Source organism: Oncorhynchus masou, chromosome 21, assembly GCF_036934945.1.
Source record: "Oncorhynchus masou masou isolate Uvic2021 chromosome 21, UVic_Omas_1.1, whole genome shotgun sequence".
NCBI classification, from domain to species: domain Eukaryota; kingdom Metazoa; phylum Chordata; class Actinopteri; order Salmoniformes; family Salmonidae; genus Oncorhynchus; species Oncorhynchus masou.
The window spans coordinates 30,955,837-31,027,925 of NC_088232.1; the positions used below are offsets into that span (position 1 = coordinate 30,955,837).

At 43.7% G+C, this 72,089-nt stretch overlaps 1 protein-coding gene and 1 pseudogene across 2 annotated transcripts; one reads left to right on the forward strand and one right to left on the reverse strand.

The window, feature by feature from the left end:
- Positions 1-1,288: 1,288 nt before the first annotated feature.
- LOC135507480 (transcription factor IIIB 90 kDa subunit-like) lies at positions 1,289-43,509 on the forward strand (annotated as a pseudogene).
- On the reverse strand, positions 9,017-12,267 carry LOC135508126 (BTB/POZ domain-containing protein 6-B-like). 2 transcript variants are annotated; one of them, XM_064928111.1, is made up of 5 exons: positions 11,895-12,266; positions 11,382-11,667; positions 11,092-11,182; positions 10,875-10,993; positions 9,017-10,417 (listed from the first exon to the last, which is right to left on the reverse strand). In XM_064928111.1, exons 1-5 carry the CDS (start codon positions 11,917-11,919, stop codon positions 9,385-9,387), a joined length of 1,554 nt encoding a protein of 517 aa, XP_064784183.1. In that variant the 5' UTR covers positions 11,920-12,266; the 3' UTR covers positions 9,017-9,384. The 2 variants fall into 2 exon arrangements, with proteins under 2 accessions (XP_064784183.1, XP_064784182.1); XM_064928110.1 differs by having other exon boundaries at positions 11,382-12,267.
- Positions 43,510-72,089: the final 28,580 nt, after the last annotated feature.

The window sequence follows — 72,089 nt, forward strand, 5'->3', positions numbered from 1 at the left end:
CCCATATACATTTAACATATTACAACGTATCCTGTACATGAACATCTGATCATTTATCACTCCAGTGTTAATCTGCAAAATTGTAATTATTCGCCTACCTCCTCATGCCTTTTGCACACAATGTATAGACTCTCTTTTTTTCTACTGTGTTATAGACTTGTTAATTGTTTACTCCATGTGTAACTCTGTGTTGTCTGTTCACACTGCAATGCTTTATCTTGGCCAGGTCGCAGTTGTAAATGAGAACTTGTTCTCAGCTAGCCTACCTGGTTAAATAAAGGTGAAATGAAATAAAAAAGGCTATGTTACATCACTACTTTTGGTTTCCCTCTAAGGAATTGCTCTTGAGAAAATGTAATGTAATTAACCCCTCCAAGGTTAATATCAGAATTTCGCCCCTGGTTATGGTATGACAGTAAATAATGTGCGGTTTAGAACCCAAATAACAGTACATTTGGGTGAGATACATTCTTCAAGACACTACAAAACATTTAAATAGATATAGAAGGCTTGGGAATGCTCATAAGAAGCTGATTCGCTGGCTTGGAATTCTGCTCGGGAAACTTGCTAGTCACCTCCTACTAGATCACATCGTGGTCAGCATCGCCTCTGTATTGCTATTGGATTTAGCTGGTGCGTATTCATTATCCAGTATTTTCTCAACAATTCATCACCACACTATGGAAACAATGGTTACCCATTAGCTTACACAGGCAAACTTAGTTAATGGAGTCTAGCAACCTTGCTGCCAGACAAGTTCCAACCCTCACTTCAGATGAAGGGTTGTGTGTTTATACAGCAGCTAGCTGCCACATTAGACATGGTGAACAATCATTGACGGCAATGTCAAGATCATTGATGTTGGACCACTACCAGTGCATCCTAAAGAAATGTCTAAATGTACAATTAGCTAGCTATATTACCACACCAGGCTTTGCCACATAGCAGGGTTGTCGTGGTGGAATTATCCCCCAAGCCCTGATCCAGGGTCAGGTTACAGAGGATTTAAGAAAGTGTTCACTTCTCCGGCATCTTTTTATTGTAATAGTCAATTGTTATTACTTCCAAACTCACTCATAGACGTCATGTCATGCAGTTTGAGTGTAGGACACTGTTGTGGTAGTAGTTTATGCCTGCTTGACCACAACCCTTTGGCTGGAAGAGTACAATACATTTTTATGTATCCAATAAATGCAACATTTCATATGTCGACAGCATTTCTCATTCACAAAAATGTGACTTGTCTCTTCTCTTTTCTCTAGGCTGTGCTGTGTGACCAGATCTCACCATGAGTTCCAGAGTGTGTAATAACTGTGGGGCACGGACATAGATGTGGACCAGGCCTGAGGTGATGCCGTGTGCATGGGCTGTGGCTCTGTCCTGGAGTACAATGTCATTGTGTCTGAGGTCCAGTTCATGGAGACAGGAGGGGGAGGCTCCTCGGCTGTGGGACAGTTCGTAGCTGGAGACGGTGGGTGCAACTGGACTGTCAAGACATGAAATAATGACATGCCATAATAAAATGAATCATAATATTCTGAGAGGTTGTTTATAAGGAGTATAAGAAACTCATATATCCCATTTTTCATGAAGTTTTTCATGACATAATGAAGTTAGTCAATTGCATTGCAAAATGACATTTTAGCAGGGTGCATGACATCCCCCACCCTCTCCCAGACCCTTGCACAGACCTTGTAATCTGCAGACCCAAACGTAACCCAGTGATGTGGCCTGGCCCATAGCCCCTGGATATCCTCTCAGCTGATTGTTCAGAGAGGACAGTCACTTGTTAACTGGCTTTCTGGAGGGGTTGGATTTTTCTAGCACATCTGTTTGAAGTTCTCCTGAATCCCCACTAGAGTGCAGTGTTGTATTAACTTTAGTTTGAGATGAGCTCACTGTCTTTGACCAATTTGTTGTCATGCGGTGTTGTCGCACTGAAAAAAGTTTGCCTCATGCTAGACAGATGAAACTGATACCATCTGGTTTACATGGGCCTCTGCCCCTCTGTAAGTGGCTTCCTTATCAGCACTTTATTTCAAAAGCACTTATAAAGTGGTTTTGCCTTCACCAACAAACTTGGTAGGGACAACCCATTTCCTTTATGTCCAATAGGAGGTAAACAGGGTGTGTCTACAGCAAATCTTGGTTGGCAAAGGCAAACATCCATTGCGTGCTGGAATGCTTCAGGAAAGGGCTGATGATGTAATTTCCTTTGTCTGGTAAGACACATTCAATCAGTCTGTGCTCCCTGGTTTGATGATTTCCTGTCATTTTTGTTTAGTCAGGTCTATTTGGAAGTTAAATTATTTTGACTGAGTAAAAGTATTGTACTCAGTTATCTCCCAGTCACCTGTAGTCATCTGATGTGTCTCTTGCTGATGATCAATGCTGTTAAGTGCTGATGATGAGAGCGAGACGTGGATACATCTGTGTGTGAGTGTGAAAGGTCTGTCATGCTGTGTGGATTGTCTGTGAGAACAAGAGTGGTGCTGTGATGGAACGCTCTCCTCCATAAACATCCAGTGTCTCTGCTCTTTCTCACCCACCAACACTCTGATTAATGACTGGAATCATCCCTCCCCACCGGCACGGCTCCCCGTCACCCGTCCCACGCCCCAACTCATCACGTCTCCTCACAATGACTAACAGGTTGCTTTTCCTATTGCTGGAGAACATCCCATATGTCCTGCGGTTGACCCATATGGCCTCAATATATCTCCAGTGTGGGAGCTTTCCAACTTCTCCCTGGCAGGGTGGTTAGATTTTATCCAGCTGTCACAGTAAATGTACCAGATGGTAATGCTGGTTGGGGTTCGGAAGAAGTTTAAACAAGGCCTGTATAGAAATCAGGGACTTTAGTTTTTCAGACAACTTGATGAGATGAGGGGAATGTGGAGGGAGTGGTATGAGTAATGCTGGTGGTGTGCGGATGCCCTGTAATCTCAAGACATTTGTTCAGCAAAGCAGGGGCAATATTTTAGCGCAGTAAGATTTTGCATTACTTCAGCAGCAGCAGTAGTTTCCCACACACATCTCTCAAGTACTTGTGTGTATTGACTGGGATATCTGCTTGTGTATAATGTCTGAGGCGAACAGAGGACACATGGATCTGGAAACACCTGAACCTCTGTTACAGTAATTACATGCCCTGTCAGTTGTGTGTATATTTGTCAGTCTACTCTGTTTATTGTGCACCCGAGGGTGCGTCTGAGTGGAGGTGTGTACGAATACGACATGCATGTGTGGGCTATGAAATGACATGCCTGTGTTTGTGTGTCTCCAGGGAGACGTCAGATCAACACGCTGGGCCACCAGCTGCAGCTGAAGCAGCACTGCCTGGACACGGCCTTTAACTTCTACAAGATGGCCGTGTGTAAACACCTGACAAGGGGCCGACGGGTGGCCCACGTGGTGGCTGCATGCCTCTACCTTGTCTGCAGGACAGCGGGGACACCTCGTGTCCTTTCACACTGCAGAGGGGGGAGTAGGGGGAGTAACAGAGGAAGGAGATGAGTGAGGTGAAAGGGGAATGCAGAATGTTTATACTACAATAAAAACGTTTTATATATTTGTAACGTTAGCTGTAGCATCAATCTCCAGGAGTTGTAGTAGTTTTGGGCATGAATTGTGTAATGCCCTGGTTGTGTTGTGCTCAATACTAGCTAGGGCTGCACAATATATCGGTGAGCATATCGGACTCGGTCGATATTAGTTAAAAATGCCAACATCGACCCGATGTCTAGTTTAATGTGCAAAACCGATGTCTAAGCTGACGTTCATGCCCACTTAACGTAAGTAGATGACGTAATGACGCCACAAATACAGCGCAACACAGAACAAAAGCAGAAAAATACTACGGGCACACTTCCAACAACTAAACAAGTTAAAGTCGAGCAGTCAAATATATATTTATGTATATATGAGTAAGAATTTCAGCGAGACAAACAAAGATAATGGAATTCATTGCCCTTGACAATCAACCGTTCTCTGTCGTGGATGATGTTGGCTTTTGCCGACTGGTCGAGCCCCGGTACTCACTATTTTTCAGATATTGCCCTACCTACTCACATCCATGAGCATCACTGCTATTAGCTTCACGACTGACATTTGGACCAGCGATGCCAACCCCATGAGCATGCTGAGTCTGACAGCACAGTGGGTCGACGAGGATTTCGTACAGAGGAAAGTCGTATTGCATGTTTAAGAATGTGCTGGTTCTCATACCGCTGCTGCCATTTCAATGGCATTTGAGAACATATTTTGAAACATGAACACACTTCTAGCCCCATTTGAACAACTGACTCGAGAAATAAGCCAGTCGACTGCAGCAGACGTGATACCCTCTGTCATGGCATTGAAAGGCCTGCTCAACAAAACTGCCGACACAGACCGTGGGGTTAAAACTTACCAAAGTACTCAAGGCTGTGAACAAGCGATTCGGTGGCATTCTCTCTGAGCCTCTTTACAGTGTCGCCACCATGCTCGACGCTAGGCTCAAGGACCCCTACTTCGATGTAGACAAACATATTTTAGGTGAAATGTTAGACAGCTGGACAAGATGGAAACGGTGACAGTGCGCAAAGAAGAAGAGAGGCCACAGACAGACAGAGCAGAACCTTCACTGCTTGACATGTATGATGAAATCCTGGTTGAGAATGAAACGACTGAACAAATGAACAACAGAACAGCACAGCAAGTAAGTGAAATAAATAGGTTTTGATTATGTTTCTCTGGTAATGGGGACATACGTAAATGCCAACAAAATAACTTTTTCTGTGTGTGTGTGTTACCTTTATTTAACAAGGCAAGTCAGTCAAGAACAAATTCTTATTTACAATGATGGCCTACTTTGGCCAAACCCGGACAAAGCTTTGACAATTGAGCGCCGCTCTATGACTCCCAATCCCGGCCGGATGTGATACAGCCTGTATTCGAACCAGGGACTGTAGTATCACCTCTTGTACTGAGATGCAGTGCCTTAGACCGCTGTGAACAATTTAACTGTACTAGAATGCTAGAGCAAATCCTTCCCTATTTACATTGTTTACGTGTGTGTGTGTGTGTTTCAGTGTTTGTTGGAGATGGAGTTTTTGATAAAGTAAAAATAGCTCTACTTCCTTTTCCACAGATGGGGAAAAGTCTGTAGTACTGTCACAGAGGACTGACATGATGAATTGAGAATGAGGACACAAGGCAAATCTTGTTCAGTGTGTCTAACAGCTGAAATAGCATGGTATTGATATTTGTGATGGAGGCTCAGGGGACCATCAATTAATACATTTAGTGGGATCGTTCCCACAGGTGCTGTTGTTGGTAAAGGTTTAGGCTATGGTCACATTCATGATCTTGATGAATGACAGCCAAGTTTTTACATCATAATGAAACCGTCACGTTTCACAGGCAGGGCTTGGAAGTAAGCTCCCTCCTTCCCCATACTACTGAAATGGCATTGCTTTAAGTGACTGTTATTATCTCTGAGGAACTTATTATTATGATGACCGATTTTGAGGCAATCGTCCGTAATCTCATCTCCAGACTGTGGGATTATTTTTTTCCCATTTCAGTGTTGACCATAACCCCATTGTGAGGCTTTTTAAAAAGGATTGTCTCAAAATCTACTTTGGCTGCCGGTGGGTGCACCTGTCGCCACAGAAACTGATGCAGGGGGTGTGTTGGTCGCAGGAGACTAGTGTCTCTAGAAGCTAATGGGGGTGAGTGCTGGGGGGAGTTCAGAGGTCACGGGGTGGTTGATTCCCCCAGAAGCTGTCGCTAAATATATTTACAAGTGCTGCTGGCCTGAGGTGACACTTTTTACTATCTTGTGTTTTATTTATTTATAAGCCACCCCATTCACAGACATGCTGCTTGACCTCAGCGACCTCCTGCAGGTGAGTATCCAATTAGTAGGCCTACACTAATTTTCTATATACAGTGGGGCAAAAAAGTATTTAGTCAGCCACCAATTCTGCAAGTTCTCCAACTTAAAAAGATGAGAGGCCTGTCATTTTCATCATAGGTACACTTCAACTATGACAGACAAAATGAGAAGAAAAAAAATCCAGAAAATCACATTGTAGGATTTTTAATGAATTTATTTGCAAATTATGGTGGAAAATAAGTATTTGGTCACCTACAAACAAGCAAGATTTCTGGCTCTCACAGACCTGTAACAACTTATTTAAGAGGCTCCTCTGTCCTCCACTCGTTACCTGTATTAATGGCACCTGTTTTAACTTGTTATCAGTATAAAAGACACCTGTCCACAACCTCAAACAGTCACACTCCAAACTCCACTATGGCCAAGACCAAAGAGCTGTCAAAGAACACCAGAAACAAAATTATAGACCTGCACCAGGCTGGCAAGACTGAATCTGCAATAGGTAAGCAGCTTGGTTTGAAGAAATCAACTGTGGGAGCAATTATTAGGAAATGGAAGACATACAAGACCACTGATAATCTCCCTCAATCTGGGGCGCCACGCAAGATCTCTCCCCGTGGAGTCAAATGATCACAAGAACGGTGAGCAAAAATCCCAGAACCACACGGGGGGACCTAGTGAATGACCTGCAGAGAGCTGGGACCAAAGTAACAAAGCGTACCATCAGTAACACACTATGCCACCAGGGACTCAAATCCTGCAGTGCCAGATGTGTCCCTCTGCTTAAGCCAGTACATGTCCAGGCCCGTCTGAAGTTTGCTAGAGAGCATTTGGATGATCCAGAAGAAGATTGGGAGAATGTCATATGGTCAGATGAAACCAAAATATTACTTTTTGGTAAAAACTCAACTCGTCGTGTTTGGAGGACAAAAAATGCTGAGTTGCATCCAAAGAACACCATACCTACTGTGAAGCATGGGGGTGGAAACATCATGCTTTGGGGCTGTTTTTCTGCAAAGGGACCAGGACGACTGATCCGTGTAAAGGACAAAAATCAATGGGGCCATGTATCGTGAGATTTTGAGTGAAACCCTCCTTCCATCAGCAAGGGCATTGAAGATGAAACGTGGCTGGGTCTTTCAGCATGACAATGATCCCAAACACACCGCCCGGGCAACGAAGGAGTGGCTTCGTAAGAAGCATTTCAAGGTCCTGGAGTGGCCTAGCCAGTCTCCAGATCTCAACCCCATAGAAAATCTTTGGAGGGAGTTGAAAGTCCGTGTTGCCCAGCAACAGCCCCAAAACATCACTGCTCTAGAGGAGATCTGCATGGAGGAGTGGGCCAAAATTCCAGCAACAGTGTGTGAAAACCTCGTGAAGACTTACAGAAAACGTTTGACCTCTGTCATTGCCAACAAAGGGTATATAACAAAGTATTGAGAAACTTTTGTTATTGACCAAATACTTATTTTCCACCATAATTTGCAAATAAATTCATTAAAATCCTACAATGTGATTTTCTGGATTTTTTTCCCCCTCATTTTGAAGTGTACCTATGATAAATTACAGGCCTCTCTCATCTTTTTAAGTGGGAGAACTTGCACAATTGGTGGCTGACTAAATACTTTTTTGCCCCACTGTACTTTTTTCAACCCTGTGATCGAGATTTTGCACTTTGACATTTATCCCTAATTTCTAGAAATGAAAGTGTTTCTGAATATGATTGAACAGTCGCATGAATATGATTGAACATCAGTTGTTTCCTTATTTTTGTTGTAAAATTATACATGACCCCATACCCACATTGACCATGAGTAGTACATCCAACAAGATGGATGTTGGCCCGTGCAGTATGTTGTGCTTTAGTATGTTGTGTAATTAAAGCCAGGGACTGTATAAATATAGGTCCATTTTTATGCATATAAAGTCAGTGCTAGGGTGGAGGGACATTTCTGAGACACTGCTGGTCAGTTTTATTTTTATGCTCCCAGCTGTCCTTGAAGAGCTGACCCACCCCCCTGGTATTTGAAGGGTAGGAGTGGAATGGGGTGTCTGTCCAGTCTAGGGTCGGTGTGCTATGTGTAGATATTCCACTTATCCCCCATTTGTGGAGCCTCACCCAGGCCAGTGCAGTAGTCACCCCCCTCCCATGGGAATGCATGGTGATCTACATCCCCATCATCCGAGGCGTGTGCTCTCTAATCCCTGGGGACACTATGAAATGGACAGGGTCCCGGTGGAGGCTGCTCCAGGCTCTGTCTGGATTGACATGTGACACCTCCACTGTTGGTTGCTATGGTGCTTGACTAACAATGTATTTGTTGTGTGTACAAATGTTTAATCGGGACCCGTCTCCTAAAATAGACCAGACTGTGGCTGCCATAGACCCAAGAGTGAAAGCTTGTCTGTGTCTGGTAGAGACCCAAACCCCCTAAGGTCTGGAGCGTTAGCCTGGAGGAATGAGACGGAGCTGGGCTAGAAACTAGAGCTTTAGTCATCCCCTGGTCTGGAAAATCACTGGGCTTTCTAGATAGTATGCCAGCTAAGCATTAAGTTACACTTACTATACCAGATTTGATCACGCACTACTCATGTTATGTAACTCTGGATCATGTATCCTTACGAGGACATTGTGGACTTGACAGGGTGGGTTTCAGTGACAGTTGCACTACTTTCATGTATTTCTGGTCTTAATTTCTTCCCTGTCTTTCCCCCACAGGTAAATGTTTACATCCTAGGTAGAACCTTTCAGGTGCTGGCCAGAGAGCTCTGCAGCAACGCCCCCGCCATAGGTACCTATCATCTGCCTCCCCTACTCCCTTTGTTCTTATTGTAAACAAAGAATTATACAGTTGAATGACAAATGCTGTTGGTTGAAGTGTTCTCTTTTTTTGCTGAGGACACCTACAGTATTTACCATTCATTAAAAGTCTGAGCTAAAATTGGTCACTTCGCTACAACAAATATTTGGAAGCAAAGGTGTCATGATGACGTCTTGACCACATCACTTTTACCAGCTTGGTTGTAGCACTCCTCAGTGTACCTAGACACTGAATAATCCCTTGAGTAATAATCCCACCAAAACAACAGATTTCACACATGCAGGTGAGTTGTATAATAATGAGCAGCAACATCTGTGGCTTCTCACAAAATGTTTATGATTTTCTGCAGGTTCGTAAGCTCTCAAACAGGAACATCATGGTTGATCAGCATCAAGCTGCAAACCATTTAACTGTGTTATGTACAAAACAACATTGCAGAGACTGTCCACAAGTGCAATATGACTTTTTACAAGGGACTGCTTTTTGCAGCATTAATTAAAATAATACAAATAACATTTTTATTTTAAATAAATAAGATAAAACGTTCCTTGACTTAAAAATAGTATTTTGTTTAGTCTGACACTCTCGTGTCTTAATGCTACATTATTTATAAGGCTGCAACATATGGATGTACAGTATGGTCTATATGTTCTCTACCTCTTCTTTCATGACCAATCCAGCTTATGCATAGAACACCAGCTCCGGGATCTGTCCCCCCTGCACCCCAGTCCCGTTGGTACTGTCCGAGGAGCACTGGAACTGAAAAGTCACTTTTCCACACTGCACCTCAGTCATGCCCTCCTGGCCAAAATAGCTCAGCTCATTCCCGTCCAGCACGACACTCACCGTATAAAAGGCATCCTGCTCCACTTGAACTGGGTGTTCAAACCACACAGAAAATGTACTGCTTGATCCATCCGACACAAACTTGGTCAGGTTCTGTGCTAGGGTCACCCCTTGCCGCTTCAGTTCAATCTTGACACTGTACTCAGCCTTTCCGCCACTTGACCCGTACAGACCCAGTCCAGCGATAAAGATCCGCTTGTCCACTGCAAACTGGATGCTGTCACAGCGGCCCCTGTAGCGCCACTGGTTGCTCCGGTAGGCTGACGACTGGAAGCGGTGGCACCTCTGGGGCGCCAGGCCCTGCCTCTGTGCCAGTGGGAAGTCCAGTTTGGGCTTGGTGGCCGCTGTGTACCACAGGAAAATGTCATGCGTCTCCTCCAGTGTCAGGATGTCTGACTGGGCCGCCCCATCAGCAAACTCCTCCAGGGTCATAGTGGGGATGCGCACCAGGTAGAGTGCCTTGCCCAGGACAGATCTCTTGTTGTGGGTGGTTGCTCTTAGTCCTTGCCTCTTACACTCAGCTGTGGCCCAGCTCATCATGGCATCAAAGACCACCACCTCCTTGGTGTTGAGAGTCTCTCTTTGCAGGATGATCTTCAGGGTCTGCAGGTCGATCTCACAGAAGCCCTCGGAGCCCAGGGCCAGCTCGGCCTGGGCGTCAATCACCTCCCAGCAGCGCTGTGTCAGCTCAGGCTCCTCAAACAGACGGCTTTGGGACAGCAGCACACAGGCGTTCTTGGCCTCCAGGCTCGTCTCCAGGAAGGTGACGCAGGCCTTGGCCAGGGCTGGTACAATGTACTTCTTGGCAGCATACAGGGTAGCCAGCACGGTGTCCGCCTCCAGGTCTATCGCATCACTGTACATGTAACTGAAGGGAACAAAATGGAGGAGGAGAATGAGATTCTGGTTTAGTAAAGAAGGCAGACCAGCATGTGGAGAATAGGGATAGATATTCTTTTGAAGAAAAGAGGTAGAGGACTTGGCACAGCTTGCCCTATTTTCTCAAGGGGATAAAACAGAAGCAATGTCTCATTGCATTGGTTTCGGATTACATTGTTATAGAATCTGTAACAAAAAGAGCCATTTTATGTTCTCTTCTGCCTATTACCTTCGGGTAAATCATTGGCTTTGAATATTTTCTTCAAGATGAACAAAGAGCAAAGAAACCTGAAATTACAGTGCTCTACACTATTGCCCATGCCCTTTGGTGCTCTAGCATTTTGGCACTTAACCCGTCTTGCTTTGGCTGAGTAATCATTTATTTTGAAATGACATTGTGCTTGTCATGTATAGTATTGGTTTAGTATGAGGAGCGAGTTGCTTACTTCAGCAGAATTAGAAAAGCAGCAGGTTCCACGTCTGGGATATGGATTTCGGACTCCTCCTCTGCAAGATCCCCGTAAAACATGGCACAGAAGACGGAGCTACCCACTGCCAACACATACTGGAGGGAAAGACAAACGGACACATTCGTCACTCATCATATTTGTGATGCTTCTGAAAAGTAAACTTGTTTTTTTTTCAACTGGAGATGGAGCTTACCTTGTGCACTGGTACTTTCTGAGATTCACCAGGGGGACCAACAATTAAATGTATATCGGCCATGAGTTCATTGTTGAACATCAAGGCATTCCTAGAAAGGAGAAGATCAATTAGGTATAATGACAACTTGGGCTATTCCATATAGGGCTTGTTTTTTCCCCAGTCATACATATATTATAGCCTGCACGGTGTGATTCTAATTATGGACATAAACGAGATAATAGGCTATTGTAAACCAAGTCAAACTTTTACTAAATAGAAATAATTAATAAGTAAATAGTTAAGACTACCTCTCCCGCAGCGTGGGGTGAGAGGACTGCCAGCTGGGAGGATCGACGTTGTTATTGTTTATGTTTTGCTGGGTGGTCGGTGTTGTTGCAGTGGTTGTTGACTGGGTGACCTGCACATCGCTTTTCTTGTCACTGGCGGTCACCGTAGTACCGTTGTTGGTTAGATTGGTGGTCGCAGGGTACAGTTCTGCAGCCATCTTCTTCTTCAGGGACAGGGTTAGAATCTCATAGCATACTGGTAACCTGCCTGTGTGTTTCCCAGTCTTTTTAGACTTTTTCAGTGTTTCTGGAAGTAAGAGTAAAAAAGTCAAACACTTCATGATCCGACCATGATGGAGCAACCTGCAATCTGCTGTTGGCATCGGCACACACAGCGTTGATCCCTTTCCTATAAATAAACCACGAACTCTGATCTACTGTAGTAGGTATTATTCTGCGTTGACAATTGATACACAAATCGTGTCATTTATGGAACTATGCTGCATAAATTCAGCGATTATAAAGTCTACTAACCCCGAATCAATTGTAAGAGCAACATAAACAATATCCGTCCAATTGGGTTGTTATTCCAACTTCAAGCTGAATACTTTTTTTCTCTTTCTCATTTCATCCTCTTGTTGCCGCTGAGTTGTCTCCCCAAAACGTATTATGTTCTCGCTTTTCGAGCAGATGGTAAATCCATATCATCGTTGCTCGCTTAGAGTCCGCTGTTTTCCTGAGCAAATACTGGCAGATGTTTTTCTCCAAAAGCTACTTATTAACTAGGACAAGGCGTGGGTTACTCATTAGCTGCAGTCGGATACGATGTGAATGGTCATTTTTCGGGGCGAGAGTTTTAGTTGCTGTCTTTTTTTTCTTTTTTTTTTGGTGTAATCCTCTCGGACGCCCAGCTCGCTGCCAACAAATCAGATTTACACATACCGTCAACGTCAGAAGCCCAGAAGAGCCTCCCCCAAGCCACTCACCAGCTAAAAAAAATTAAGGAACTCACCAGCTCCAACTCAAATTACCTGCAGCGTCCGACTGATATAAACTGTTACAGTGAAAATAACCCGGTCATTGTTTCTGATGTAATAATAGCCTACTTCTTTTTTTAAAATAACTGATTATAGTTTGTGTAATCACTGTGTAATTTTGCTTTAAACTGTTCATGTCATATCCGATTGATTTAGTTGTGTAATAGCTCCACTCGTCAGAAAGTAGACAAAGTTTGGGATGTCGCAAAATTAGTTGAGCTTTAACCTTTATTTCCTTTTTTGTATTGCTGAGTTAACATCAGCCGCACCACTTTTTTTCTTTGTTATTGGATGCATGGCACGTGCAAAATCTGAGCGCGCGAGACCACACTGGTGTTTACCTTGGGTGAATGTGGGCGCGTTAGATCATAGAGGGGATAGTTCCTGAAGTTTACCTCATTAACTTGAACAGAGCCAGCCCAGCAGCCATGTTAGATTCGAAGAGGTTGGTTAGGGACAGGGGTTGGGGTCTGGCCATATCCTATTACCAGTCAGAGGGCTTTGCTGCTGCCAAAGGGATAATTTGTCTTCTTGATGTAAAATGTTGTCAGACTAGACGTAGGTTGGGGTGCGGACTGCACATTTTGGTCACAAACAAAAGGGGAATAGGGAAAATTGCACAGTCATCTAACCCTATTACTAAACACTATCCACAAACACCCACCACACCATCCCAGTACTTCGGCCCTGAATGATCCCATCCATCTGCCTGGGAGAATGGAACCCCTTCTCTCAACTTCCTGTAGATCTTCTGTACTAAAATGACTTATTTACCTGCTGTTTATCTCCCTGTCAAATCACTCACCTTTGGGCTATCCTCTACTCTCTTCACCGCCTGAGCATAGGAAACTTTCTGCCCCACCTGAACTCTGGCGGTCTTTCTCTCACAGGGCACTTCGGATCCCCAGCTGCATGGGTGCACCTACAATTTTGACACCATGCTTTCTCTATCCCAACTGTACACTAAGAGATCATTTGATCCAACACAACTAAGTGTAACTATTTGTTCTTATTGGTCACAATGTGATCCACTGGGAATGGTATGACGATATCCAGTACTTATTATATTTTCATTAAAGAAGACATACCACTTTCTGATCAATGTAGTCTACACAGAGTTGTAAACCCTGTATATCATTGAGACATCTGCAATGTATATATTAGCATATTAATATTGCTTGTCTTGGTTGGAACTTGAAGAGTGTATCATTCTCATTCTAGACCCCTGCCTGTACATCCCTTGCATTGCTCACATGCTGGAGTTTGGGGAGAAAAACCATGAGGTGTCCATGACAGCACTGCGACAGCTGCAGAGGATGAAGAGGGACTGGATTCACACTGGACGGAGGCCATCAGGACTGTGTGGCGCAGGTAACCATGAGCAACAGTTAAATCACACCACACGTTAGCACCACAATCACAGGTAGGCTAACCCTCATCATAAATAACAGAAACCACAGGGGAACCATGTCCACTGGTATCCCACACTACAGAGAACTGTAATCCTAAGTCAGAATTTGCTACAATCACAGGTGACCTTTGTCAATAGGTGACCACTAATCACAAGTAATGCTCATAAGTAACCACAGGCTCCAATCAGCGTCAGTGTATACTGCAGTCTGTTCCCTACTTACTGGACCTGAACAGAACCCTGCTCGGATGTATTGCTGGCAAGACATCTTGAAACTGAAGAGCCAACTTCCCCGGGCATGTGGACATTTACGCTCCTATTTTCACTTTTCTCCCTTTCTCTCCTCTGCAGCTGCAATATCTGAATAATTAATTGCTTATCATTAATCATTGAGAGGATTCGCTTACATGAAGGATGGAAAAGTTTAGATGAGCTTCTTACTCAATAGGAAGTGAATGTGTGAGCGAGACTGCGGGATTGCTAAAAGCCAGCTACTAGAACGTCAGATGATTCAAACTGCTTGTGTAAAAACGGAATCGTACATCCGTCTTTAAACAGACATTACGTTTTGTAACTGACTCCATGCACAGTAGCATGGGTTACTGTAAAACTGAATTGATGATTTATCTAATGACTTAGATTATCATTAATAGGGTATTATGACGTTATTACATGAATATTACACAACATTTGGTGTGTACATTTGTAAATATAAGTGTTGGCAAGGTGTGTGGGATGGATAGTGTGTTTCACCTGTGCGTTTGTTTGTGTTCTCAGCCCTGTTGGTCGCTGCTCGCATGCACAAGTTCCGCCATACCATCAAAGAAATCATCAGTGTAGTGAAGGTGTGTGAGGCCACACTAAGAAAGAGGTGAGAGCTGCTTGAGAAGCACATTACAGCATCCTCCAAAGGAAATCTGATTAGCCTTGCGTGTTCTCACTAATCTCTATGAGGAGTACACTAACACTATTCTTTCTCATGGTTCAGGTTGAATGAGTTTGAGGACACGCCCAACAGTCAGCTGACCATTAAGGAGTTCATAAAAGTGGATCTCGACCAGGAATGTGACCCGCCCTCTTTCATCGCTGGCCAGAGGAATAAAAGAATGAAACTGGTGAGGAGGAACTGCCGAGAGGATACAACTGTAACGCCCTTGTTTATTTATCTTGTCCCATCTTTTAACCTCTGTTTTGTCCCAATGTGGTACGGTTGTCTTTTTTTCATTCACATACTGGTCTTTTTTTTCTTCTAGCTTGAGGAAGAATTGGAGAAGAAGATTGGTGATGTTCAAGGTACCATTATGATCCGTGTCTAGTCAAGTTTGAACTAAACTCTTAATAAAGTTCCAAAGAGTATAAAGTTAGAGTGGAGTCAGCAGAGTTGTTTGGGTTTTATCGCAACAGGCGAGATCCATGAATACCAGGATGAGATTGAGATCGAGCAGAGCCGGCCCAAGTTGAGAGTGATGTATGGGTCCTATGCAAAAACAGGTACGGCACAGATGGGTCCTGCTGCGCTCGCCAGCCATGCCAGTCCTCCAGCTAGAACCCCCTGTGGAGGAGGGAATATCTCCGTATTCTGCCAGTCTATTGTCGCTAGAGCCTGAAACTTCTCTAAATACACAGACATTTTTTTTTTAGGTGACCAAATTTGATGTTCACCCAAAGTGCAAATGAGAATGTTATGACGCACCTTTGCTGTCAAACTGTAATGGGCTAAACTCTCTAACCATCTGCACCCCTCTAGCTGGTTGTGTTGCATTTTTGTCCACTGCATGGCCTTGAGCAGGGGAGGCCTCTGGCTGTCTGACTGGCAGGCCTGTTGCTCCTCTGCCTGGGCTGGGAGTCCAAATTTTAACACACACACTGGGCTTTTATCAACACTAAGAGGGCTGTCATCATGATGATACTTTGACAGCTTAATAGTACCATAGGATTATTGAGGAAATAATTTTCTGCATCATGTCAGATAATTTAGCCGTCAGTTTCATGACGAAACTTGTTCTTTTTCTCCCCCTCCTAGATCCCCTGGAAAAAGAGGATAATGATGATGATGATGAAATATCTCTTCCTGGCTGGCAGGAGAGGGAGGACGAGGAGCTGAAATCTGTGGCCCAGCACTTCAACAAGGACCTGTGTGACCAGGTTCTCCCTGGAGAGGAAGAGGAAGGGTATGGAGAGGCACGAGGAAAGACCTCCACACAGAGGCCCATCGCTGGTCTCCCTCCTAGGGCCCATGCCCACCGCAGCCAGCCTGGGCCTCCCAGAGTCCATCAGCAAGTCCCCCGAAGAGGAGAAGGAGAACGGTGAGCAAACCTGTCGCTTAAGGCGTCCGTATGCTTCAGTTCGGCTGGCGGCTAGCCGAAGTCGGCTTGGTGAACCGAACAAGTGTGCTCGCATCATAATATATGCACAAACTCTTCCGAACTGTTTCGGCTGGGAAGCATGCAGATGCCTTTTCTGTAGATGTTTTTTTATATATATATATATATATATACTGTTTGTTGCATAGGAAATATTCCTTACTGCTACTTTCTCATTTTGATATTCCACTGTCACTCACTTCACCCTATCTTCCATTTCTAGAAATGTCAAGATGTGGGGGTTTTCATAGGTGTGAGAGATGAGGAGTATGTTGACTCTCTCTGATGTGGTGAAGGGGATTGATTTTCATGGGAGTGGGCATCTGGGGAGTGTAGAGAGAAGGTGAAAGGTGAAGTGTTAGTTGAAGGAGGGGATGGGTTAGTGTGCGGCCACTAAGACAGAAACGTCATCTTGACCTTCTATTGTCAGAAGAATGGATTATAAGATGGGGTTCGTTTTAAAAGTCGCACCCTTCCGTGATCAAAATCGTCTTGAAACATATTCTTTCAAATTAACAGATCAAAAGGTTTTATTGACTGACGTTAGTTTGTTGTTGTACATTTGTCATGTGGATCTCATCCTCCATGTCCGGAATGGGAAAAATCTGTATTAGCCTACATTTTGACTCGTTTTTATGTTAGGCTTTTAATATGCTGCTCTTTTAACATGTGGCTGATCTCGTAGTGAGAGGATAATTAAAGGAAACCAGTGTTGGTGTGTGTGTGTGCCTCTTGTTTTCATTTGGAGCTGTATCGCTTGAAGATGGCAGGCTGCCAGAAGTCTCTCAGGCCTGGCTAATTGTGGTGGGATTGGGAGGGGCAGAGGTTCAAGGGCTCCCCAGCTCAATCTTTAAAGCATTAAGTGGACAGAGTAGTACCTTGTCATTAGTGTGGTGTCTTTCATCCCCTGTGTGTGTGTGTGTTCTGTTCTGTTTTCGTGCACTGTTGGTTTGGGCACTACTTAAGGGGGGAGGGGGTCCTTTGAGAGCCTGTTCGTGCGTTTAAGACACTAAAGATTGTTTTAGTCCACTCAATCTGTCATCCATCCGTCAAGCCTGTATTGAAAGGTGGAAACCAGAGGCATGGCTGGAAAGATTGTTACAATTTGAAGTGTTCCTCTAGTCTAGATTCCTTAGTCTCTACACTTACACTTTACACTTGAGTCAGGAGAGAGCAGCCAGTTTTAGCGAAGATTTGTGACTCGGCAGCCTGATGTCTATATCCTGATGGTAACCAGTTAAAATTCCGGAACCTAAGTTGTAGAAGAGACATTGAGGGTTGCCCTATTGCCTGGTGCAAACTGAACTGAGCGGTCGGGCAACTTGAGCCCGCTCTAAAGTTTCCCCTGGTGATATTGTTTTCTGGTTACCGTTATTCCCATTTTTAAAGTGAAAGGCGGACAATTTATGACAACTGGGCAAGTTGACCCTGCTCTGTGGTTACCCCATTAAGGCAGGTGATTAAAAAAAATGTTATACTTGAAAATAATAAAACTGCAAATAATTCCAGTGACCTAAGTGCTCACCAATTGCGTTTGCTGGCCAAGATTACTTAGCACCTCTGAACGTGCGTACCAATTTTAGAATCATGTGAAAAATGTTGGTGGTCAGATGTCACATTTGGTGCTATGTGTGAGAGTCTTAATAAAGTCCTACCCTGGGGTGTCACTAAAGCTGTATGTCTTTTACCTACTACACTGAAAGCCTAAGTTTGCTCAGGATGAGCAGCTTGCAAGCCACTATCCTATTGCGCTTGAGCTGTGATTCAATATTTAAAATAGAACGAAAGCTTAATTCCTCCCTGTTGTGTAATTAAGTGACCGATAAGTTGTGGCATTTCTGCGTGTAAACAACTTATCACATTTTTGGGCAAGTAACCATCATTTTGGGCAGCCAAAAAATACTTCTGACTTGCCTGATGGTCAAGTGCTTTTCAGACCTTAATGTCAATCCCTGTGTAGGGTATGACAGTGATTAATCACAGGGTTCGCTCAAGGTGCTAGAAGTGCTTGAAGTACTTGAATTTGGAGCCCCTGAAAATCATTTCCTCAATTTGGTGGTTGAAAACTCATTGCAATTGTTATTTTGAAATGTTAGAAAATGTATACAAAAAAAGATCACATGCATAAGTATTCAGACAGTACTTTTTGAAGCACATTTTGCAGAGATTACAGCCTTGAGACTTCTTGGGTATGATGCTACAAGCTTGGTACAGCTATATTTGGGGAGTTTCTCCCATTCTTTGCAGATCCTCTCAAGCTCTGTCAGGTTGGATGGGGAGCCTCGCTGCACAGCTATTTTCAGGTCTCTCCAGAGATGTTCGATCGAGTTCAAGTCCGGGCTCTGGCTGGGCCACTCAAGGACATTCAGAGACTTGCCCTGAAGCCACTCCTGCGTTGTCTTGGCTGTGTGGTTAGGGTTGTTGTCCTGTTGGAAGGTGAACCTTGTCCCCAGTCTGAGGTCCTGAGCGCTCCGGATCAGGTTTTCATCAAGGATCTCTCTGTACTTTTCTCCGTTCAACTTTCCCTCGATCCCAGTCCCTGCTGCTGAAAAACATCCCCACAACATGATTCTGCCACTACCATGCTTCACCATAGGGATGGTGCCAGGTTTCCTGCAGATGTGACGCATAGCATTCAGGCCAAATAGTTCAATATTGGTTTCATCAGAACAGAGAATTTTGTTTCATGGTTTGAGAGGCCTTTAGTTGCCTTTTGGCAAACTCCAAGCAGGCTATTGTGCCTTTTACAGAGGAGTGGCTTCCGTCTGGCCACTCTACAATAACGTCATTATTGGTGGAGTGCTGCAAATATGGTTGTCCTTCTGGAAGGTTCTCCCATCTCCACAGAAAAACTCTGGAACTCTGTCAGTGACCATCGGGTTCTTGGTCACCTCCCTGACCAAGGCCCTTCTCCCCCGATTGCTCAGTTTGGCCTGGCGGCCAACTTTAGGAAGGCTTTGTTTTTGCTTTGACATGCACTGTCAACTGTGGGACCTTATATAGACAAGTGTGTGCCTTTCCAAATCATGTCCAATCAATTGAATTTAGCACAGATGGACTCCAAGTTGTAGAAACATCTCAAGGATGATCAATGGAAACAGGATGCACCTGAGTTCAATTTCAAGTCTCATAGCAAAGGGTCTGAATACATATGTACATAAGGTATTTCTGTTATTTTAAAACCTGTTTTTGCTTTGTCATTATGGGGTTGTGTGTGTGTGTGTGTGTGTGTGTGTGTGTGTGTGTGTGTGTGTGTGTGTGTGTGTGTGTGTGTGTGTGTGTGTGTGTGTGTGTGTGTGTAGTTTGAGGGGGGAAAATAATTTAATACATTTTAGAATAAGGCTGTAACGTAACAAAATGTGGAAAAAGTGAAGCGGTCTGAATACTTTCCGAATGCACCGTAGATACTGTGTGTGCTTGGATCGGCCACATCTACAGGTAGGAAAATCACCAATCATGAATCCAATCTATTTACTCATGAAATGTCCACATTATTCTGACAATTTAGAATGTAATGATAATTTAAATTCCAACTTGCCAATGTCTGTACGAACCCTGAATTAGTTGTCAAATGGTTTTAATATGGGCTATGATGATGGGATCAGGGTTTCTAACCAGGTCACATAGTTTTTTTAAAATCCTGGACCAAGGCAGGATGAAACCCCTGTCAAACTGCAGCAGCCTTGGACTTATGAATTCTATTTAAAACTAGACTAACTGAGGGGATTCCGTTACAGAGACAACTAGGTTGTTCCACAAATGAGTGCCTTTTGCGTCCCTTTGATATTTTAAGTAGAGATTGTGCACAACTATTGAAAAGCCGATATATTAAATGAAGTGCACTTTTAATATAGACCACATGGAAAGTGCAGTAAATCACTTATTTATTTATTTTTATGAATAAAGACTGCGTTTGACAGGTTCCCCTGCACTCTGTAGGAAGATTTTAACCTGTGTAAACCCCAACATTTCTCCATGTTTACACCATCACAGTCATTTCTGAAGATTTATTTATTTGATGGAGAACAAATATTCAAATTTTAAGGTCAATGCTGTTACATGAACTGAACTCTCGTTTTAATATGGTGAAACTATTCCTTTAAAAAAAATCAAAAGAAACATTAAACATCTTATAGTCAAGTCCTCGTGTAAAAGGCAGGTGAGCTTGTTTTACTCTTATTTATTTATTTTGCCATTTTCTGGTGTTTTATTTTGGAAAACTGAGTGGGTTGATCATAACACGTCAACCCCATCTTGAGATGGGAAAACCACATGTTTTATTAAGATGAACATTTTTGCTTTTTATGACCATGTTAAAATTGGGTGAAACAAAATGTTAATCAAAAAGCACCCAATTTGGTGGAATGACCCAACTGCGACTTGAAACTATAATTATCATGGCTGAGCTTGCTTTATGCAGGGTTGCATCATGTAGACCTATGCATCTGTAATTAAAAAGTTAACACAGTCTAGACTATTGGATTGCAAAGACCTAGGTAGCCTAGCAAACCTAAGTTTGAATATTAACCAAATTTGATCACATTCACATTTTCTCAACACAAATGAATTGGCTTAGGTTAGAAATGCCTAACGTTACCGCTTAATTCCCACTGGCCAGATGGGACAGTGCACATACTGTAGGGAGGCTACAGTTCAGCAGACTGAAAAAACCCTCTACTTCTATTCAAAGTGAAAATGATGAATCGGACACCTTATCGATCGCAACAGCTCATGGTGCTCCTGGAATCAGAAGTTTTTTTTGACTCAACGGAGGAACGTAGTTAGAGAAAGGCTGATGAATGTCTTGCACGAGCTGTGCATGCAACTGGTTCACCTCTGATGCTCACAGGCAATGTGTATTGGAAGAGATTTCTGAATGTTCTTTGCCCAGCATACACCCCTCCAACCAGACATGCTTTATCTACTCAGTTGCTGGATGCAGAGTTCAAGTGAAGGTCAAGCAAATCATAGCGAAAGCAGACTGTATTGCAATCATCTTTGATGGGTGGTCGAATGTTCGTGGGCAAGGAATAATTAACCACATCTCCACTCCTCAACCAGTATTCTACAAGAGCACAGGCAAGGGACAACAGACACACCTGTCTCTACATTGCAGATGAGCTGAAGACAGTCATCAATGACCTTGGACCACCTAAGTCTGATGTTCAAGAGGTGGACATTGAGGAGGTCCAGGGAGAAGACATGGAAGCCTGAGAGGAAGACAACCAAAGCTTTAGTTTCTAGATCTAGAATATCATTTTACAGATGTATGTTGAAAATGTTTTTGGGCAATGCGATGGCTCATTGCGGATCATTCAATATTCCCTTTTGTTGTTCAGTGAAATCACCCCATGTGAAGAGTCAACTCATTCATTTAAATTTCAATTCATAACTAAATTGTTTTATTTCTATTGGAAGGATTTAATCATTTGCAATTATGTCTACTTATGATAAAGTAAAACGTTTATCTTTCTGTCCTCATATGATGTGGTAAATACAGTTGAAGTCGGAAGTTTACATACGCCTTAGCTAAGTACATTTAAACTCAGGTTTTCACAATTCCTGACATTTAATCCTAGTAAAAATTCCTTGATTTAGGTCAGTTAGTATCACCACTTTATTTTAAGAATGTGAAATGTCAGAATAATAGTAAAGAGTGATTTATTTCAGCTTTTATTTCTTTCATCACATTCCCATTGGGTCAGAAGTTTACATACACTCAATTAGTATTCGGTAGCATTGCCTTTAAATTGTTTAACTTGGGTCAAACATTTCGGGTAGCCTTCCAGAAGCTTCCCACAATAAGTTGGGTGAATTTTGGCCCATTCCTCCTGACAGAGCTGGTGTAACTGAGCCAGGTTTGTAGGCCTCCTTGCTCGCACATGCTTTTTCTGTTCTGCCCACAAATGTTCCATAAGGTTGAGGTTAGGGCTTTGTGATGGCCACTCCAATACCTTGACTTTGTTGTCCTTAAGCCATTTTGCAACAACTTTGGAAGCATGCTTGGGGTCATTGTCCATTTGGAAGACCCATTTGCGACCAAGCTTTAACTTCCTGACTGATGTCTTGAGCTGTTGCTTCAATATAGCCAGATAATTTTCTTGCCTCATGATGCCATCTATTTTGTGAAGTGCACCAGTCCCTCCTGTAGCAAAGCACCCCCACAACATGATGCTGCCACCCCTGTGCTTCACGGTTGGGATGGTGTTCTTCGGCTTGCAAGCCTTCCCCTTTTTCCTCCAAACATAACGATGGTCATTATGGCCAAACTGTTCTATTTTTGTTTCATCAGACCAGAGGACATTTCTCCAAAAAGTACCATCTTTGTCCCCATGTGCAGTTGCAAACCGTAGTCTGGCTTTTTAATGGCTGTTTTGGAGCAGTGGCTTCTTCCTTGCTGTCGATTTATAGAACTCATTTTACTGTGGATATAGATACTTCTGTACCTGTTTCCTCCAGCATCTTCACAAGGTCCTTTGCTGTTGTTCTGTGATTGATTTGCACTTTTCGCACCAAAGTACATTCATCTCTAGGAGAAAAAAATGTGTCTCCTTCCTGAGCGGTATGACGGCTGTGTGGTCCCATGGTGTTTATACTTGCATACTATTGTTTGTACAGATGAACGTGGTACCTTCAGGCATTTGGAAATTGCTCCCAAGGATGAACCTGACTTCTGGAGGTCTACAAAAAAAAAAAAATATATATATTGGCTGATTTGTTTTGATTTTCCCATGATGTCAAGCAAAGAGGCACTGAGTTTGAAGGTAGGCCTTGAAATACATCCACAGGTACACCTCCAATTTGACTCAAATTATGTCAATTAGCCTATCAGAAGCTTCTAAAGCCATGACATCATTTTCTGGAATTTTTCAAGCTGTTTAAAGGCACAGTCAACTTAGTGTATGTAAACGTCTGACCCACTGGAATTGTGATGCAGTGAAATAATCTGTCTGTAAACAATTGTTGGAAAAATTACTTGTGTCATGCACAAAGTGGATGTCCTAACCGACTTGCCAAAACTATAGTTTGTTGACAAGAAATTTGTGGATTGGTTGAAAAACTAGTTTTAATGACTCCAACCTAAGTGTATGTGAACTTCCGACTTCAACTGTATATCCAATGCAAAAAACATCTACATTTTAAATGGTATTAATATGAATTTGCATATATTCCCACAGTTTCCACCTCTGTATATTCCTCAATGTGCAACCCTACACACACACAACCTGCAGCACTCTGATGGGAAGGACAAATAGGCTACTAATTGTGCGTGAGTTGATGAATCATTAGGTAATGCAAGTCTTTTTTTCAAAGCTTCTGCGTCTATTTTTATTAAACCAAAGCTGCCCCAACTGACTGAGGCGGCAGGTAGCCAAGTTGTTATTTCATTTTTTATTTTACTAGGCAAGTCGGATGAGAACACATTTTTATTTTCAATGACAGCCTAGGAACAGTGGGTCTACTGCCTTGTTCAGGGGCAGAACGACAGATTTTTACCTTGTCAGCTCGGGGATTCAATCTTGCAACCTTTCTGTTACAAGTCTAACGCTCTAACCATTAGGCTACCTGCCACCCCGTTAGAATGTTGAGCCAGTAACTAAACTCAGCAAAAAAATAAACGTCCCTTTTTCAGGACCCTGTCTTTCAAAGATAATTTTTAAAAATCCATAACTTCATAGGTCTTCATTGTAAAGGCTTTAAACACTGTTTCCCATGCATGTTCATTTAACCATAAACAATTAATGAACATGCACCTGTGGAATGGTCGTTAAGACACGAACAGCTTACAGACGGTATGCAATTAAGGTCACAGTTATGGAAACTTAGGACACTAAGAGGCCTTTCTACTGACTCTGAAAAACACCAAAAGATATATGCCCAGGGCCCATACTCATGTGCATGAACGTGCCTTAGGCATGCTGCAAGGAGGCATGAGGTCTGCGGATGTGGCCAGGGCAATAAATTGCTATGTCCATACTGTGAGACGCCTAAGATAGCACTACAGGGAGACGGGACGGACAGCTGATCGTCCTCGCAGTGGCAGACCACGTGTAACAACACCTCCACAGGATCGGTACATCTGAACATCACACCTGCGGGACAGGTACAGGATGGCAACAACTGCCCGAGTTACACCAGGAACGCACAATCCCTCCATCAGTGCTCAGACTGTCCGCAATAGGCTGAGAGAGGCTGGACTGAGGGCTTGTAGGCCTGTTGTAAGGCAGGTCCTCACCAGACATCACCGGCAATAACGTCACCGATGTGCACAAACCCACTGTCGCTGGACCAGACAGGACTGGCAAAAAGTGCTCTTCACTGACGAGTCGCGGTTTTGTCTCACCAGGCGTGATGGTCGGATTCACGTTTATCGTTGAAGGAATGAGCGTTACACCAAGGCCTGTACTCTGAAGTGGGATCGATTTGGAGGTGGAGGGTCCGTCATGGTCTGGGGCGGTGTGTCACAGCATCATCGGACTGAGCTTGTTGTCATTGCAGGCAATCTCAACACTGTGCGTTACAGGGAAGACATCCTCCTCCCTCATGTGGTACCCTTCCTGCAAGCTCATCCTGACATGACCCTCCATAATGACAATGCCACCCGCCATACGGCTCGTTGTGTGCGTGATTTCCTGCAAGACCGGAATGTCAGTGTTCTGCCATGGCCAGCGAAGAGCCCGGATCTCAATCCAATTGAGCACGCCTGGGAACTGTTGGATTGAAGGGTGAGGGCTGAGGAACTTGCAGGTGCCTTGTTGGAAGAGTGGGGTAACATCTCACAGCAAGAACTGGCAAATCTGGTACAGTCCACGAGGAGGAGATACACTGCAGTACTTAATGCAGCTGGTGGCCACACCAGATACTGACTGACTTTTGATTTTGACCCAACCCCCCTTTGTTCAGGGACACATTATTCCATTTATGTTAGTCACATGTCTGTGGAACTTGTTCAGTTTGTCTCAGTTACTTAATCTTATGTTCATACAAATATTTACACCTTAAGTTTGCTGTAAATAAAAGCAGTTGACAGTGAGAGGATGTTTCATTTTTGCTGAGTTTAAAAGGTTGCTAGATCTAGTCCCTGAGCTGACATGGTAAAAATCTGTTGTTCTGTCCCTGAATAAGGCAGTTAACCCACTTGTTCCTAGGCCGTCATTGTAAACAATAATTTGTTTTTCACTGACTTGCCTAGTTAAAAAAAGGTTGAATAATTATTATTATTTTTATTTTATTTTTTTAACTGAAAAGTGCTGTGGCAAATGCCTGCTCGCCACAAGTTTGCTGGTGGCCCTGGTCTACATAGTTTTGTCTTAAGGGAGCACTGTCCTGTACCATTTAGAGCAGGCATTGATTGAAGTGCTTTCATCCAGGCACTTAATCCAATCGATGACTTTTGGCTGACCTTAACTGCCTCACTGAGCAAAGTCAACCTCTGGCACTTTTTAAACGGCTCTGCTTTTATGGGCTGGGAATGTCAGCGCTCCGCAAGGGCTGTTTTAAAAGTGTTGGCTTCTGAATGTAAGTGAATCTAGCTAGGGTTGCAAAGGGAGAGTATACAGTATTACTGGTGACTTTCTATGTTTTACCAGTTAACTCTCAGAACTTTTGTAACTTGAATGTTTTTTTATTTTATCACATTACATTTTGGGTACTTCAGATTAACACAGGTGTCTGTAATTATCTATGGCCCTCTGTGTGGCCTTTATATATTTAGTATCATCAACTTAGTGAATACCATTGGTGTTTTAATATGAGGGTTTCAGCATGATTTTGTATTTTTTTTTTTTTTACTTTTATAAAAAGTGTTCTATGTCAATGTCTGTTTTGGCACAACTAGTGGCAGTTGTGAAAAAAGTTAGTAGTTGGAAAAGTAAGTTTCTGACAAATGCTATTGTAGATTTAGATGCTTTTTTCATTAATTAGGCTATTTCCTCTTGAACCATATGACTTATCCACTGCGAACTCATGGACAATATGGACGCTGATATAAAACGTTAGCCTGCCTTCCTTCCCGTTTTCTCTCTGTTTCACCTCTATTCTCTGAACATTCTGGTAACTTTGGTAAATTACCGGTAGTTTTGCGATTCTAATCTCAGCACTTTAATTTCAGTTGTTGATTGCCCAGAAACAAAACTCACGCCTCGTTTTCCCCACATCTGTCAAGTGTTGATAACCATTAGTCACCAAAAGAATGAAGTTGTGCATTGCTGCCAGTGCTTAAAGCCATTTGTAAATAGACTCACCCAAGCAGAAATCCTGCCTCTCCAATTCTAAGACTACAACTACTACTCTGGACACTTCTAGCTAAACCTACCAATTTATAATGACCTGTGTGTGAGAATGTCTTACAGCAGATCTAACTGAGCAGTGATGGGAACACCGTTTATTCATTTTGGCTGTTAAAATATATATTTAGAAGCTATTATAGGTGGAATAGAATCAAATGTTTACTGCATCTGCAGCACCACACTCTATCCATGTGACCAACCTACCCGAGCTAGCCTTAAAAAAATGTAGTCCATTGTAAACACCACAGCTTTTCTATCCTCCTTCCATTTAACAAAAAGGCAATCATAGAGAGGTCAGATGGAGCTAACCTCCACCCACACATACACACACCCATCCTCCGTTTAGTCATTACACTCTGTCTCTGACAGCTATGGATGCCTCAATTCCACAGTGAGGAGGCGGGATGTGGGGTGTTTACAATGCTTGGGGGCGGTACAGTAGAACTGGGGCCAGCTTGACAGATGGCTGGATGGCCAGCCACTCTGAGAATGGTGTGGTGGGGTGATGACTGATGACAACACAGAGATATACTAAAATGTGGAAGAAATAAAAACATTCTAGTATTTATTTTAAGCCTCTGTCTCTACAGGCCTACTATACTTTGTCAGCAAGTCTCACAAAGCCCTTTTTTGAATGTGAAACCAGGCTGAAATATGTGTTTTCTGAAGAGCTGTAGTAGTATTTCCTAGGCTTGGTGAGATGCTGCATCATAGTCTGTGACATGTCATCTGATAGAATCCTGACTGGACATGATCCGTCTCCCTGGCCTGGGGAGGGAAGGGAAACGGTGTGTCTGCAGCTCCCAACCTGAGTGGAGATGACGGCAGCCGTTTACCATGCGGCCTCAGGCTGTTATATCATGCACGCATGCCACACACACAAGGCACCAGATTGATGGTTTTCAGGACATTCACCACAAAATGTCCTTGATGCAATATAGGGTCAGAAGTAGGACAGTCCCCAACAACAACAAAAATATTAGTTGACCGAGAGTCGACTGTTCTTTCAACCAGTCAATTGGTCAACATTTTTAAACGTGTATTTTTCCATATATAAAGACTACTATACTGAATAAACCTACTATGCTGAGCTTGTCTGATGCTTTAAGCACTGCAATTAGAAATGAAGACCCACATGTTACTAAAGAGGTAGCCAGATATCAGTATAGCCTAACCAGAAGGGAAAAAAACCTGTTCCCAACGGTCCCCCTGACCCTCCTCCTCCAGCTGTTTGCCGTTAAGCTCCTGAATTTGCCTGTAAACGGCTACACCAGTGGTCGGCAAACTTTTCCATTTGGAGTGCCAAGTTATTGTATAATTTCTATTGATCTGCGTGCTAGTTATGATTTTCATAAGCACATTTTTGTGGAACAGTTTAATTTAGAAGTCTTCATCTCAAAGTCAATGTCATGTGGTTAATCAAAATGATATCTAAATGAAAATGGTACAGATCTTCTATTGCCATTATGTGAAAATAGCTGACATAAAGCCAACAAATAAATACATTGCAGCCTGCAGGTAAAAAATATCCGGATAAAAAAATAAGTATCCTTTAAATCACATTGGCTACGCATAGCCTGTCTGCAAGGAAGCCTTTGAAACGGTCTTTTCATCAAATTGATTCTTATCAGAAAAAGATAACCACACAGAATTCAGATATGTTAAAGGCTTGGGAAGGATAATGAAGTGGGCTGTAATGCCTGGTGGATCCCTGTCTCCCAAGGTTGAGTACTAGAGATGCGCTCAATATGATGAACCAGCACAATGCCCTGCCCCCAGCAGTACTATCTCTCACTAGCTCCCTTTCCATCTCCCTCTGTCTCGATCTCTCTTGCACTCCTTCCCTCTCTGGCTCAGTGCAGGGGCCCAGGCATGAGGAGCAGGTGGCTGAGTGGGAGTAGGGTCTGTCTGGGCTCTGTCAAGGTTAGGGAGGTCACATTTTAATGGGTGCACTTCTCCTCGCCTCAGCCTGGCCTGCCCCTGTCAGTCATGGAGAGTATTACACTTCTTTTTTTCTCTGCTCTTCTTGTTTGGCTGTCTTCAGGGCAGAGCTGCCATGTAGTCTATTTGATACGATTGCTGGTTCTGAATGGAAACTTTTGAGAATGATGAGGCTTGTCATGTTCTCAGGTTAAGGGAAAGGCTGTGTTTGATATGCTTGGAGCAGTGTTGTTGGGAACATCAAGGTCGTCTTGAAGTCTAGGTAATAGTGATCCACCGTGAGCAGCACCATGTCACTAGCTGATTCATCCTGAGGATCACACAAACTCTGGAGAGTCTTTTGTTTGTGGAGAGTGGAGAGGGGAGGAGGATGCAGGTGAGAAGGAACGGCAGACACCAGCACCGATGGTCCCTGTCATTTGCTGAACCACACTTTTTTCCCCCCACTCCTCTGAAGACTGAAATGAAATATGGGCTCAAGGAGATCAATGAACTTCAGCGATGCTCTTCTTCTTTCTCTTTCTCTCCACCTTCAAAAGGCTCTCTCCACCTGCTAGGGTTTGTTCCTGAGGGCATGTTTCTTTTCTTTATTTATATCAGTGAAGTTTTGCGGTGTAGCATCTAATCTGACCACATCACAGGCAGGCCGCCTGAGACCGAGCCGTGCGGGGAATGGGGATGGGGGTGAGCCATCAGTTAGGCTGCCTGAGACTGAGCCGTGCGGGGGAGTGGGGATTGGGGTAGGGGTGAGCACGAGTCAGGTTACCCATATCTGAGGATCTGGACAGAATGGGGTGTTTTTAACTTGCCCACACAATTGATGATCTGACAGTGGTCTATTCCTCCGCTTCCTCCTCCTTGCCTCCCTCTCTTCTGTGGTGGATTGAGAGTGCATTCCAGAGTGCTCCAGGGGGAGGGGAATCTGCTGGAAAATAAATGTTCCCTGGAAAAGGAAAGGCCCAAGAAATCCTGGGGCTCATGGCATTGATATGCAGGGTGTGCTGTGCCTTGTGCTGGGATCAGGGGGTACTTGAGGTTCTGCCAAAACTCCTCAGGCTCCCGCCAGCCCAGGACTAGGTGCTGGGGAGGGGCAGAGTGAAATTTTAGAGATGGAACAATTCGCCGAAATACATCGGTCTCTGTTCAAATGCATAAAATATGGTCTGCGGGACCCCAAACCGATTCAAATGTAGCATGCATTGGTCAGAAAATCGATTCAAACGTTATGAATTACCGGTTCACTTTTTATTTTTTGTTGTTACTCAAATTACTTTCTTTCTACCTTCTGAAAATAGCTATTTTGTAACAACTGCGTCCTCCAGTGTCGAAGTAAGCATGTAATTATGTTGACACTCATTATTCTAGAAGTAATTTTGCATGCCTGACAACCTCAGTTTCGCATGCTGACCAACGAGCAGTAGGCTTATTCCTAATCTGGTACAGATGTGTGTCACCCTAAGCATTCAAATGTTTGTAGAAATGGCTTGCGCAATGTCAGGCTTTATTTGTTGTGTATGTAAAATAGCTACGTTATTTTAATCAAATTCATTGTTAAATTAAAACCCCTTTCTCTCCAATTTTGTAATATCCAAATGGTAGTTAGTCTTGTCCCATCGCTGCAACTCCTATACAGACTCAGGAGAGGCGAAGGTAAAGAGCCATGCGTCCTCTGAAACACGACCCCGCCAAGCCGCACTGCTTCTTGACACACTGCTCACTTAACCCGGAAGCCAGCTGCGTCGGAGGAAATACCATACAGCTGGTGACCGAAGTCAGCGCGCATTTGCCTGGCCGCCACAAGGAGTCGCTAGAGCGTGATGGGACAAGGACATCCAAGCCAGCAAAACCCTCCCCTAACCCAGACGACGCTTGGCCAATTGTGCGCAGCCTCATGGGTCTCCTGGTCGTGTTCAGCTCCGACACAGCCCGGGATCGAACTTGGATCTGTCGTGACACCTCTAGCACTGCAATGTGCAGTGCCTTAGACTAAGCTAACAAACCACTGTAGCTAGCTTCTTGGATATAGGGGGCGCTATTTTAATTTTTGGATGAAAAACGTTCCCGTTTTAAACAAGATATTTTGTCACGAAAAGATGCTTGACTATGCATATAATTGACAGCTTTGGAAAGAAAACACTCTGACGTTTCCAAAACTGCAAAGATATTGTCTGCGAGTGCCACAGAACTGAAAACCCCAGATAAAAATACAATCAGGAAGTGCCGCATTTTTTGAAACCGCCTCATGGCAATGACTCCTTATATGGCTGTGGAGGAGATAGGAGTCAGCTTACCTTTTCCACGTTTTCCCCAAGGTGTCTGCAGCATTCTGACGTATTTGTAGGCATATCAATGGAAGATTGACCATAAGACACTACTCCTCCGTCGCAATTATTACGTAATCTCCAGCTGCAGTATTTTTCCGTTTGCCTTGGATGAGAAACCGGCTGCCAGGAATGATTTTTCATCGAATAGAATTGTGAAAAACACCTTGAGGATTGATTCTAAACAAAGTTTGCCATGTTTCTGTCGATATTATGGAGCTAATTTGGAAAAAAGTTTGCCGTTGTGTTGACTGCATTTTCGTGTTTTTTTTTCTTAGCCAAACGTGATGAACAAAATGGAGCTATTTCTTTTACACAAATAATATTTTTGAAAAAATGAACATTTGCTATCTAACTGAGAGTCTCGTCATTGAAAACATCCGAAGTTCTTCAAAGGTAAATGATTTTATTTGAATGCTTTTCTTGTTTTTGTGAAAATGTTGCCTGCTGAATGCTAGGCTTAATGCTATGCTAGGCTATCAATACTCTTACACAAATGCTTGTGTAGCTTTGGTTAAAGCATATTTTGAAAATCTGAGATGACAGTGTTGTTCACAAAAGGCTAAGCTTGTGTTTCAATATATTTATTTCATTTCATTTGCGATTTTCATGAATAGGAAATGTTGCGTTATGGTAATGAGCTTGAGGCTATGATTACGCTCCCGGATACGGGATTGCTTGACGCTAGAGGCTAGTATTGACATTATAATTAAATTACAATGGATTAGCAAGTTTCCATGAAACAGCTGACAAGTTAGTGCAGTGTAACTGTTGTGCAAGCTTGCGAAAATGCTAACGTTAGCTAGCTAGCTAAACATTTGGCTATGGGCTGGCAGTATGGTATTATGGAGAGTGAATTCAATTGTTTCTAAGTCATCTTTCTAGGTAGTTGTCTAGCTTTGGCCATCTGGCTAGTATCAACAAGGGCTTTCTACAAAATAGCAACATTTGAGTTGATGAGTGGCTGACGCCTTCCACGTTTTTCTGTGTGAACACAAAAGAGCTTGACTGCCGACACTGTTCAGAGCTGCTAAGTACGATTCTAGCATGTAAAGATGCAAGGCTATTACACAAAACAATACATTAATGAAAGCTCTTACAATATTAAATGATTACATTTCTCTAAAACACGACCAAGTCAGAACAGTAGGTAAAAATAAGAGGGGAAAGGGACCAAATTTATTATGGTGAGGTACATGGACTGCTAACAGCTTACTACACAACATACATTTAGTATTACTTTCTTAGCTATAGTATACATATCTCCCTGGCGTATTACATCATTATGCAGCAGCATACAATACAACTTCGGACTCACCTTGTGTTGTCCTCACTTGAACAGGAAGGTGGTGCGGCAGTCCTTGCGGGCAAATTTTATCATCAAACTTACATCAAAGTCTGGCATTATCTGGATTTATGGTGCTTTCAAGACAACTGGGAATTTGGGGGAAAAAACAAGGTTGAATCATGACATCAGTAATCTTCAGGTCAGAGCTCTTGTAAGAGGCCAGAGTTTCCAACTTGAAATTGTGTGCTGGATGACCATTCAAAACGTATTTTCCCAGTCGGAGATCGTTCCCCCCTGCCCCCCAAAGAGCTGTCAAAGGACACCAGAAACTAAATTGTAGACCTGCACCAGGCTTGGAAGACTGAATCTGCAATAGGTAAGCAGCTTAGTTTGAAGAAATCAACTGTGGGAGCAATTATTAGGAAATGGAAGACATACAAGACCACTGATAATCTCTCTGGATCTGGGGCTCCACACAAGATCTCACCCCGTGGGGTCAAAATGATCACAAGAACGGTGAGCAAAAATCCCAGAACCACACAAGGGGACCTAGTGAATGACCTGCAGAGAGCTGGGACCAAAGTAACAAAGCCTACCATCAGTAACACACTACGCCGCCAGGGACTCAAATCCTGCAGTGGCAGACGTGTCCCCCTGCTTAAGCCAGTACATGTCCAGGCCCGTCTGAAGTTTGCTAGAGAGCATTTGGATGATCCAGAAGAAGATTGGGAGAATGTCATATGGTCAGATGAAACCAAAATATTACTTTTTGGTAAAAACTCAACTCGTCGTGTTTGGAGGACAAAGAATGCTGAGTTGCATCCAAAGAACACCATACCTACTGTGAAGCATGGGGGTGGAAACATTATGCTTTGGGGATGTTTTTCTGCAAAGGGACCAGGACGACTGATCCGTGTAAAGGAAAGAATGAATGGGGCCATGTATCGTGAGATTTTGAGTGAAAACCTCCTTCCATCAGCAAGGGCATTGAAGATGAAACGTGGCTGGGTCTTTCAGCATGACAATGATCCCAAACACACCGCCCGGGCAACGAAGGAGTGGCTTTGTAAGAAGCATTTCAAGGTCCTGGAGTGGCCTAGCCAGTCTCCAGATCTCAACCCCATAGAAAATCTTTGGAGGGAGTTGAAAGTCCGTGTTGCCCAGCAACAGCCCCAAAACATCACTGCCCTAGAGGAGATCTGCATGGAGGAATGGGCCAAAATACCAACAACAGTGTGTGAAAACCTTGTGAAGACTTACAGAAAAGGTTTGACCTCTGTCATTGCCAACAAAGGTTATTTAACAAAGTATTGAGTATTTGTTATTGACCAAATACTTATTTTCCACCATAATTTGCAAATAAATTCATTAAAAATGAGAGAAAAAAATGATTTTCTGGATTTTTTTTCTCATTTTGCCTGTCATAGTTGAAGTGTACATATGATGAAAAATACAGGCTTCTCATATTTTTAAGTGGGAGAACTTGCACAATTGGTGGCTGACTAAATACTTTTCTGCTCCACTGTATCTGTGTAGCTCTTTTGAGAGGCTAGCTGCTACTCAACTGAACTCGACTGGCTGGATTGCTTCTGTAGTATTATTGCAATTCACTATACCCCAACCTTGAAGGTGTGTGTGTGTGTGTGTGAGTGTGTGTGTGTGTGTGTGTGTGTGTGTGTGTCCTGTGCACCTGTCTCTCCTTAATTAACTGGGAAGGCTGCCTGTGGATGCTTTTGGCACAGCTTTGAAGTGTGAACCCGGGGAAGGAGGGCTCTCTGAACACGTCAAAAGACCGGGAGCTGACAGAAGTTAAACGACTCCCATAAACCTGCAACATATTGCCTCTTAAGACGCGATTCTCCTCTTCCCTTTGACTGGGACTGTGTCTGATGTCTTTAGGCAGGTTACGGAATCCTACTTTATTGGAAAATGGCTAATCAAGGAGAAGAGTGTGAAAGCTGTTGTATTTATTTTTCCATTCTTTCCGAAGTCAAACCCTCCATCCTTTTGTCTCCATTATCAAAGGTAATCAAAACTTTTCCTTTGTGGAACTAGTTTTTCCCCCCCCCCTTCCATCGTTGAAGTGTTGAGTGCGCTGGGATTTGAACGATCTCCTGTCTTGTCTCGGCATAAAGGTGGCTGTTTCTTCTCTGACAACCTGAGTAATCATCAGAGGAAGGAGGGTAAAAATGGAAATGCAGCTCAGGCGTCCATTGTCTCACATCAAAATGCAAATTGTTGTTTCAGCAACAAAATAAAGCGTACTGCAATCTTGAAAGCACATCGTAATTGAAAATAAACTCTACAGGCAGATCAACTTAAAGCAGAGTTAAGCCTATTAGTTATTGTTATCAGAAGTTACTGTGCTTATTATTTACTGATATAAATCCAGACACAATTTTCTTTGCAGAAACACAATTGATGAGTGTTTTGTAAAGTGTTATCTGTTGCAATTTCTCTCTTTCTCCCAGAGTGAGTTGACTTACTTGAGAACCTACAACAATAATAATGATGATGATGATGAGGTCTAATTTATTTTTGAGATGGGGACACTGAAAATGGAGAGCTCGACCTAAGTGGTATTGATGAGATTGAGCTGGTATGTACTGCATTTTGACATTTAGAGGGCACCTTCTATTGAAACATCAACTCATTCTGAAATGACAGGATTGCCAGTGAATAAAAACTGGAAATGCAAAACTAAGGTAATTTATGTACTTCCCTTCACTGCAGTATCTCCTGAATGACAGAGGTGAAAATCAAGACTGAGCTTTGGATGAAACAGAACGAAGACTACTTGAAAGGTTCAGCCACACCATACTATGTACATATTGTAATATACTGTTTTGTCTTGACTCTCCTTACTGATAATTACAATCCCAATTTAATCCCAAATCCACATTTATACTTTCAGGAAAGGAAGAGAGGATAGCGAAAGAGAAGGAGCTGGGGATTTACAAGGAGAAGGTAAATCAACAACATCCTGCCAGTCTAAAGAAGCAATGAGCTTGGGATGGCCTGGGTTTGCTAAAGCCCTCTGAGCACTCTCGCTGCCGAACAGACAGACACTAAGCTCTTGTGTGTCAATGTGTGTGTGCATATTTTCCCCTCCAATGGGTTTCTCTCTCATTTCACGTCAGGGTTTGGCAAGGCCCAGGCCCTTTGTTAGGTCCAACATCTGCTCTCTGGTTTTAACTAGCTATATTAACTGCAGCGCAACATATAGCTAATGAGGCATGGAGGCTTTGAAAGCACTGATCCAACAACCGTATGCCATGCTGTCCAATGTCACAATCAGCCCTGTCCCATATACTGTAGCATAGCTAGAGCATCCCTTCATTGTGTAAAGTATAGTTAAAACTGTACAATGAGCTAAATAACCAATGTGTCCTAAGTAATTGCAATTGACAAGGTACTGGGTGATTTGAAACCCCATTGTGTGCCCTGCAGCCCAAGAGTTCGGCCTCCAAAAAGAAGGTTCTGATCCATGCCAGCACGGCAAACAAGGCTATAGAGAAGATGCTGGAACAGAAAATTTCCACTAAAATCAACTACGACATCCTAAAGGAGCTGAACGTTAAGCCCAGCACCAGTCCAGCCCGCCAGATAGCACAGTCCCCAAAAGGTGCCACCCCTGGAGCCCAGAGGCTGACTGGACAATACCACAAACCTACCAATGTCCCTCTGAGCCTGGGCACACCACTCAGCACCTTGGGAAAGAGGTAGGTGGAGCAGAACCACAGTGCGACTCTGTATATTTAATAATCCCACTGCTGTTCACTGTCATATATTATTCAGTATCGGCTGAATAAGCGTCAAGACTGAATTACGGCAGCAGTGTAGAATAAAGGGCAGATGACTAGAAATGTGAGTATGAGGCTATCAGGATTACAGTGTTCTGAATGATGCAACAGTACTTTGTCCTTCTCCAAGGCTCCGGTCTGTCACTGGGGGCAACATGCCCACTTCCCGGCCTGTTGAAGCAATGTTGCTGCTGTTCTTAATAATGATGAGGCTGCACTTTTCCCCTAGCCTAGAATGATCAACAGCAACAGGCAGACAGATGATTCCATTTCCTTTTTTTCCCTGGAAGGCTGTGGACTCTCAGCCTGCCACTCACTCCCGTGGGACTCTACTTCCTTGAGAATTACCTTCTCTCTTTCCCAGGATTTGCTTGAGCTCTCATTTGCTCTCTCTCTTTTCCTCTCCCTCTTTCTCAACACGCACACATTCAGTACGCTATGATCCACTGAGACTTTCTGCTGAAATTAATCTGTTTCTTCAGCTTTGAGAAAAGTCATTTGACGTTTTCTGTTTGCTTGGTATTACTGAAATTGGTTTCCCAACTATCCCGCTTTTAAACCTCTTACACTAAATCTAATTTCGGTGAAACCGTCTTGCAGGTGTACGAGTCTTCGACCCAGCCCAGCCTAGACCTAGCCTTTTAGTGGTGGAACCAGGTGGGACTCCTCCCCCTTCCCAGTGTGGTCAGTATTACTGGAGTCATCTGGTTGCAGACCCTCCCTCCCTCCAACCAGCCCAACCCTCAACCCTGTGTATACTCTGATCTCACAGGCTTTAGAAATAACCCAGCGAGGGCCGGAGTGGAGGGCTATGGGTTTTTTAACAGCACCAGTCCACTACTAGTGCCTCCAGTCAGTGGCCTAGCACTTCCTTGAAAAGTTGACATTTACTGGCCTACACGTTGAAGACATGTCTAGTTAAGAATACTTTCCGTTATTGAAGAGGCCGTCATTGACAAATCTTTTCCACCTTTAAGAATGGCCATTTTTCCCTCTAACTGTCCGCTTGTTACATTTTTTAAAATGCATTAATGTCGTGTCAATAAATATTTCATGTACATGGTTTTTGAATCATTCATTGTACACTTTCACTTGTTTTTGCTGAATGTGACTGTACTTTTGCTAGCAGGTAGCTTTTTAGACTCACATCCACTTGCTGAGAAAAAGCTGAGCTTGGCACTTTAGTGTTGCTCAACAAGGTTGTTTTTTTTTGCCACAGGACGGTGATCACACCATGTGCTATAGGTGTGTTTACGACTCGCTAGTAGAGTGGAACTGACCTTCCACGGAGTTGCATTATTTTCCAGACAACCCATCGAGCCCCATGTGGATTATCATTTTATACCATGGTTATAATTTAACACATTTTGACACTAGAAATGTGTTCAACATCCGCTGAAGTAGCTAGCAAGTTTATTAGATGGCTACATTAGTTACCAAACACAGACTTGGTCGTTTAACTAACCAAACCATTAGTCCAAGCTTTACATTAGGAAAATCAAATTCAACAATGCCAATAATGTTTTCAATTCGACTTTTACTTTCAAAAGCAGCTTGAACATGTAAGAATGAATTCTACCACGCAAATATACCCTGTGTTAGGGAAATAATGCACACTCTCGAATGCCCTTCAATCCGAAACAAGGATTCAACAAATCCATGGTATAATATGTTGATAATTTGGTATCTTTGTGCACATTGTACCTTTTTTGTCAATTTTGACATTTTAATGAGAACATGATTGACTGTTGACAGTAGAAAGAGTCCTTTCACTGGTTGGTTGAGGAGCTGCCTGTTACTGGAGCTCTAAAAAGGTTGTTTGTGTGGTTATATAAAAGGGGAGACATGGTGTCAGGGAGACCTAGGGAAGTGGAGGAGAGCGGTGGCTGACAGTAATTCCATTGTGCTGCCTGTTTCCGGGCCTTACTGACTGCTACACTGAGGCGTTGTGCTCCTACTCCCCTTCCTCCAACCAAGGCTCTGCTCCACTTCACTTAAGAGCTCTCCACTGTAGGAACCGGCCCCTGGTCCTGTCTCAGGCCTGCTTTGTACAGTGTCTCCCCTCAGTCATGGCCAGGGAAGGCCAGGCTGGCCCCCAGCCCTTCAGCCGGTCACAGGCCTGTACTTTACAGGACCCTCGCTCCCACCTGCCAGTCCCTCCATCCCTCTCCCTCTCTCCTGCCATACCACTCCATGCCTTTCCAGCCAGCTGCCAAACAGGGCCTCCCTGTTCCCTCCATTCCTACTGGAGGATGGAAAAGCACTCTTCCATAAATAGCCCAGATAATTGCCCTCAAGTGCTTTTTTTTCTTCCCTCCTCCATCTGTTCCCTTCTTTTTCCATTCAAAGCTGATTTTCTTTCTTCTCACTTTTAAAGCCCTTTGCCCATTCCACACTTTTTTAGGGGGGGGGGGGATTCTTGACTTTTGAGGGGGGGGGTTCAGTCTGTTTCAGAAGTGTAAATCTGACCCTAAAGTTTTAGAGGAAGCTCTGATCCAGAATCTGGTCTAAGGGAGTGTGCTGTGGTGAGTTTCTGACTATCGATTTTCTCTCTGCTGCCTGTGTAGAAATCACTTTCTCTGCATTCCTATTCAGCCTCTGAGCCGGTGTCATCAGCAGAGTAGACAGCCCATCACCCCCACATGGACCACTACGCTTCTCACTTTATTTCCAGGTCACTCAAAATATATATATTTTTTTGTAAGCTAGCAGCTGTATTACATTTACATTTTAGCAGACACTCTTATCCAGAATGACTTATTTTTGATTTAACCTTTTATTTAACTAGGCAAGTCAGTTAAGAACAAATTCTTATTTACAAGTCAAAATGCCTCCTACATAAAAGGCCTCCTACATAAAGAGAGACCTAAGACGACAACATAGCAAGGCGGCAACACATGACAACACAGCATGGTAGCAACACAACAACAACATGGTAGCAACACAACATGGCATCAGAACAACATGGTAGCAGCACAAAACGTGGTACCAACATTATTGGGCACAGACAACAGCACAAAGGGCAAGAAGGTAGAGACAACAATATATAACAGCCACAACTGTCAGTAAGAGTGTCCATGATTGAGTCTTTGAATTAAGAGATTGAGATAAAACTGTCCAGTTTGAGTGTTTGTTGCAGCTCATTCCAGTCGCTAGCTGCAGCGAACAGCAAAGTCGAGCAACCCAGAGATGTGTGTGCTTTGGGGTGTTGTATGTGGAGGATGAGGGCTGCAGTAGATATCTCCGATAGGTGGGAGTGAGGACTTACAGGTGAGTGCATACATTTTTCATACTTTTTCAAATTGATCTCCCGTTGGAATCGAACCCACAACCCACGCCATGCTCTACCAACTGAGCCACACGGGAGAGTGTAATCTCCTTCTGGTTTCCAGCCTCTCTCTGACTTCTCCCACTGCACTGCACCCCATGACTGACTGACCACTAAGCATTTCCATAGGATGCCTCTGTTTGCTTCTCACAGGAACCAACAGAGAACTCTCTGGGTACCACTGCCTGGTTGAGGCTCCATCTGTTACAATGCTACAGACTCAAATGCAATCCACCCCACTCGAGGTGGCATACATTGGCCTAGACTGCTGGGAAATGGCATTTCCTTCTCTGGATATCCTGCTCCATTGGCAGCAGCCTCCTCTCCCCTGGTTTTTGAAACTGCCATTAACAGCAAAGCCTTTGTTTTTCTAATGATTTCCCACTGTAACTAATGGTACAATGAAGAGTGGAATTTTTCAGACAAGCACCAAAGTGAGCCGTTTGGACTCCATCCCAGTGTATATCCATCCACAGCCCAGGAAGCACCACGGGAACTGTTGAGACAGACAGAGTTGATATTGCAGTCATAGTTCATGGCTCCGCAGCCTGCCCTGAACCAGTCAAATAGTCTCTCTTGAGTAAGTAAGAAAGGGACTGACGACTGCACTTACAGTATACAGTGCCTTTCTCACTGTACATTGTTTTATAGTCAGTGGGGCAAAAAAGTATTCAGTCAGCCACCAATTGTGCAAGTTCTCCCACTTAAAAATATGAGAGAGGCCTGTAATTTTCATCATAGGTACACTTCAACTATGACAGACAAAATGAGAAAAAAATCCAGAAAATTACATTGTAGGATTTTTTATGAATTTATTTGCAAATTATGGTGGAAAATAAGTATTTGGTCACCTACAAACAAGCAAGATTTCTGGCTCTCACAGACCTGTAACAACTTCTTTAAGAGGCTCGTCTGTCCTCCACTCGTTACCTGAATTAATGGCACCTGTTTGAACTTGCTCTCTGCACAATTGGTGGCTGACTAAATAGTTTTTTGCCCCACTGTATGTATAGCACCTGCCTCGGTGACAAAGGCAACCATCAAGGAATTACAACACTCAGTCGATCAATCTGTCAGTGCTGTAAGCACAGGGACCTACTAAACAGTGGAAGTGTCTGAACCAGAGTGGTCTGTCTGGAGATCCCAAAGGACTGTACCAGCCAACTCCTTTTCTCACTACTGCTGCTTTCTCACCCTCTTCCAGTGTGATGTGCTCATCCCCTAGTGACAGACTTGGTTTTGTGAAAATCTCTGATTATGCTTTTATATGAAGAGTTAATTGACCCTTGTCTAAGCCCCGCACCAAAATGTTGGGCAAAAAAATCACCGCGTTCCAATGGATAACTGTTGATGAGTCCGACACCTCAGGCAAGCGCACGTTTACATTGATTGAGAGCCAGTGAGGGCTATGGCAAACATATAGTTTTCTTTAAAACAAATAAATACACTTAAATTATTTTGCAATTTATCAGGAGGACATGCTTCTGCGATTCTTGAAATGCAGAGCCTGATGGAGTAATTTTTTTAACCTGAAATGTTGGTCTTTTTTTGTTCTATTTTATTAGGATCCCCATTAGCTGTTGCAAAAGCAGTAGCTACTCTTCCTGGGGTCCACACAAAACATGAAACATGATGTAATACAGAACATTAATAGACAACTGCTCAAGTACAGAACTACATTTTTGTCTTAATAAATTAATTTTTAAAAAGTCAAACGTAGCCTACATACAAACTATCTAGGTCAAATAGGGGAGAGGAGTTGTGCCGTGAGGTGTTGCTTGATCTGTTTTTTTAAAACCAGGTTTGCTGTTCACTTGAGCAATATGAGATGGAACAGAGTTACATAATACTGTAAGCTTTCTTGAATTTGTTCTGGATTTGGGGACAGTGAAAAGACCCCTAGTGGCAAGACCCCTCGTTGCTTGCACAGCTGGTTAGCTAGCTCTGCCTCATTGACCACCAAATGTTGCTAACGCTAGCTAGCCAATTTATAGAACATGTTTTCTCAAAATGTATGTTAGCTAGCTAAGTTAGCAATGTTCTGAATACAACTCCCATCTGCTGTCGACATCAGGATACGCTAATTTTACGAGGTTCCTGTGAAGCAATTGTAATGACAGCCCATCACAACATACCTAAGGGTTTCCTGATTAGCAAGGGATAGTTTGTGTTTCATTTCATTTGGTATTAGAAACACAGTTTGGATCATTGTGAGGGGATTTTTGCAATAATCAAGGGGGGTGGGGTTTAGCGAAGGGCCAATTGCCTTCTCTTTGTTTCTCTTTAATCGTCTCCGTTTCTTTTGTTATATTACTGATTTGATGTAACATTATCCTTAAGAGTTCCATCTCCTTTTCATCTTCACACTGTCTTAGTCTCACTCCGCTCGTTCTTAGCTTGAATGATTTTCTTCTAATTTCATAGTTGCCATCCCCCAGCTCTAAGCAGTCGCCAGCCACTGGCTAAACACTCTCCGTCAATCGCCTTTTCAGCTCAGGCTTAGTCTCATTGGCAGTAAGCTGATTAGAAACATGCCGTTAAGCCCAGCATAGACTAATAGTCTAACAGAGCGGGAGAGTCTGAGAGGAGTGGCAGACGGAGAGCGGTGATGCTGGGAAAGACAGAGAGGGAAAGAGTGAGTGGCAGTTGGAGAAAGAGAAGAGTGATGGAGTGTCTCCTGTCTGACCTTTTTAGAGAGGTGGAGGCAGTCAGTATGCGGCGGGGTCGTCACAACAATGGAGTGCTTCATATGTCCCATTGTACTGGGAGAGGCGATTTTATACATGTCACATGACTACTCTGTCAAAAGAGGCACTCCCCACTGCAGCTAACAATGCCCAGGGGGAAGTGGACTGCAGGCTCAACTTTGAACAGCAGATCTACCTCTGAACTTTAAGGCAAGATGTGTCCCCTTGCAGGTACAAGGAGGCGCTAGGAGGGGATAGCGCAAGGATATTTGGGGGAAAGGAAAGGGGGATACCCAGTCAGTTGCACAACTTGAATACATTCAACCAAAATGTTTCTTCCACATTTAACCCAACTCCTCTGAATCAGAGTTAGTGATGATTTAAAAGTGATCAATGCTTAATCAGTATCAAGCAGCATTACTTTGGATATAAAACTACAGACTATTACTATGGCGATATTGACACACTAGGGACTAACGAGTGGTCTGGATGCACATTTTGGATCTGGATGTACATTTTGGATGTACATTTTAATGGGATATCTGTACCCTTAGATTTTAGCTTTTTCTGGGAAGTTTTGAAGCAATAACTACTTTTGATGTCTTCAGGGCTTTCTCAAGCCATGTATCGTTTTGGCTCTGTGACATCTGACAGTGTGGTGTTGTTACTAATGTTTCATTAGAAAGCTGTGATACTGTGTCGCTCTACCGGGTTGAGCTGTGCCAGTTTGAGCTGTGTTACTGTGTCGCTCTACCGGGTTGAGCTGTGCCAGTTTGAGCTGTGTTACTGTGTCGCTCTACCGGGTTGAGCTGTGTTACTGTGTCGCTCTACCGGGTTGAGCTGTGCCAGTTTGAGCTGTGTTACTGTGTCGCTCTCCAGGTTGAGCTGTGTTACTGTGTCGCTCTACCGGGTTGAGCTGTGCCAGTTTGAGCTGTGTTACTGTGTCGCTCTCCAGGTTGAGCTGTGTTACTGTGTCGCTCTACCGGGTTGAGCTGTGCCAGTTTGAGCTGTGTTACTGTGTCGCTCTCCAGGTTGAGCTGTGTTACTGTGTCGCTCTACCGGGTTGAGCTGTGCCAGTTTGAGCTGTGTTACTGTGTCGCTCTCCAGGTTGAGCTGTGTTACTGTGTCGCTCTACCGGGTTGAGCTGTGCCAGTTTGAGCTGTGTTACTGTGTCGCTCTCCAGGTTGAGCTGTGTTACTGTGTCGCTCTACCGGGTTGAGCTGTGCCAGCTTGAGCTGTGTTACTGTGTCGCTCTCCAGGTTGAGCTGTGATACTGTGTCGCTCTACCGGGTTGAGCTGTGCCAGTTTGAGCTGTGTTACTGTGTCGCTCTCCAGGTTGAGCTGTGATACTGTGTCGCTCTACCGGGTTGAGCTGTGCCAGTTTGAGCTGTGTTACTGTGTCGCTCTCCAGGTTGAGCTGTGATACTGTGTCGCTCTACCGGGTTGAGCTGTGCCAGTTTGAGCTGTGTTACTGTGTCGCTCTCCAGGTTGAGCTGTGATACTGTGTCGCTCTACCGGGTTGAGCTGTGTTACTGTGTCGCTCTCCAGGTTGAGCTGTGTTACTGTGTCGCTCTACCGGGTTGAGCTGTGTTACTGTGTCGCTCTCCAGGCTGAGCTGTGATACTGTGTCGCTCTCCAGGTTGAGCTGTGTTACTGTGTCGCTCTCCAGGCTGAGCTGTGATACTGTGTCGCTCTACCGGGTTGAGCTGTGCCAGGTTGAGTTGTGTTACTGTGTCGCTGTGCCAGGTTGAGCTGTGTTACTGTGTCGCTCTCCAGGTTGAGCTGTGCTACTGTGTCGCTCTACCGGGTTGAGCTGTGCCAGGTTGAGCTGTGTTACTGTGTCGCTCTCCAGTTTGAGCTGTGTTACTGTGTCGCTCTCCAGTTTGAGCTGTGTTACTGTGTCGCTCTCCAGTTTGAGCTGTGTTACTGTGTCGCTCTCCAGGTTGAAATGTGTTACTGTGTCGCTCTCTAGGTTGAAATGTGTTACTGTGCCGCTCTCCAGGTTAAATGTGTTACTGTGTTGCTCTCCAGGTTGAAATATGTTACTGTGTCGCTCTCCAGGTTGAGATGTGTTACTGTGTCGCTCTCCAGGTTGAGATGTGTTACTGTGTCGCTCTCCAGGTTGAAATGTGTTACTGTGTCGCTCTCCAGGTTGAAATATGTTACTGTGTCGCTCTCCAGGTTGAAATGTGTTACTGTGTCGCTCTCCAGGTTGAAATGTGTTACTGTGTCGCTCTCCAGGTTGAAATGTGTTACTGTGCCGCTCTCCAGGTTGAAATGTGTTACTGTGCCGCTCTCCAGGTTGAGATGTGTTACTGTGTCGCTCTCCAGGTTGAAATATGTTACTGTGTCGCTCTCCAGGTTGAAATATGTTACTGTGTCGCTCTCCAGGTTGAGATGTGTTACTGTGTCGCTCTGTGTCAATGCCTGCACTATACCAAGGTATGGGCTCATGGTGGCTGAGGTGGGAGAGGGAACAGGCAGGGGGAAGGAGGATGGAGGGGGAGTGGGCTGGCATCTCTGTCACTCCTGTCACAGCTACACCACACCTGACCTTATTAGAAAGAAATGTCAGACATGTTTTCTTCTGTGAGGGAGAAGTTGACTTTTGGAACACGTCTACTGTTCTAGCTGAAGTGGTGTCGCAATAATAAGTACTTGGACTGCTTGTCAGAGAATACCAAATGGTCTCTGAATGCCTGCCTTTTTGACCGCACTATGTGATCCTCCTTGTTAAGGTGGTAGTAGTGTGTGATCCTCCTTGTCAGGGTGGTAGTAGTGTGTGATCCTCCCAGTCTGTCTGTGTGGTGATACTGAGCCTGTGATATTCTCAGGCAGGGTAGTAGTAGTATGATGGTAGTACAGTAGTAGTCGTCTGATCTTCCTGGTCTGTCTGTGTGGTGAGCCTGCTCTATGATCCTCCCCTGGTGGGCATGGTGTCAGAGAGACACTGTCACTCTTCCAGCTAACACCCCCGGCCTGATCCCTGACAGACATGTTGCCCGGCCGCCCCACACCACCCCAACACTCTGATGTGTGACTGAATGTCTGTCTAGCCCAGACCCAGAGGCTGCTGGGAGCAAATAGGAATGCAGGGCAAATCTCAGGCCACAGATGACAAAATCCTCTTTAGAGGTCAGAATTCCCAAGGGACAGCAGCATTAACATCATCTCTCTGCCCCTCCACAGAGCACTAAAACGTCCTCATCCTCAAATGTCATCCATGTTTTGTAACAAACAAGGCTGGTCCCCTGGCCTAAGCCATCATAAACATTGGACCCTCGTACACTGTGAGTGTGTGTACTTACTCAAGCGTGTGTTTGAGAAGTGTTTTTGTGTGAGATGCTATACTAGAGAATGAATGGTGTCAGTGCCATGTGGTGCAGGATAGACTAAAGGGGGAGAGAGGGAACAATCGCTCCTTTTGGCCGCATCACAGTCTCACGCTGCCAAGCTCTGCTCTGTCTATCCCAGAATGCACCGCAGGGTGAATAGGCCGCTCTCACCCAGGCCTGCCAAATGAAAGACTGGGAGAGAGTGTGTGTGTGTGTGTGTGTGTGTGTGTGTGTGTGTGTGTGTGTGTGTGTGTGTGTGTGTGTGTGTGTGTGTGTGTGTGTGTGTGTGTGTGTGTGTGTGTGTGTGTGTGTGTGTGTGTGTGTGTGTGTGTGTGTGTACTGGGAAAGAGGGAGTGGGCACCACAGTTTCGTGTATGTGGTTAATGTTTATGCATGGTTTGATTAAGGGGAGGAGGGAGGGGAGACTTGATGCCCAGCCTGGAAAATGTAGTTTGAAGACCTGATTATTATCATCATTATTTATTTATACCGTAGCTTCCCCATCCAGCTAATATCATTAAAATCCCATTAGCATTTTTTGCCTCACAACAGTGAATAGATTACTGTATGTGTATAACTGCTGGTGCCTCCAAGATCATGTTTGTGATCGGAGACTAAAGTAAGAGGGACACATTTGGGAACCCCTCTAGCCTAGTCCTGCCTAGTTCAAGCTCTGTGGGTCCACCTCACTAAACCCAGAATAGGCTGGTGCTGCTGGATACTTTTCTCATGAGCTCGGACAAAGCGAGTGAAGATGCCCTGCTTGCTAAACAGTGAACACACACTCTTTCTCCTCCTCCCTCCTCCTCCTTTTAAAGCAGATTAATTAAAAGCGCTCTCTCTCCTCTCTTATCAGTGTGAGTAAGGCACTTACAGTAAGCCCCCAGGGGAGCCTCTCTTGTCAGGGTGGGCAGGCGTGGGGGGAGGGGGGAGCCTCCAGGAGAGATGCTAATTTCATCCACTGGAGATCTTCCCCAGGAATTACTGCTGCTATTAGCACCTCTGCCTGTCTCGGTCTTTGTACATTATGATATGTATCTCCATCATTTGTGTCTTGTTCTATCATCTCTGCCATTCATTGCAGTTATGTCACTTGGTCTAGTCTTCACAAAGGTATTCTTGTCTCAGGTTACGGCCCTTCATATCAGCACAACCCCATAAGAAGCTGGCTCTGGACCAGGTAAGATGATACACCTGCTTCTGTCTCTTACACCCTAAACTGACAACACACAAAACAGACTATACCTTTCTGTCACTACCCATGGTTTTCTGACTGACTGACTTAACCAAGCCTCTAGTCTCCCATGAACCAGATGGGGGAGACTGATTCTTCAGCAGCCGTCTCACTAATGGGAGAGGAATGTGGCCGTGTCCCGCTGGGTTGTTCACATGCACTCAGGCGGTGTGGGCTGGAACATACAGGAGGGAGCCTCTCTCTCACCCACCCTTCATCCCTCTGCTGCTGTGTCCCGCTCTGTTCCCTTTCCATCTTTCTCTCATGTGGTTTTGGCAGCCATTAATGGAATCTCCCAGTGCAGGCTACAGCAACCAGGAAGAAACATTGCCACGAGCGGCCGGGTCAACAAGGCTTGTTACTAAGCAACCCTTCACCACCCCCTGGGAACTGGTATCAAATGGCTTCTCTGATTGGTTGGAGCCAGGTTTGCTTGGAATTCATGTTATGTAATGTTGTCTTTCATGCCTGCAAGGAGCACGGGAGAGAGAGAAAGGAGATGTGTGCTTTGCTGTTGCCTGGCAGTTTTTCTGTTTCTGCCTTTGTATTACCTAAACAAATGTCCTAGGAGTAAACTGCGTGTTGAGTTACCCGGCACTGCTTTCGCCTGACAGTCTTGGCAATAAATGCCTGTTTAAACGTCAAGCTCAGAGAAGCTGGCAGGCTCCTGTGAGAAACCTCTCTTGGCAATAGAATAGAGACTAGCCTCATTTCACTGTTCCAGGCTTTTTAAAGCTGAGAGACCAATCCAGTTCATCCAGCCCTTCCCCCAGTGCAAGCTATGGTAGAGAACCACTGACTCCATCACACTGTTATGACTGACCTGATTCCACCAAGGCCACCCAGTTCTCTCACCTTTAAAACTGTATGGGGCCAAAATAGTTTGATCAGTTTGTCTTCTCGTTATCTCCCAAGGGACTTTCAACACTTCCTGCCTCTCCCATAGCTCCTCCCCAACAGTCACAGACCCTTCCTCCCATACAGTGGCCAGCCACCTACTAATTAGTCTTCAGAATAATTTATGTATTTATTTATTTTCCCCTCATTTTCATAATTAACAAGTCTTCTAGCTCCTATTATAAAAATACATTTTCATCACTGGGAGGCTGGGCTCAGCAGAGTGCCCATTGAGGGGAGGGGTGGGGGTTGGATGGTAGAAACAGCTCAGCATGAACTCAGACATGCTGCTGCAGAGGGAGCCTAAATGTCTCTTCATCACACTGTGGATTCCCCCACCTGCCTCACCCATAGCCACCTGCAGTAGGGCTGGGATGGGGGATCAGGCTCGCCATAACCTCTGTATTGAGGCCCAGGTTGCAGATAGCGTGCAGAATCAGGTTACCAAGTCGGAACTGACTTGGTCGATTCTTCCTAATTATTTCCTCAGATAGCCAACCCCCTGCCGGCGATCTCTGAGGCAGCGCCCCACTCTGTGCTGGTAGAGAGTGGGCCTGTGGTCTATGATGATGTGGGAGATGAGGAGGATGAGGAAGAGCCCTGCAGCTGTTGGGAGGCAACGGTCAGTAAGAAACTTCAAACTGGCCTGGTAGCCAGGCTCCTCTAGAATTAGTTGTCATGCCATGTTGTCTGGCTACCAGACTGTCTACAAATGTTTGAAAACATGTATTTTGAGAGCAGTTGAGTAATCAATTGGTCTTCTTTTACTCCAGAGTATGGATGTGATGACGATGGTGGATTCTAGCACTACTGGGTCTGGCCTGTTTCTCTGGACTGTTGTGCTACTGTATCAGCCCTCTGACCCCTGTCCACAGACTTACACATAACACATGACTTGTATGCTCTCAGGGAGGTTGGAGGTGATGACGAGGGTCCGTTTCTCCTCAGGATATCTCCTTTAACTAGGAAAGAGGTTGTGGGTAGTATTGTGCTGGATCTAACAAAGACTAACCATAATGTCTCTATCTTCCTTCCTACATTTCACAGGTCACTCAAGTACATGTTGCCCCCCCCACCTCTCTCTCTATCATGGCCAATTCTGTCTCTGTATTCTTCACATGAAAGTACACTACCTAATGATGAGATGTGTTGGGAACAATTGTCTCTCCCAGCTAATATGAGAACGGGTATTAGTCCAATCAGTATTACAATCACAGCTACTTAAGAACAAATAATGAAAAATCTGTATGGGAGTTTACTTCTCAAAAACAAAATATTGCATTAATGTTGCCTTGAATATGCCAAACCATATGGCGTATGTTTTTCAGTTGAACTGGTAGCATTTTGTTTTTTCAACTCTGTTATTTCTTGCATTATGTGGTATGATTTCTCATGACATTCTTTAGGGAGAAATATTCTACAAAATGTTTTGAAGGGATCAGGAAGTGTTAATCATTTGTACGTAAAACTGGCAAATATCTGAACTATTGTTGATGAACAAAGCAATCTTATGCATTCCTAATTAATGACATAATTGTGTTCTGGGTTTATTTTGTAAATGAGCTTTTATTGTTATATATTTTTAAATGTTGATTGGGAGGATTAATGGTGATTTGTTCAATATGTTGTTGATGTAGAACTGTATTTAAGGAGGTGAGGAAATTGCAAATATGTTTTGCTGCTACTGTACGTGTGTGAAAGTGTTGCCTCGGTCAACCTCCTACCAACAGGAAACCTATGTTCTTGTTCTCTTTTTCTTTCTGACATCTTGGCTAGTATTATCTTTGATCTTGGGTTGACATTATTGTCAGAACAGCCTTTAGTCACAGTCTGGTTTAGTCATACAATACTTTTATTATAGGAAAACAATCACATAAACTGAGGTAAATATTAGAGTAGCCTTGCTGCTGGCTAAAAGCCATCAACTGAGCATCTCCAATTGGATAAAGCCAGGTTTAGAAAAGGTCATGTGGAGAAGCATTAAGCTGGAATGACCCACTTGTGTCTTTAATATACTTTTTTTCTATGTGCTTTTATGCTGGTATAGGTTATCAAGGCTATCAGATATCACTCTTGGCGAAAGTGTGTGTGGATTTAACTCTATGGAGAGGTCTGTGTCGCCTCTCCCCCACACAGGGAACCGGACACTGAGAGGGTCTGTATCTGGGCAGGCATTTTGGAACATTACCACACCTCACCTCAGTCACATCATCCTCTTCTCGCTTCATTACCAGGGGAACCCAACCTCTCACTCAGGTGGGGGATTTGCAGCACCATTGTGTAAAGAGATCAAATTCTACTCCTTCAAAGCCTGTAGTGTAGGCTATTTCTCTGCTGCTTGCAGTTGAATTTGATGTTATCTGGTATACTGTTTTTATGGTTTTATAATGCTCTTTAAAATGGCCACCCTGTAAAGTTGTCTTTGTTGGGGTTAATATCACTCCCTTCTTGTCATCTGAATCTTCATCTTTTACACAAAACTTTGACAATGATATTTACAGGTAAAGAATCTCTACATGTTTTATTGTATCAGTTTGGTAACTCCACTCACCTTTTACTGTCTGTTGAAGGAAACAGTTGTTGGTTATGCAGTTTTGTGGTGTACTGTGACCTTACTGCTCTTTCACAGTGCTACCGGAGGCGTAGAGGCCCTGTGGATTCATTCTTCAGCATGTTTTTATGCTAGTTTACTGAAATGCAATTTTTCTAATGCCGATGAGACTTTTGGAGAGGGCCTCTGGCAGTGCTGTGAGGTAGATTCAAGAGAGGTGAAGAGAGAAGGCCCATTCCTCCTCTTCCTCCCCCTCTCTGTTTCCAGCTCTCCCCACTCATACCCCAGGCAGATGAACACACATGAAGGCAGCAGCAGCCTCAGCATGACCCCCCTCCTCCCCTCTCTCTGACAGCTGCAGTTTAGCAGCGGCGTTAACTCCACCTCAGGGCAGCAGAGCTCAAAGGCACCTTGCTGGGCCCGGCCCTGGCTGCTCGGACCCTACTGCTGCTGCTCTGCCAGAATCATTTCCCTAATAATCCCACCTGCCTTAAACTCCCTCCACTCCATTCTGCCTTTTCCTGCATCAGCACTTTGATTCCCCCTCCTGGCTCCCTCACCCCAATTATTTCCTAGGACCTTAGCTTAAAGGGATTCCTTCACCCTCTCTTTGTAACCTCATTCTACACCAACTTCCCTGCTGTAGGCTGTTCTGTCCGGTGTGGAATGTGGGTGTATTCTGTTCCTCTGAATAGCCATTATAGGCATTGTCGTCGGAGATGATGGAGATTTTCATAGACTGATGCTGTCATCTTTATACGGGTATGACTGTGACATAAGACTGATGCTGTCATCTTCATACAGGTATGACTGTGACATAAGACTGATGCTGTCATCTTCATACAGGTATGACTGTGACATAAGACTGATGCTGTCATCTTCATACAGGTATGACTGTGACATAAGACTGATGCTGTCATCTTCATACAGGTATGACTGTGACATAAGACTGATGCTGTCATCTTCATACGGGTATGACTGTGACATAAGACTGATGCTGTCATCTTCATACGGGTATGACTGTGACATAAGACTGATGCTGTCATCTTCATACGGGTATGACTGTGACATAAGACTGATGCTGTCATCTTCATACAGGTATGACTGTGACATAAGACTGATGCTGTCATCTTCATACAGGTATGACTGTGGCATTGGATGAGAGTGATCTGTGAAGGACATGAAAGTGTTAAGAGTAGCCTTACATTACATTAATGAGTTTAACATCCAAAGTTATGTTTTATTTATGTAACAGATATAGGTCTTGATTCACTTCTGTAATAATAGTGGAGAGAGAAACTCTGCTAGGCACCCAGCCGAGCTTGGCTTTGGGAAGGATAGCATAGAGTCCAAGCAACAGCGAGAGCTTCTGTCGTCCTCTAATTCACAAACATAAATCCTCCAACTTTTGGCCTCATGCTCGTCTCTGTAAACAGCATGTGGAGGAGGAGGGCTAAATAGTTTCTCTGCGGCTACAGATGAGTTTGACTTCAGCTGTGGGCTCAGTTTTGATGTATGGTCCTATCTCTGTAATTGAATTCATCAAGGGATTACTGAACCTCATCTGTGGCGACAACTCCAATGGTAGCCCCTTGCTAACACACACACCAAACTCGTCCGTCAGATACCCCCACACTCACATTTACTGCAGCTATTGAGAGAAATTAGATCTACCAGACCCCCAGCTTTGTGTGTACATGCGTATGTGAGTGTGTACCTGTCTGTACCAACCTACTGCCCCTCATCTGATCTGTGAGCCCACTAATGCTTCCTCTGCCCTCCCCCTGAGTGCACCCACACAAATGGGTCTCAGTGTGGGGTCAGAGCCTGGTGCCCTGAGCCTTATCAACTCCCAGAGCTCCAGTGTTGTGTTGTGTTCCAGCGAGCCTAGTAGCTTTATAATCCTCTCCAGCCAGATTTAATTATGTAGCGCAGGTGGAAGACACTGTTTAATTACAGGGTTAGGGCCCTGCACAAACCCACCTGTGAGAGCAGAGGGATAGGAGGAGAGAGAAAGAGGCTGAGACAGACTGAAAGAGGGGTAAACAAAGAAGGGGTGAGGGAACTGACTGGAGCACAGGTTGAACACCTGGCTCTTGATTAGAGGGTTGGAACAGAGGGGGACAGGGATGATTCTGATTAAACAGACCATGTGGGCTCTGTTCTCTTTCTATAAGGGTTTCATCTATCTGGCGCTCGTGGGGGTGGGGGTTAGAAGGGTCGGAGGGGGTCTATACAACCATCTCCAGATGTAGTGTTAGCCTTTAGCTCATAGACGAGGTATCATGGAGCATCCCCAATTATATACTGTGTGCAGTGTTATCTTAGAGAGTCCCAGACACTGGTACATGGGCAGGTGTTCACTGTGGATCATTCAGCAGGGTTTGGCTCATGAGACTGCAGTGTGAGGGCTAGAGATAGGCCGACCTCCGTACAGCTGCCAGACTCATTCCAGCTCTCCTCTCCTTCCGTCTCTCCTCCTCTCTCCATGCAGGCCAGGCGAGGCTTCATCAGGGTGCCCTTGGGAACCAAGCCTGGAAACCTCCAGCCTCATGCAGCTGTGTGTCCACAAGCTCTAATACACACACACATACACACACATTGTTTGGCGGATCTGGGCTGAGAGCCACCCAGACAGGCAGGGCCTGGGAGAGGAGATGAGCTGAGAGACCCATTCTCTCCCAGGTCCCATACAACAGGTTCTCCTCCTCATCCTCTTCATCACAGCTGCATCCAGACTCCTTTGGACACACGCCGCCCATCCCCCAGACACCCACAGCAGATAAATAATTTATCCCAGACCAGGCGGTGAACCACAAAAATCTCACGTTTGTATGACTGTACACACAGAACATTATAATACAAAAAGCATTCACTGACTTGGTGTATGAATGGATCCTTACAACCTACTTTTCCCTGTCTTTGGTGCGGCGTTTAGTTTTTCCAGTCTGGATGGCTACAAGGATAACATGTCACTTCATATCTCCATGTTGTTCAGTTACTTTGACATCCAGTGATGATCTCAGTTCCCTAGATAATTTATCGTCATCCGGGCCACCTGTTATGTACCTGAAGTACTGGGATTTGTCCTCTGGCTTGGGGCCTACAGGCACCGAGTGAGAAAGTGGACCGCAGCCAACCAGATGTGGGATTTTTTTCTCTGCCAGCTCTGCTCTGCCTTGGCTGGTCACTCTGGCCAGTGTACCCCCAAGCCTGCCCAGTATCCTGTCCCTGTGTCTGACCACCTCATCTCCATCCACCATCTAACCACCTCTCACCAGCCCCCGCTCCTCTCTCTGGTTCACCCACCACTGTGCTCCATCCTGAAGTGGCACAGTGCATGGTGATGGCTCTACAGCAGGGCTCTCCAACTTAATATCTGGAGAGTTACCTTTCTGTAGGTTTTCACTCTGACCCTAATCTAGCACCCTTGATTCTAATAATTTCCTGGTTGATAAGCTGAATTCGGATAGTTACAGCTGGGGTTGGAGCGAAAACCTACAGGAGGGTAGCTCTCCAGGAACAGGCTTGGCGAGCTCCGCTCTACAGCCTCTGGCTGTTCCAGCATGGGGGCTGAATTGAGAAGATGAACAGGTTGGTTGCTATAGGATATCTGACAGCCACACTGACTGACTAAGAAAGCCACAGAGCAGAGCCTTGCCGAGCACACACTGCTAACCTGCTCCATTGAGCCAAGCTGAGGCATGACTGTGATAACCCTGGGGTGTCCAAGGCTCCAAATCTGGAGCGCCATCTCTCTCTCAGCAGGCTCTCTGTGGGACACACACACAGAATTTCATCTTCTCTGTTCTAAATCTTTCTCATTGTGGGTTTACTGTATGTTATGTATCTGTGTGTTTACTGTATGTTATGTATCTATTAGTTGTGTGTTTAGTGTAGCTCTCAGGTAGTTTCTTTCGAGGGAGTTTTTCCTAGACACCGTGCTTCTACATCTGCATTGCTTGCTGTTTGTGGTTTTCGGCTGGGTTTCTGTACAGCACTTTGTGACATCAGCTGATGTAAGAAGGGCTTTATAAATACATTTGATTGAAATTTGATTGATTGTTTTGTTACCTTATTCTGCTCCATAAGCCTCTGCCTTGTCACGGCATGTCCCTGAGACTGACAGGAGGGAGGAAGGAGGAGTAACTAAGGAGGAGCAGTAGGTCGTCATAGTAGGAGGATATTTGTGCCTGTGGTCTTTACTCTAATTGCCTGTGTGGGTATAATAAGTGTTATTCTACAGACAGGAAGGCACTGAGATGGGCTCATGCTGTAACAGCCAGTACAGACCCACACTAAAAGTACTATAGTATTGACTGTAGTGTTTTTGTGGACTAAAGTGAATACTGTAGTTTTGCAGACATGACTGTTGTATACTGTAGTATTTACAGTTTACTATAGTTTTTATTTATATTTAACCTTTATTTTACCAGGTAAGTTGACTGAGAATACATTCTCATTTACAGCAACGACCTGGGAATTAGTTACATGGGAGAGGAATGAGCCAATTGTAATCATCCCCAATCAGCTGGGGATGATTGGTAATTTTTCCAGGACACCGAGGTTAACATCCCTACTCTTACAATAAGTGCCATGGGATCTTTAGTGACCCCATAGAGTCAGGACACTCATTTAACGTCTCATCCGAAAGACGGTACCCTACACAGGGCAATGTCCCCAATCACTGTCCCGGGCATTGGTATATTTTTTTTGACCAGAGAAAAGGGTGCCTCCCTTTTCTCCAACCAGGACCAACCCTGCATAGCTTCAGAAGCAAGCCAGCAGTGGGATGCAGGGTGGTATGCTGCTGGCGGGTATAAAAGGTAGTGTATACTATAGTAATGACGTAATGTTTTTTGGACTGTAGTATACTGTAGTATATACTGTAGTGTTTATGCAGACATTACTGTAGTATTTATCATAGTGTTTTTGTTTTATTATCTTTGACATAGAAGTGGGGCCTTTCTCCTTGAGGTAACACCCTGGGAAAAAATACTCAGAGCAAATTTTCCATCGGTAGGTAGGTAAGACTGAGGTCTGAGTGGACAGCTCAGAGCTTCAGCCCTTTTTTTATCTGTAGGGAACACAATATATTCTCTAAATCAAATCAAATTGTATTTGTCACATACACATGGTTAGCAGATGTTAATGCGAGTGTAGCGAAATGCTTGTGCTTCTAGTTCTGACAATGCAGTAATAACCAACAAGTAATCTAACTAAAATTCCTAAACTACTGTCTTATACACAGTGTAAGGGGATAAAGAATATGTACATAAGGATATATGAATGAGTGATGGTACAGAGCAGCATTGGCAAGATACAGTAGATGGTATCGAGTACAGTATATACATATGAGATGAGTATGTAAACAAAGTGGCATAGTTAAAGTGGCTAGTGATACATGTATTACATAAGGATGCAGTCGATGATATAGAGTACAGTATATACGTATGCATATGAGATGAATAATGTAGGGTAAGTAACATTATATAAGGTAGCATTGTTTAAAGCGGCTAGTGATATATTTACATCATTTCCCATCAATTCCCATTATTAAAGTGGCTGGAGTTGAGTCAGTGTCAGTGTGTTGGCAGCAGCCACTCAATGTTAGTGGTGGCTGTTTAACAGTCTGATGGCCTTGAGATAGAAGCTGATTTTCAGTCTCTCGGTCCCAGCTTTGATGCACCTGTACTGACCTCGCCTTCTGGATGATAGCGGGGTGAACAGGCAGTGGCTCGGGTGGTTGATGTCCTTGATGATCTTTATGGCCTTTCTGTAACATCGGGTGGTGTAGGTGTCCTGGAAGGCAGGTAGTTTGCCCCCGGTGATGCGTTGTGCAGACCTCACTACCCTCTGGAGAGCCTTACGGTTGAGGGTGGAGCAGTTGCCGTACCAGGCGGTGATACAGCCCGCCAGGATGCTCTCGATTGTGCATCTGTAGAAGTTTGTGAGTGCTTTTGGTGACAAGCCGAATTTCTTCAGCCTCCTGAGGTTAAAGAGGCGCTACTGCGCCTTCTTCACGATGCTGTCTGTGTGAGTGGACCAATTCAGTTTGTCTGTGATGTGTATGCCGAGGAACTTAAAACTTGCTACTCTCTCCACTACTGTTCCATCGATTTGGATAGGGGGGTGTTCCCTCTGCTGTTTCCTGAAGTCCACAATCATCTCCTTAGTTTTGTTGACGTTGAGTGTGAGGTTATTTTCCTGACACCACACTCCGAGGGCCCTCACCTCCTCCCTGTAGGCCGTCTCGTCGTTGTTGGTAATCAAGCCTACCACTGTTGTGTCGTCCGCAAACTTGATGATTGAGTTGGAGGCGTGCATGGCCACGCAGTTGTGGGTGAACAGGGAGTACAGAACAGGGCTCAGAACGCACCCTTGTGGGGCCCCAGTGTTGAGGATCAGCGGGGAGGAGATGTTGTTATCTACCCTCACCACCTGGGGGCGGCCCGTCAGGAAGTCCAGTACCCAGTTGCACAGGGCGGGGTCGAGACCCAGGGTCTCGAGCTTGATGACGAGCTTGGAGGGTACTATGGTGTTGAATGCCGAGCTGTAGTCGATGAACAGCATTCTCACATAGGTATTCCTCTTGTCCAGATGGGTTAGGGCAGTGTGCAGTGTGGTTGAGATTGCATCGTCTGTGGACCTATTTGGGCGGTAAGCAAATTGGAGTGGGTCTAGGGTGTCAGGTAGGGTGGAGGTGATATGGTCCTTGACTAGTCTCTCAAAGCACTTCATGATGACGGAAGTGAGTGCTACGGGGCGGTAGTCGTTTAGCTCAGTTACCTTAGCTTTCTTGGGAACAGGAACGATGGTGGCCCTCTTGAAGCATGTGGGAACAGCAGACTGGTATAGGGATTGATTGAATATGTCCGTAAACACACCAGCCAGCTGGTCTGCGCATGCTCTGAGGGCGCGGCTGGGGATGCCGTCTGGGCCTGCAGCCTTGCGAGGGTTAACACGTTTAAATGTTTTACACACCTCGGCTGCAGTGAAGGAGAGACCGCATGTTTCCGTTGCAGGCCGTGTCAGTGGCACTGTATTGTCCTCAAAGCGGGCAAAAAAGTTATTTAGTCTGCCTGGGAGCAAGACATCCTGGTCCGTGACTGGGCTGGATTTCTTCCTGTAGTCCGTGATTGACTGTAGACCCTGCCACATGCCTCTTGTGTCTGAGCCGTTGAATTGAGATTCTACTTTGTCTCTGTACTGACGCTCAGCTTGTTTGATAGCCTTACGGAGGGAATAGCTGCACTGTTTGTATTCAGTCATGTTACCAGACACCTTGCCCTGATTGAAAGCAGTGGTTCGCGCTTTCAGTTTCATGCGAATGCTGCCATCAATCCACGGTTTCTGGTTAGGGAATGTTTTAATCATTGCTATGGGAACGACATCTTCAACGCACGTTCTAATGAACTCGCACACGAATCAGCGTATTCATCAATGTGGTTGCCTGACGCAATACGAAACATGTCCCAGTCCACATGATGGAAGCAGTCTTGGAGTGTGGAGTCAGCTAGGTCGGACCAGCGTTGGACAGACCTCAGCGTGGGAGCTTCTTTTTTTAGTTTTTGTCTGTAGGCAGGTATCAGCAAAATGGAGTCGTGGTCAGCTTTTCCGAAAGGGGGGCGGTGCAGGGCCTTATATGCGTCGCGGAAGTTAGAGTAACAGTGATCCAAGGTTTTTCCGCCCCTGGTTGCGCAATCGATATGCTGATAAAATTTAGGGAGTCTTGTTTTCAGATAAGCCTTGTTAAAATCCCCAGCAACAATGAATGCAGCCTCCGGATAAATGGTTTCCAGTTTGCAAAGAGTTAAATAAAGTTTGTTCAGAGCCATCGATGTGTCTGCTTGGGGGGGGATATATACGGCTGTGATTATAATCGAAGAGAATTCTCTTGGTAGATAATGCGGTCTACATTTGATTGTGAGGAATTCTAAATCAGGTAAACAGAAGGATTTAAGTTCCTGTATGTTTCTTTCATCGCACCATGCCTCGTTAGCCATAAGGCATACACCCCCACCCCTCTTCTTACCAGAAAGGTGTTTGTTTCTGTCGGCGCGATGCGTGGAGAAACCCGTTGGCTGCACCGCTTCGGATAGCGTCTCTCCAGTGAGCCATGTTTCCGTGAAGCACAGAACGTTACAGTCTCTGATGTCCCTCTGGAATGCTACCCTTGCTCGGATTTCATCAACCTTGTTGTCAAGAGACTGGACATTGGCAAGAAGAATGCTAGGAAGTGGGGCACGATGTGCCCGTCTCCGTAGTCTGACCAGAAGACCGCCTCGTTTCCCTCTTTTTCGGAGTCGTGTTTTTGGGTCGCTGCATGCGATCCATTCCGTTGTCCTATTTGTAAGGCAGAACACAGGATCCGCGTCGCGGAAAACATATTCTTGGTCGTACTGATGGTGAGTTGACGCTGATCTTATATACAGTAGTTCTTCTCGACTGTATGTAATGAAACCTAAGATGACCTGGGGTACTAATGTAAGAAATTACACGTAAAAAAACAAAAAACTGCATAGTTTCCTAGGAACGCGAAGCGAGGCGGCCATCTCTGTCGGCGCCGGAAGGGTATTATTTGGCATGCAGGTTTCTCAGTTATAGATGGCACAAATTGAGATATGGGGGAGGGGAATGGGCAGGCAAAATAACTACTGTACTATATACTATATTAATTACTGTAGTGTTTTTGTGGTATGTACTATACTGTAGTATTTACTAAAGTATTCTACAACATTATATAGTAAGTACTACACATAATCTAGGTATAAAGTATGCTACAGTGTGTAGTATAGAATTCTACAGTATACAACAGTTCATAACATCATTCTAGAGTAAGTACTGTTGTATTCTATAGTAAACTAGGATTTTTTTCATGTGGGGAGAGAGGAGTCAGAGAGAGTAACGATTAGCCTTCCACCCCCCCCCCCCCCCCCCCAAAAAAGCTGAGTGGCAATCAGAGAAGATGAGATGCTCCAGTTGACATGATAATGATATCTACCCAGGGAGCATGCTGATTGGCCATGGAGAACAATAGCATTTCACTGGTGTTTGTATATCTCCCACCTACTGACCTGCCGTAAGCACTTTATGTTCCTTTAGTTGATAATAGCTCCTTTCAGTGAAATAACACACCAATGTAAGTCACTCTAAGTGCATTCCCATTCCCTGCACAGCTATTGCCTACTCACACAATCATCTATACACTCACAACAAGAGAAACTAACCACAGCAGCCAATAGAACAATAGAAGCCTCCTTCTGAGGAATGTAGCGTCTAAGACAACCTTCTAAATCCTCCATGTTCTCCCTAATGTCATAAATATTCAGATATTTATGGCTGCTAATTTATATTCTGTTTGGTATCTGCTTTGCAATTTAAAGAAGTCAAGGGAATGAGAGAACCATGGAGTGTCTCTGAGGGAGACTGAATATCTGCCTGAATATAGGCCACATCAAGATGTGCTGCTTCTGAAGGATTACTATCATTTTTAAATAAAATTGTATTTGACCTTTATTTAACTATGCTACTCTATTCTACATATATTCCCAATCATCCTGTTTACTTGATGGTTGTAAAGTTGACTAAATAGATTTAGTCAGTCATCCAGATTCTCAATATTGACAGCCTGGAAACACTGTAGCAGAGATCTGATAAAGATAAACCAATCATCCCCCGCTATTGGAGTCTATGTGCTGTCCATGGTGGATATTGTTTATTTGATTGGCTACAGTAAGACTTTTCAATTTCTTGTTTGATGGGCTTTTCCTCAAGGACGTGCTCATGATATAAACCCACACTTAGCTCAACACAACAATAATCCATATCAGCCATAATAAATCATGATTTCTATTTTTAACAGCTAATTAGCAGGTAGCCCACATTGGTCCCACACACTGGCAGAATTATGGTAATATTTAAATTAGACTAATTGGGGATTATATCCAACACTCTATTTGTTTGCATACTGTATACACAGTCAGTGTACAGCTAATTGCATTTCATACCATAAATCAAGTGCTACTGTAGGTGCCAATCAAATGGGTTTGACATTTTTAATCATCAATGTGTGGATATGTTGATGTATGCTTATAGCAGGGGTGTGTGTATGCCTGTGGGAATGAGAAACTGTCCGATACTGCAGTCCTAGTCTAGCCTGTCTACTGTACATTCCGTTTCTGCAGTGAGGTACGAGGTGAGGGTTGACTCTATCCTAACTTCAGTCCCATCCACGTTCTGCTGTTCCCCCATCAGCTCAGCTCTGTTTCATTATTAGCACCATTAATGTGGAGACAGTCATGCAGGCATCTGCTCGTTTTGTTTGGAACAGAGTGAAGTAAACACATTTGCTCGTGACCATCTGTCCAAGCTCCGATCTGGATGAGAACTGGCATATATAACATTGCAGAGAAAGAGGAAGACCGAAAGCAGAGGGATAGACAGAACAAATGGGACTGAGACAGGAGAGAATAATGGGAACTACAAGAGACATACAGAGCCTGTCCAACACACTATCTGCCAGGGCTGTATATTGCCTTGTAGTTGTCTGTTTATATCATTCTCCATATGATTGTCTGCTTGTCTGTCTGTCGAACTGCCTGCGCACTTGTTCGGATCTTTGATTATTTTGTTTTGTCTAGACATGCGCGGGCATGTGAGTGTGTGTGTGTGTGTGTATGTGTATATATATACAGTGCTGTTAAAAAGTATTTGCCCCTTACTGATTTCTTGTTTTTTTGCACATTTGTCACACTTAAATGTTTCAGATCATCAAACTAATTTTAATATTACACAAAGAAACCCAAGTAAACACAAAATGCAGTTTTTAAGTGATAATTTGACTTATTTAAGTGATCATTTTATTTATCCGAATCTTCATGGCCCTATGTGACAAAGTAATTGCCCCCCTTGTTAAATCATGAATTTACTGTGGTTAATCACATTTTTTGTAAAGCTGAGTTCCATTTCACTAGCAACACCCAGGCCTGATTACTGCCAGACCTGTTGAATCAAGAAATCACTGAAATAGAACCTGTCTGACAAAGTGAAGTAGGCAAAAAGATCTCAAAAAGCAAGACGACATGTCGCGATCCAAAGAAATTCAGGAACAGATGAGAAACAAAGTAATTGACATCTATTAGTCTGGAAAGGGTTACAAAGCCAACTCCAGAGAAACACGGTGAGAGCCATTATCCACAAATGGAGAAACTTTGGAACAGTGGTGAACCTTCCCAGGAGTGGCCGGCCTACCAGAATTACCCCAAGAGTGCAGCGACGACTCATCCAAGAAGTCACAAAAGAACCCACAACAACATTGAAAGAACTGCAGGCCTAACTTGCCTCAGTTAAGGTCAGTGTTCATGACTCAACCCTAAGAAAGAGACTGGGCAAAAATGGCATCCATGTCAGAGTTCCAAGATGAAATCCACTGCTGACCAAAAAGAACATAAAGGCTCGTCTCACATTTGGCAAAAAAAACATCTTGATGATCCCCAAGACTTTTGGGAAAATATTCTGTGGACTGATGAAAGGTGTGCGTCCCGTTACATCTGGCGCAAAAGTAACACAGCATTTCAGAAAAAGAACATCATACCAAGAGTCAAATATGGTGATGGTAGTGTGATGGTCTGGGGCTGCTTCAGGACCTGGAGGTAGTGTGATGGACTTATTGGAAGGTGTGCTTCCCGTTACATCTGGCGCAAAAGTAACACAGCATTTCAGAAAAAGAACATCATACCAACAGTCAAATATGGTGGTGGTAGTGAGATGGTCTGGGGCTGCTTCAGGACCTGGATGACTTACTGTGATTGATGGAAACATGAATTCTGCTCTACCAAAAACTCCTGAAGGAGTATGTCTGGCCATCAGTTCGTGACCTCAAGCTGAAGCGCACTTGGGTTCTGCAACAGGACAATGATCCAAAACACACCAGCAAGTCCACCTCTGAATGGCTTAAAAAAAATTATGAAAGTTTTGGAGTGGCCTAGTCAAAGTCCGGTCTTGAATCCCATTGAGAAGCTGTGGCATTAACTTTAACCTATCTAGCGCACAACATTCCGCTGAAATGGCAGCGCGCGAAATTCAAAAATATTTTTTTTAAATATGTAACTTCCATACATTAACAAGTCCAATACTGCAAATGAAAGATAAACATCTTGTTAATCTACCCATCGTGTCCGATTAAAAAAAAAAAAAAGCTTTATAGCGAAAGCACCACATATGATTATGTTAGGTCATAGCAAAGTTTAAAAAACACACAGCCATTTTTCCAGCCAAAGATAGGAACACAAAAAGCAGAAATATAAATAAAATGAATCACTAACCTTTGATGATCTTCATCAGATGACACTCATAGGACATCATGTTACACAATAAATGTACGTTTTGTTCGATAATGTGCATATTTATATCCCAAAATCTCACTTTACATTGGCACCTTACGTGCAGTAATGTTTTGATTCCAAAACATCCGGTGATTTTTCAGAAATACTCATAATAAACATTGATAAAAGATACAAGTGTTATTCACAGAATTAAAGATAAACTTCTCCTTAATGCAACCGCTGTGTCAGATTTTTTTATTTATTCTGAGAACGGCGCTCAGAACCCAAAACAGTCAGAGGAATATCCGCCATTTTGGAGTCAACAAAGTTAATAACAACACCATAAATATTCACTTACCTTTGATGATCTTCATCAGAAGGCACTCCCAGGAATCCCAGGTCAACAATTAATGACTGATTTGTTCCATAAAGTTCCATAAAGTCCGTCATTTATGTCCAAATAGCCACTTGTTGTTAGCGTATTCAGCCCAGTAATCCATCTTCATGAGGCGCAGGCACTTCATCCAGACAAAAACTCTAAGTTCCGTTACAGTCCTTTAGAAACATGTCAAACGATGTATGGAATAAATCTTTAGGATGTTTTTAACATAAAACATCAATAATGTTCCAACCGGAGAATTCCTTTGTCTTCAGAAAAGCACTGGAACGCGAGGTAACTCTGTCGGGAGCGCGCGTCATGAGACCAAGGCTCTCTGCCAGACCACTGACTCAAAGAGGTCTCATGAGCCCCTCCTTTATAGTAGAATCCTCATTCAAGTTTCTAAAGATGGTTGACATCTAGTGGAAGCCGTAGGAAGTGCAACTTTACATATCTCAATGTGTATTCGGTAGGCCAAGCTTTGATAAACTACAAACCTCAGATGTCCCACTTCCTGGTTGGATTTTTCTGAGGTTTTCGCCTGCTGTATGAGTTCTGTTATACTCACAGACATCATTCAAAAAGTTTTAGAAACTTCAGAGTGTTTTATATCCAATACTAATAATAATATGCATATATTAGCATCTGGGACAGAGTAGAAGGCAGTTCACTCTGGGCACGCTATTCATCCAAAAGTGAAAATGCTGCCCCGTATCCCAAAAAGGTTAAAAGGCGGTTCATGCTCAAACCCTCCACTGTGGCTGAATTAAAACAATTCTGCAAAGAAGAGTGCGCCAAAATTCCTCCACAGCAATGTGAAAGACTCATTGCCAGTTATCACAAATGCTTGATTGCAGTTGTTGCTGCTGAGGGTGGCACAACCAGTTATTAGGTTGAGGGGGCAATTACTTTGTCACATAGGGCCATGAAGGTTCGGATAGCTTTTTCCCCTTAAGAAATAAAATCATCACTTAAAAACTGTATTCTGTGGTTACTTGGGTTATCTTTGTGTAATATTTACATTTATTTGATGATCTGAAACATTTAAGTGTGACAAATGTGCGAAGAAATCAGGAAGGGGCAAATACTTTTTCACAGCACTGTGTATATACAGTGGGGCAAAAAAGTATTTAGTCAGCCACCAATTGTGCAAGTTCTCCCACTTAAAAAGATGAGAGGCCTGTAATTTTCATCATAGGTACACTTCAACTATGACAGACAAAATGAGAAGAAAATGATCCAGAAAATCACATTGTAGGATTTTTTATGAATTTATTTGCAAATTATGGTGGAAAATAAGTATTTGGTCAATCTGCTAAATGACTTAAATGTAAATGTAAATCTAAATAACAAAAGTTTATCTCAATACTTTGTTATATACCCTTTGTTGGCAATGACAGAGGTCAAACGTTTTCTGTAAGTCTTCACGAGGTTTTCACACACTGTTGCTGGAATTTTGGCCCATTCCTCCATGCAGATCTCCTCTAGAGCAGTGATGTTTTGGGACTGTTGCTGGGCAACACGGACTTTCAACTCCCTCAAAAGATTTTCTATGGGGTTGAGATCTGGAGACTGGCTAGGCCACTCCAGGACCTTGAAATGCTTCTTACGAAGCCAATCCTTCGATGCCCGGGCGGTGTGTTTGGGATCAGTGTCATGCTGAAAGACCCAGCCACATTTCATCTTCAATGCCCTTGCTGATGGAAGGAGGTTTTCACTCAATCTCACGATACATGGCCCCATTCATTCTTTCCTTTACACGAATCAGTCGTCCTGGTCCCTTTGGAGAAAAACAGCCCCAAAGCATAATGTACAGGTAACGAGTGGAGGACAGAGGAGCCTCTTAAAGAAGAAGTTACAGGTCTGTGAGAGACAGAAATCTTGCTTGTTTGTAGGTGACCAAATACTTATTTTCCACCATAATTTGCAAATAAATTCATTAAAAATCCTACAATCAGATTTTCTGGATTTTTCTTCTCTCTCATTTTGTCTGTCATAGTTGAAGTGTACCTATGATGAAAATTACAGCGCCCTCTCGTATTTTTAAGTGGGAGGACTTGCACAATTGGTGACTGACTAAATACATTTTTGCCCCACTGTATATATATTTTACCTTTATTTAACTAGGCTAGTTAGTTCTTAAGTTCTTGTAAATTCTTATTTACAATGGCGGCCTAGGAGCAGTGGGTTTAGCTACCTTGTTCAGGGGCAGAATAACAGATTTTTACATTGTCAGCTCGGGGATTCGATCTAGCAACCTTTCTGGCCCAACGCTCTAACACTAGGCTACCTGCCACCCCAACATTTTATAGAATTTTTTATTTAACCTTTTTTTTTTTTTAAAGGGAGTCATGCTGTGAGATCAAGGTCTCTTTTGCAGATGAGCCCTCTAACTACAAAATATACACAGCAATACAATATGAAAAGACAAACAGAGATACAAACACAGTCATAGAAAACAAACACATTCTTCATTAGAAAGGTCCTCAATCAGCCACCTGAAATTCCCTAGAGGCACCAATTCATCACATTTTTGGATATTATTCCACAAGTAAGGTGGGGCACACCACATCATTTTAATGTGGAATTGTGGGTAATATTTGGTATTATTGTTGATCAATGTAATGTCGACCTTTATTCACCCACAGAAGTTTGTTGAATTCCCAATGTGGTGTCAAATCAAATTGTATTTGTCACATGTTTCTTTTAAACAACGGGTATTAACTAACAGTGAAATTCTCACTAACTGGCCCTTTCCAACAATGCAGAGAGAAGTAATCAGAAAAGAAATAGAGCTATTGTAATATGAAGAATAAATAACCAATGAGTAACGATAACGTGGCTATATACACGGGGTACCAGTACTGAGTCGATGTGCAAGGGTACGATATAATTAAGGTAGATATGTACATATAGCTAGGGATAAAATGACTAGGCAACAGGATATTTAATAAACAGTAACAGCAGCGTACAGTATGAGATGAGCCAAAATAGTTAGTGCAAAAAGGGTGAATGCAGATAGTTAAACAGTTAACCAATAGCTACCCGGACTATTTAGCAGCATTTCTAAGTGATGTGGACACCGAGGAACTTGGATGGGGGCGTGCTCGGCCCTCAGTTTCCTGTAGTCCACAATCAGCTCCTTTGTCTTGCTTACGTTGTAGAAGAGGTTTTTGTCCTTGCACCACACTGCCAGGTCTCTTACCTCCTCCCTGTAGGCTGTCTCATCGTCATCGGTGATCAGGCCCACCACCGTTGTGTCATCGGTAAACTTAATGATGGTATTGGAGTTATGCGCTGCCACACAGTTGTGGATGAACAGGGAATACAGGAGGGGACTAAGTATTCACCCCCGAGGGTCTCCCGTGTTGACGGTCAATATGGCAAACGTGTTGTTGCCCACCCTCACCTCCTGGGGCGGCCGTCACGAAGGCCAGGATCCAGTTGCAGAGGGAGGGTGCTTAGCTTAGTGATGAGCTTGAAGGTCACTATGGTGTTGAACGCTGAGCTGTAATCAATGAACAGCATTCTCACGTAGGTGTTCCTTTTGTCCAGATGGGAAAGGGCAGTATGGAGTGCAATAGAGATTGCGTAATCTGTGGATCTGTTTGGGCGGTATGCAAATTGAAGACAGTATGTAAACTGGAGTGGGTCCAGGGTGTCTGTGATGATGGTGTTGATGTGAGCCATGACCAGCCTTTCAAAGCATTTCATCGCTACAGATGTGAGTGCTAAGGTGTGATAGCCATTTCGACAGGTTCCTGGGCATTCTTGGGCACAGGGACTATGTGGTCTGCTTAAAACATGTTGGTATTACAGACTGGGTCAGGGAGATAAAAAATGTTGTCTGTGAAAAATGTTGTTAAAAATGTTGTTAATGAACGGTGACTGATGAGGTAAACTCCTTAATACTATCGGATGCAGTTCTGTTCTTTAGCATCCGCTTCATAGGACCACGTCTGTATTAGAGCATGTCACTGGTACTTCCTTTTTTAGTTTTGACTTGTAAAAATGAATCAGGATGATGGTGCCAATTGGAGGGCGAGGGAGAGCTTTGTCTGCGTCTGTGTGTGGAGGTGATCCAGAGTGATTTTGCCTCAGGTGACATGCTGGTAGAAATTTGGTAAAACAGATTTGTTTTCCAGATTTAATGTCACCAGCCACTAGGAGAACCATCTCTGGGTGACCATTATCTTGTTTGCTCATCACTATGCTTTCAACCATTTAACAGCACAAACTAATTCCAATGGAAAAACAATGTCTGATTTGTGGTTTAGTTGTCATATCAATGTGTTATCATTGCATATTCAACCATTTAAAAGGACAATAAAGTTCCAATGGGAATGCAATGTCAGATAGTTTGTATTTATACAACAACTTAATGTGTTATCACTGTGCTTCATCTATTAGTACAACCAAATAGCCTGGATTTCAGTTGAGATTACATTAAAAGTAAATAGTGTAAGTGATAAATTAATGCCGTTTGAGATTCTGCACAGACCTGATTGCCACAGAAGTTCTCCATAGACCTGCAACCATTGCATGCTATCTTGACCATGGACGCGTGCTATAATTACATAAGAAGACATTTATAGTTATAGTAGGTTCATCTCAATGTGGCCATGGGTGTCTTGTTCATTTTAAGGTTGATAAAATACTGTTACATTAGTTTGTTAGATAGTATTAACTTGAGGCTATTTTCTGTATTACAAAATGAATATTGTGTTTGGTTGTCAACGCAACCAATTATCAATATTTAAAGGATATCTAATGTTTGGATAGTTTCATCTGAGCCACTGGCTTAAACCTAATCTTTAAACGTAATTTTTGTTTTAGTTGGAGACGTGAATCCAACATATCATTTGTTAACTTGTCGACAAGTTCACAGGCTATTTACTGTATTGCAAAAGTGATATTGAATTGTGTTTGGTTGTCAACGCAACCAAAATGAACATCAACATTTGAAGGAGATGTATGTTTTGTTCCAGTTTGTCTACAAATGAATAATTGATACGTTGGATTCATGACTCCATCTCAACCAATCATCAAAGTTAAATAATAGGACTAAATCAAACGTTATTTAGAGTTTGATTAATAACTTATTTGAAATCCAATGTATTTTTATACATAGATTCCATATCGCAATACGTTGACAAATTACATTGAAACAACGTTGATTCAATGAGTTTGTGCCCTGTGGGACAAAACTAAAAGCTGATTTACCTAACTCTGAAGAGACCGAAGGAATTTCCAGAGTTAGCCACCCCTAAGACTGGGTATGGTAACTCATATGTCTTAAGGCTATTAATGGTGTTAGGCACAGCAGGAGATTTGGTAAAATAGCTTCATAAACAAAAACAGAGCAATGCATCGATCTACGAGACTCCAAAGAGGGAGTCTGAGTAGTAGTCCCAGCCCCAGCTGCAGCTTTAGTTCTCCTCTGTTGATCCAGGCTATAGCAGCTTTACTATTGGAGGGGCGTGGCACAAACAGCTGCTCTAACGGTCTCCTCTTGTAAATACTCAGGTACTCTTTTTTTTCCTTCTCTTCATTGCAAGAGGCAGTAATGAATTAGAACAGGCTGGATTTGGCTGAGTAAATGGTATTATGTGTGCACAGCTGTTGGGACCAGGAGGGAGGGGGTCTGCACATCACGTTATTCCCCTGAGATGAAACGTCTGATTTCTGAGTCTGTCGGCTCGGTCAGGTCTCTATCAGCCTCACATGTTCCGGAGCAGTCAACCCAACACCACAAACAACTGTTATCTATTTCATAGTAGAAAAGTACAATTCCTAAAGAAAATGTTTGTGCTTGCAAGCTTGTCTTAAACTATTTACTGTAGTATTTACAGTAGTAATGGTAGTGACTGGTTATAGTTGAACAAGTAGGTAGATGGAACGATTGATTGATTGATTGATGTGATAGCCTGAACATGTGAAAGTTGGTTTAGTGTCTCTAGCTTGAACAGTTACGGTTACTGTTGGTGGGTTTTTTTATGCAAATGTTAAAGTTGTTATTTTGTTTGTAGCTGAAATGGTTAAAGAGCAGTAGCATTTGAAATGTCTTCCACTGTGTTCTTATGGTTGGCATTAAATCCATGACTTTTTATGCTAATTTATGCATGTTAAAATTGCTATAGTTTATAAAGTTTTTAAAGAATTTGAAGTTAGGACAGCTTGAACATTTTCAACTTGATGTTGTAGCTCTGTATACCTATGGTACTCATTCAAACCCATGTGAATTTATGCAAATGTAAAATGCTTATAGTCCAAAAAATATAAATAGTATAACATCTGAATACTGATCTAAGTTGGGTCAGTCGCCACATTTCAACATTGGTTTGGTATTGACAACTTAAACACTTCAAGAGGAGTAGCGTCTAGAATTGTTTCGATTTTTTCACCATTAAAGTCTATGGCCGTCGAAATGCATTAGGTTTTATGCAAACATGGCTGTAGTACAAAAAGTATCAATCGTGTCAAAAATATTTTTTCAAGCAAAATCCTTACGTTTCTTTTTTTGGGACGTAGCTTAAAGGAATACTGTTATGTTCAATTTTTCTACTTTCCCAGAGTCAGATGAACTCGTGGATACCATTTTAATGTCTCTGCATGCAAGTATGAAGGAAAGTTAGAGGTAGTTTTACTGATCCAGTGCTAACTAGCATCAGTGCAATGACTGGAAGTCTGCAGGTCTCCCTTTAAACCGTTCAAGCGCTAGAGAGGGTAGAAGAAAGCAAATAAAAAGAAGTATGTAAGCACATGAAAGAATGTCCTTAGCTCCTCTCCAAATGTGATATCTCTGATTTTCTGTCTTGGAAAGAGATTGTTGTTTTGTTCTGTTTGCAGGTGGGTGGGTATAGGGGAAAGGGATCATCATGTTTCTGTATATAGCATGTGCCAGAGGCTGTTTGGGCCAGGCTTCTCTCTGCTCTCCCTACAGACAGGACCCACAGACAAGACCCCACGCCCACTCAGCTCTCCCACATCTATCTGTCTGTTGGCAGGGAGTTCTGGGTCACCTGGACTGGAGGGGAATAACCACATTTTTGAAAGCACAACAGCTTGAAATGTGTTTCTTTAATGTGGATTGTAGATGAAATTCAGCTGGAAGGTATTTTCATAACATTGGCTCTACTGTAAGTATCTTACTGGTCATGATCTAGATGTATTATACAGTTAGTGAGCAGGTTGGATGTATTCTCTTCAATTATGTTAATGTGACAGGGTATGAACCAATGTTTTGATAAGTGTTTCCCTCAATTCTCTTCAGGTGAGAGCTTTTGTACGTGAAGGTCTATACACATCGTTTCTGTGCACTAAATCTCTGTTAACCCAGATGTAAAATCTTCCGTAATTTGTCCAGCTGCGTGTAAGATGTAAAATCTTACGTAATTTGTCCAGCTGTGTGATTCACTTCTGTGTTTATACGTGTTCAAAAATAATTCGAAAAATATGATTAGAAGGTATTTTTATTTCACTGTATCAGCATTTGTTTATTCAAATTGAACAGAAAATATATCACTGATAGGAACATTGGTTCCTGCCCTGTCACATGTATCTGTATAATGTAGGTAGGCAGGTAGGATAGGGGGTATTCTCTTCAGTATGTTTGGGTGGATGACTGGTTCTAACAGGCAGGGAGAATGATGCAGGGTGTCTCTGTAGCAGTGATGTGATGGCCAGTCTATGTCTAGGTCAGTCTGGAGAGAGGGATGTGAGGTGGGGGAGTGGAGAGAAGGATGTGAGGGGTGGAGTGGAGAGAGGGGGCTGTGTGTGTGCGGAGGGATCCAGCCTCGGGGAGACCTCTGGGAGTGGGGCTGCTCTCCACAACGATCAGCCTGGCTTCCCAGAGCTCCCAAGGATCGTGAGAAAAGCGGCGTAAATTGAGCTCCCCTTCCACAGTATGGCCTAATTGATTTGAGCTGTTGCTGTTGGGGATTTACGTTGGTGCTAATTAGCCATGATTTCTACAGTGGTCCAGCTCTGTAGTCTGAGCTGATATCAGAGCAGACAGGGGCAGGTTGACTGTGGAAACACACAGCCAGGCTGAGAGCAATGCCACTCTGTCACCTAGCTTGCCATTAGTTTCCATGTTGATAGCATGTGGAGGTATTCTCTGGTGGCCAAATTGCCAGTTACAGCGCTGCTAAATGAAGCTTGTTACCTTCTCAACAGGCGGATCAATGTGTCAGCCTATGTGGATGTGTGGGAAGGTATGGCTTGGTATTAACTGTAGCGTGTGGGCAGGCTGTCAGTATTGTCAGCTGTTAAACGGCACTCTCATAAGCACGGTATCACAGGTACCCCTTCCTCCTCTCACCCTCCAGTAGCACTAGCAGTGTTGGCATGCCATACCAGCTTGGGGCTCCATGCGTAGGCTTACATGCTTTCCCATGAACACAAGAGGACATGTTAAAACCACCCACATCTAATGCCCATTACCTCTATAATGAGTGACAATAGGTGAATTCAGTGGAGCGTTTACGTGAGGTTTTTATTTTATGCAGGTGTTTAGGAAATGGACAGCTTATATCCCACAGCAGGAGATTGAGAAAATTGTATGTTTGGAAAGATCACTGGCAAAAATAGAATTTCACCAACCAAATCAGACTGCTTCACTCTAAAGCTCCATCCCCCAGTTGTTGCTATGAAATATTCATTTCAGGCTTATTTGGATGTAAATGTGTGCAGAGAAAGCTCTTGAATATCCCCCAATACGGCACAACAAAACACATCAACTCCCCTCCTGGTTCACATAAGACAAATACATTCAGTAAAGGTTACTGCTGAATTTAGCTAAACTGAGTAGATTTAGACACTCCCTTGTGTGTAGTCTTCATGAATACCTTGATGGGATTCTATAGCCATCTTGTCTTTTTCCTGTCTGTTATGGGGGACTCATGTTGCAATGTAGCAAATGCCTGCATTGTGCAGCAGACAGAGCTTCGGGATGATGTTTTTGACATGTTCATTTGTCTTGGCCCGCTCACTCTGACACCCCTGAAGGGAACAACTTCTCAGTTTTCCCCATTCCCTGTGTGCAGTAGTGCCCTGAGGTTGTAAGAACCCCGTCTCTATGTGTGAACAATGCAGCTGCAGCATGTCTGCAGACAGTGCACAATGATCCAAAAAGTTCACACCCAGAATGTGTGAATAATTAAGGATGGTGGATGCTCCCTTTCCTATCTCCTTTCTTCTTCTCCCCCTTGCCTCTTTCCCTTTCCGCATTTTTCCCTTACTCCTAGATTGGATGCGCCCTCATGCTGGGTGACCACAGGAAGTTGTGTCCAATACTTCCTGTGGATGTCATGACTCACACAAACAACAACAACAACGCTGAAAAACACATTGAGTGGCTTCCTGTGTGCCCAGTGTCTCTGTGAGAGGTCGTGTTGATTATCTATTCTACACACTGACATGTCTCTGGAGACACACCAGGTAAAGCTCCTGCACAGATGTCTGCATTGTTTCGCTCCTCCAAGGGACGGCACATTGGGACTATCTGATGTTGTGCCAACGCTGTGTTCATGTCTTCT

Coding starts and splice junctions, on each gene's coding strand:
- LOC135508126 (XM_064928110.1), bottom strand. CDS start 11,743: ATGCCAACAGCAGATTGCAGGTTGCTCCATCATGGTCGGATCATGAAG. Junction 11,183..11,381: donor CACCCCACGCTGCGGGAGAG/GTAGTCTTAACT, acceptor TCTCCTTTCTAG/GAATGCCTTGATGTTCAACA. Junction 10,418..10,874: donor GCTTTTCTAATTCTGCTGAA/GTAAGCAACTCG, acceptor TGTTCCCTTCAG/TTACATGTACAGTGATGCGA.